This window comes from Harmonia axyridis, chromosome 5 (assembly GCF_914767665.1).
Source record: "Harmonia axyridis chromosome 5, icHarAxyr1.1, whole genome shotgun sequence".
Lineage (NCBI taxonomy): Eukaryota > Metazoa > Arthropoda > Insecta > Coleoptera > Coccinellidae > Harmonia > Harmonia axyridis.
In genome coordinates this window covers 29,774,497-29,846,585 of record NC_059505.1, presented here as the reverse complement: position 1 = coordinate 29,846,585, position 72,089 = coordinate 29,774,497, and the positions used below count along the sequence as shown (strand labels likewise).

At 34.7% G+C, this 72,089-nt stretch overlaps 4 protein-coding genes across 4 annotated transcripts in view; 1 reads left to right on the top strand and 3 right to left on the bottom strand.

Annotated features, from left to right (window-relative positions):
• LOC123680915 overlaps positions 1-5,285 on the bottom strand; it is an 11,475-nt gene extending 6,190 nt beyond the window's left edge. Inside the window, exon 1 of the mRNA XM_045619037.1 lies at positions 4,592-5,285. Within this exon, the coding sequence (XP_045474993.1) occupies positions 4,592-5,285 (694 nt within the window). The remainder of the gene's footprint in view (positions 1-4,591) is intronic.
• A 7,021-nt stretch (positions 5,286-12,306) lies between these two features.
• LOC123680914 lies at positions 12,307-30,770 on the top strand. The gene is made up of 6 exons (XM_045619036.1): positions 12,307-13,038; positions 18,003-19,319; positions 25,341-25,574; positions 26,113-27,001; positions 29,824-29,876; positions 30,628-30,770. The coding sequence occupies exons 1-6, from the start codon at positions 12,756-12,758 to the stop codon at positions 30,768-30,770; spliced, it is 2,919 nt and encodes a 972-aa protein (XP_045474992.1). The 5' UTR covers positions 12,307-12,755.
• A 25,475-nt stretch (positions 30,771-56,245) lies between these two features.
• On the bottom strand, positions 56,246-60,340 carry LOC123680913. Its single transcript, XM_045619035.1, has one exon. The coding sequence runs from the start codon at positions 60,338-60,340 to the stop codon at positions 56,246-56,248; it is 4,095 nt and encodes a 1,364-aa protein (XP_045474991.1).
• Positions 60,341-60,478: 138 nt separating this feature from the next.
• Positions 60,479-61,957, bottom strand: LOC123680912. The gene has a single exon (XM_045619034.1). It carries the CDS (start codon positions 61,955-61,957, stop codon positions 60,479-60,481), a length of 1,479 nt encoding a protein of 492 aa, XP_045474990.1.
• Between the last annotated feature and the right edge of the window lie 10,132 nt (positions 61,958-72,089).

Sequence of the window (72,089 nt, the reverse complement as noted above, 5' to 3'; positions counted from 1 at the left end):
TTTCATCCCGCTGATTTGCGGGATGGATTCACTATTCCTAACTTCACGTCAGTGTTTTTCTCATTTTTTTTCTATATTCCCTCAATAACGAAAAAATAAGGACATAACTCTGATTTAATGACGAGAAGTGACACAGATTGTGACGGCGTACGTCCGAAATCAACAAGAAACTCAGATGGACATAACTCAGTACGTCCCACATCTCATACAAACACATAGAGTGCAACTCCGTCGTCACATCATTATTTTCGGAGAAACAGATGGCAGTCCGGATGACCTCTCATTTCCTACGATCGTAAAGCACTCGCCTTCGCGTCGATAAGTGACAGGGGCGGAAATTTACAGCGTGAATAAAACGTGAAAAAGATGAGACCAAGTGCAATTTCTGTATGTTCCATATAGGGAAGACAAGACGATCCGATATTTGAGACTTTCTGTGAGTAGGCTCGCCGGAAATAAAATACACTGTGTCCGTAAAGTATGGAACAAATTCGTTTTTAGCTAAACAGACTATTTTAAGAAATAGTCCTGAAACACGTCGATTTTTCATTTTAATTTACCGTATTTTGAAATAATAATCTAACACAAACAGGGTGAATTGCTTTTGAGTAATGACGTCACCATCATTTTGTTTTTAATGGAACACCCCCATTTTCGTCTGAATTTTCCGATTACTTTAGCTAGCTGATTCCGAAAATGTATTACATGTTGATTCCAATTGGTACAGGGTGGACAAAAATACAATAGTTTTGTGTGTACTCATAAAATAAGGCGTAACATTCTTTAAAAGTTGAATTAACAATATCATCAAAAATACTTATTGTCTAGCGGCAATTGGTTTGAATGTAACATATTTTTCTTAAAAAAAAGCACTTTATTTCAATGCTATTCTCATCCGAATAACTCAATATTTCTCATAATCTCTTTCAACTTCAACATTTCTCATTGAAAAAATTAAAAACGTTTTATTCCCATAGCCATTTAGCTGTTTCAATACTATTCTCAACCGAATAACTCCATATTTCTATTGAAAAATAATTAAAAACGCGTTATTTCCATAGCTATTTCTTATGTTTAGCCATTAATTATTCCATCCTTCACAACACTTCTCTCTCTCTTTCTGTGATAATCCGCAAAGCGTAGCGAGTAGAAGCCACGTGCTTGAAGGGAAACAACGTTTTTTTTGCTCTACAGCAGTTTTATATGAATTTCCATAAAATATGTCACAAATTTATATATACAAGGGGTTATATACAATGTTTACATGTTTCTTAAAGAATAATTCAAAGACTAGCACCTAACTCAAAATTTTATTATTTTTTTTTTTTCGAAAATGGCTGGTTATTTAATAAATAAATGAATAATAAATGAATTTTATTCGATCTTTTCAGACACAAACATGGTGTATAGGACAGGTCAAAATGAGAACAAAACAATAATCATAAATAACACTATGAATTAAGGAATAAAAAAATCACACAAATATTCTTGTACTGAATAGTAACCTTTAACTTTAAGGTTCCTAATTTCTTTCTTGAACATTTTTGAATTGAGAGATTTCATAGTAGGTGACGAATGATTGAACATCCTGATACTCTGATACATTGGAGAGCATTCAAATCTATAAGTCTTATGTCTAGGAAACAATAAAGTTTGTGAATTTCTCGTTTCATAAGCATGATAATCTGATAATTTCATCCATTTGAATTCATTCTCTTTGGCATACAGCAAACATTTGAAAATATATATACCTACATGGCAAAGTTAAAATTTTATTCTCAACAAAAATTGATTTGCAAGAATCCATCGGATTTAAGTTAAATATTGTACGTATGATTCGTTTCTGTGCTACGAATACTCTGGGGAAGTCAGAAGATCTTCCCCAGAGTATTCGTAGCACAGAAACGAATCATACGTACAATATTTAACTTAAATCCGATGGATTCTTGCAAATCAATTTTTGTTGAGAATAAAATTTTAACTTTGCCAGAATGTTATACGATAGATGACTATAAACCAGACTAAAATAAACACTCATCAGACAGCTTCTAGGTAGAATGTCTTTAATTCTGTGAATTTCAAAATACGAGCTGTTCAATTTTTTACATAAAACGTCAATGTGAGTCGTCCATCTTAAATTTTTATCAACATGGATACCAAGGAATTTTGTCGACTCTGATGCCGTGATAAGGTTATCTCCATACCTTTTGCTGAATGCTTCGACTTCACTATTTCTTAAACAAAATCTAACGCAAACAGTTTTATTTATGTTCACCATAATTTTATTCCTACGGCACCAATTTAGAAATTCCGCCACAATACATTCGCATGCCCTATGGAGTTGCCCAAGACTCCCCGCAGAAACAACAACAGAAGTATCATCAGCGAATAAAGTTAACAAAAAGGGGGCCAACCACACAGGCAGATCATTTATAAATAATATGAATAAAAGAGGTCCCAGCACAGAACCCTGAGGAACTCCAAGGCCAACATAATGACTCTCGGAATAACTTTCGCCTATTCTAACTGACATCGATCTTTCGTTGAGGTAACTACGTAACCATTCCAGGAATACTCCCCTGAAACCCAGATTGTAGCATTTTTCTAGTATGAACTCAAAAGATAGCGAATCAAAAGCGGAGGCAAGGTCAAAAAATACGCCCGCCACAAACAAGTTCTTATCCAAACACTCATAGACCGATTAAAAAAAATCAACTGCAGCTGATTGTGTTGAGTGACCGCTTCTAAAACCATGTTGAGCAGGGTTTAATATTTTGAATCCATTGAGATAATTCATCATTCTGGAGAAAACAATTTTCTCGAATACCTTCGAGAGCAAGCTGATAATAGATATTGGGCGATAATTCGCTATTTCATTAGGTTACCACTTTTGAATATCGGAATAACTATAGACTTCTTTAAAATACGAGGAAAAGTTGCAGATGTTATGGAGAGATTGATGAGAAGTGCAAAATGCTCACTAACTACTTCACCCATTGCCTTTATTATTTTAGTTGATATAGAATCGACTCCAACGCTCTTTTTATTTTTCAATGATTTAATGGTTTCCACGACTTCAAATCCCGTGACAGGATAGAAGAAAAATTTTGCGCTCACCATGGGCGTCATTGTGAAAGACTGTGATAAATCATCACCATAGCAAAATTTTAATTTAGAGGTAGTTATGGTAGAAAAATGTTTGGCAAAAATATCAGCCAACAAATTCGGATCGCTACATAGTTGTCCATCTAAATTTATGGAAATATTACAACAACCACTATTAGTTCTTCCAGTAAGTCCGTTTACTATATTCCAAACTGTCTTATTTCTGTTCGAAGAGTTGTCAATAACAGAACTATAAAACTTATATTTTGTGCGTTTTATCAGCGCAATATGCTGATGTTTTGCTACCTTGTAGTTTTCATAAGTATCTAAGAGGCCAAAATTTTTATGGAGCCAATGGAGGTTCGACAGGTTCTGTTTACTCTGGATGATCTCGGGTGTTATCCATTTTTTTACTGAAGGTGTTGAAGTTCGTTTACGCATAGGACAGTTTTCTTCAAGATAATAGCGAACAATATTAACGAATGTCTCAAAACATGCATCAATATCAGAATTCGAATAAAGTTCAGCAAAATTACACTTAGATAATGAGACTAAGAAATTATCTACATTATTCTGACTTAGATTCCTAAACGAATATGTTTCGATCTTTTGCTTGTGTTCTAGTCTGAAATTCACCTGTAGTAAAATAGCCTTATGATCACTAATATGGGGATCGAAAACTACAACTTTATAGTCATGTGGATCAACATTAGTAATGATGTAATCAACTTTTGATATACTGGTATGACCGTTTATGTTCGTGAATTCTCTAGTGGAATACTGTGACGTTACACTCAATCCAAAGCAATCTAGCAAATCATTCAACAATTTAGAGTTATTACAGTTTTTCCTTAAGAAATCTTTGTTTAAATCTCCACAAAGAAAAATATGATCAACAACGTTAATACATGACTGCAATGCGTAAAACAGTTTATCAAAAAACATTTCCAAATTACCAGAACAGGACCGATAAACACTGATGATGCCCATACGAATGTCTTGATCCGAAACTACAACACCACAAATCTCAATGTGCATTTCCTCGGAGAATCCGGAAACCTTCAGTTTCTTCACTTGTAAACTCTGCTTCGTATATATAGCCGATCCACCATGTTGCCTAGAGGTACGGCAAAAGTAATCAGCCCGAACATAGCCAGCAATCACCACCGCTCTGATATTGTCCACACTGCACCAATGTTCTGCGACACTCAGTACATCTGCATTTGTTTCTTCCAATAGCAATTCTAAACTATCCAATTTGTTTGAAATGCACTGGGTATTTGGTTGCATGATTTTCAAGCAACCTCCATTTAAAGTAGGAACTAACGTAGTTGATCCTGATTTGTCCCTTTTCGGTGAAAAAAATGATGTACGTTGACCTTATTGGGCCAATTTGAACCTTCAAGTGCCTTATTATACTCAGAACTAGGAATGAGTACTTTGAATGATGAATAGGAATTGGGATAGCGTGAAGATAATTTCTCACATATAACATTTGAAAACTTATTTTTGAGAAAGTTCTGTAAGTTCTCAACACTTGTGTCGGGTTTCAGATTCGAGACGTGGAAAGCCTTGAACTTGTCTAAGCCCTCAACGTCTGCTGCTCCGGAATAGGTTCCAACAACTAGGGTTTTTCTAGGCTTGCGATTTTTATTTTTTACAAATTTCCATTCGGAATCTGAGTTTTTTTCTGCAGGAACAGCTTCACTCAACCCATCTCTACCATTTAGTTGGCGGGCTGACCTAATCGCCTGAGTTACTTGAGAATAGGTGATCTTCTGGGGAGGATATTTTATATTGATAGGAGTGGCAGTTGAAGATCCCGTTACAGATTTGTCCACATTTAAAGAAGGAGCATTCGTTACAGCAGATGGAATTGTTGCATGGGAATCCTCGGAATTTCCAACACTCACGTCATCCGAAATATGTTGCTTATCGGGTATGATGCTCGGCATGATTTTGACAAACTTTTTATTCAGTTCGTTTATTTCGTGTTTCTTGTTTTTGAGTTGATATTCGAGAGAATCGATTTTGAATCTAAGTAGGGAATTATTTTCCATGAGAATATTGTTTTTCGACTCAAACTCGGAAATGATTCTAAGTAAAAGATCAGGTTGAGAAGAATCAATACTTAACTGCTTTGCAGTCGTCTCACAAATCGGTGAGGAGCTGCCACTCATTTTATCACTCGGAACTGGGTTTGTCAGCTCTACATCACAACACTTTTTCACTTTCGAACCACAACCGGGGTGGAAAAACTTGTGACAAATGTGACACTTTGTACTACTTTTCACAATTGATTTTCTACATCAGTATCCACAATAAGGGAAATTAACTTGTAGAGAGAGTATCGCATCGACTTCCTTATTTGCCGACATGTTTAACATATTTACATAACAGATGGGTAAATTCGTGCGAAAAAATGTTAAAACTTACCCTAAAAAACTATGTCCTATTGCATTATTACTGGATGAAGGAGACACAAGAGATAAGTTTGTAAGAAAATTTAGTGTACACTCTTTAAACATTTGGCGAGTCTTTCTCGAGCCAAGAATAAGTGCGCCCTCTCCTGGGGTATAGGGTATAGTATTTCGTCCCGAGATCGCTGGTGGACTCTTCAGTTAGACTATCCAGCGATCTCTGCCTAAGACACACCTTCCCACACCATTCGGTGAGATGAGAAGTGAATCGGGAAGAAGAAAGAAAAACAACTTTTTTTTTTTTTTTTTTTTTTTTTTTTTTTTTTTTTTTTTTTTTTTTGCTGTACAGCAGTTTGATATAAATTTCTATAAAATATGTTACAGAGTTATATATACAAGGGGATATATACAATGTTTACATGCTTCTTAAAGTATGAGTTGCAGACTAGTACCTAACTCAAAGTTTTACCTAGTATTGAAATTTGGATAATGGATTACATAGGTTTTATAAAAGAGAGTGTAAATTTTTACTGAGGCATGTCGAGTGCTTGAAGAAAAACAACTGTCGCTCAGTTGGGTTAACAAGAAGAAGGTGGTTTAGGAAGGGATCGGGAAGGGGGTTGGATTCACATCATCAAGTGTTGAATTAGTTTGTGTTTAATTTTCCTAACTGGAATTGAATAATTATTGAGGTGCGATGTCTTTTTCAGTTTTGTTATTTTGATTCCGAAAAATGATCGAGTTTCGTTTTTGATAACATTATCTAATGAGACTATTTGAGAGTCTTTTTGGAGATCGCTAGTTTTGGTTTCTTTAGGCTTATTGAGTATAATCCTTAAGTATTTGTTCTGAATACGTTGTAGTTTGTCATAATTTGTTTTTGAAGTTTTACTCCAGACCGGGCTCGCATATAGAATCATTGGTCTTATACCCTGTTTGTATATTTTAAGTTTAGATTTAATACTAAGTTTACTATCTCTACAAATCAATGGGAAGACGCTACTGAGTTGCGAGTTGGTTTTCCTAATTATTTCATGAATATGTTGATTGAAATTCAATTTTTTATCAAGAGTGACCCCTAAATATTTCAAATAATTTTTCTCTTCTATAGGCTGGTTATAAAATAACAATAATTTGTTGTTTGATAAACTTCTTTTATGAGTGAAGTAAATTAAGTTGGTTTTGGATGCATTGATTTTGATTTTCCATCTGTGGTAATATTCCTCCAAAATGGTGAGGTGCTCTTGAAGATATTTGGTTGATTGCGGTTTGGACCAGGACTCAGAAGTTATAGCCGTGTCATCCGCGAAAAGATAAATTTTTGTATTTTTATATTTGGGAATGTCATTTATAAAAATTTTGAATAGATCGGGTGATAATGATCCCCCCTGCGGAACTCCTGCTGTAATCGGGGTTTTTTCGGATAATACGTTTCCTACTTTGACTTGAAATGTCCTGTTTTCTAGATATGATATAATAATTTTGATCAGGAATGATGGAATATTATTTTTAATTAATTTGTAAATGAGGCCCATATGCCAGACCGTATCAAATGCTTTTTGTATATCTAAACTAATCATAGCTGAAATTCTGTTAATATTGAAGTTTTTGGCAATTTTATCTGTGAGATTAGCAAGTTGCAGAATAGTGCTATGTTTTTCACGAAAGCCATATTGTTCATCTATAATCAAATTTTTCTCCTCCATGTATTTTCTTAGGCGAACTAGGGTTATTTTTTCAAAGATTTTTGATACTGTTGGTAGTAAGCTAATAGGTCGATAATTATTCGCAAATTTTGGGTCTTTTGAAGCTTTAGGGAAAGGAAGAACTATTGCATTTTTCCACATGGTTGGGAAATAATTTAGCCGGAGACAACTATTGAAAATATTCGTTAGTTGAACAATCGCTTTTCGTGGTAGATTTTTCAGAGTTTTATTGCTGATACGGTCTTCGCCGGGTGCTTTTCTGTTTTTGAAGGATTTTATGATTTTTCTAATTTCCGCAGGGGACGTCAAATTTTCACCTGATATGACTAATGGAAGTTCCAGAAAAGTTTTTATTGTTTGATCTACTAAATTGACCGTTTCTGTATTTGAAAGAGATTTCGTGGAGTCGTGGGTTTCCGCGTATGACACGGCTATATGATCTGCTTTGTCCTTGTCATTGAATAAGAGACCTTGGTGGCTTTGAAGGGGTGGAATTTAACGAGGACTATCTCTGTGTTTCAATGATTTGACCATCTTCCACATATCGCTTGAATTGTTTAAATTACGAGTAAAATCTTCCCATCTTTTTGTTTTTAAAGTAGATAATGACGATCTTATCAAGTCGACAGCTTCCTTGTATTTTTGATGAAGGTTATTGTCGAAATTACTTTGAAGGCGTTTTCGGATTCTGTTTCTTTTTCGAATGAGTTCTCTTATATGAGTGGGAAGTTCTGGATAATTGTTACTTTGGGTTGTTTTGTTAGTCGAGAATATAAAGCTCTTTTGAAAACATATTTTGAAATTTTCAACAGATTTATCTATTTCAGGTATGGAAATGATTTGAGGATTCAACTTGATATATGGGTTGCACTTATCTTTGAAGTTTTTCAAGTCAGTTGGGTATATAATTTTGTTAGTAAATGGTCTCGAAGGAAATGGAGTTTGAGATTATCCGAAAATACAGGTAGATGGTACAAGTTCTTCGTGAGCATCAGATCTATTGTTGAAGGATTTGCGTTTCTTGTTGGATAGAAAGTATATGGATTTTGAGGATAGAAGATATAACATAGTTTGAATTTCTTAGAAATTTTTATAGCAACTTTCCATTTTTATTGTTTGTCCGAAAATTCCATAGGGTATTATGGCTATTGAAGTCGCCTGTATTGAGAGTTTTATGACCCCTAGGTCATAAAACTCTCGACAAGTGATCTTTCAAAACGTATACGTTCTTTCCGTGCTAATTACACTGAATGAACGTATACGTTTTGAAAGATCACTTGTCGAGAATACGGTCCGTAGCGCCACTTGGGTTGACAGTTTGTGCATACTGGCGATTTATGATCATTGTAATTATTCATTATTGTAAAATCCTCGATTTCAATTGCCTGACTTTCTGAATTTTCGGTGCCCGTTACTATTTCGATTGGGGTGAGATGTTTTTTATAATAAATCAGAAGACCTTCTTTCGATTTTGGTTTGGGTTTATTGAAATAATAGTAATTTCGAAGTAGACCTTGCCGATTGTGTGTGCGAGCCATAGGCGTTGAGAATCCTGATTTGATTGTTGAATGCTTTATCAGGAATCCTTTCTTCATAACTTAACAATAGCTCAATCATTAAACTGAGAAAAATATTGATCCTTTTGAAACACGAAAGAATTTTCATGAATAATTCATATTTTAAACTATTTTCGAGCATGAATTGATAATTTCGAAATTAATCAAAATTTGTTACGGTACTTCTATCATAGTACAGTATAACTTCAGTAGTCCGGGCAGATATCGTTCCGGTACCTGTCCGGATTATTGAGGCGTCCGGATTACTGGAGTGATTTTAATTTAAGAAATAAAGCAACTTATAAATTATAAAAATAGGGTTTATTAATCAAGTCACAAAAAAAAAATATTATTTTCTCATAAAATAAAACAAAACTGAACAAAACTCCTAAGTTCATGTAACACGTTATGTAATTATGTACATGTAGGTATTTATAATATTGTATACATATATATTATTTATGTATGTATGCAAAATGAAATATCTTCTACTTTTTTGAAAAATACATATCAATTTTAGTTTAGACCTTTTTGGATGCATCTATATCAATTGCCTTGTCTTTAAGCCTTTTCAAAAGCTATAAATCTTCAAGGGTAAGATTATTCTTCTCAGTCCACCTGATATCTAGACTTTTCTGTTAGTGTCTTATGTGATCAGTTGACTGGAGCCATTGCGTCCAGCACGCTCAAAAACAAAGTGCAGAATGAAAGATGCTGCCGCCGCGCTGTTTCCAACCGGCATGTAACCGTTTTTTACATGTATTTGCAGGAAAATGCTATTGTTTTGCATGATGAATATTTTCGCGCCCGGATTTCAGAGGTAAAAATTTCAAAATGCCCGAATCCCAGCAGTGTCCGGACTAGCGACTGTCCGAACTATCGAAGTTGTACTGTATAAGGAAAGCATTCCTTATACTATGTTTCTATAGTGTTCCGTCAGACAAAGAGTGGCGAATTCCTCTTATTGATGTTCTAAGATCCCAACTAACATTTTATATTCCTTATAGGAACCAAATTATCATATAATCGATAAATAATAGCATCGCATATATCTGATTTGTTTTATACAATCTTTAATTTTCGTATTAGCCAAAAAGTCTTAAAAAATTATCGTTCAAACATTTATATGATGAAGTAATAAAACACTTCTATAAAGAGTGTATCGTGCATTCTTATAGATGTTAAAATAACATCATTTCTATAGCTCTGAATACTAGAGACATATTGATCTTATAAAATATTTATAAATGTATATTGTAACATCTTCATGATAATTATAAATCTCTGTGAAAAAGTAATATAGTTAGGCTATGAGAATATATTAAATGTTTTATTAGTATCTAAACAATGATAAGTTATTGATGTAAACGTATTTATCCTATAACGCCTTATTTTCGGATATTATGAAACACTCTTCTCAAACCTTTATTAAGAGCTTTATAGAGCACATAATATGAATCGTTTATCAAGTTTTTCAACAAATATAGCTGAATAACTCCATAGGCGCCCGCAGAAATTTTTCTCAGGGGGGGCAAAATGAAAATTATTGAAAAACGATAAGGCGTCCATGATTGTCATTGAAAACCGGAAAATTGTTGAGAATCCATTACGTTCCTTTTTTCCATGCCCTTTGGATTGAGAAAGTAATATTGAGGGTGTTGTGCTGAAAAATGAGGCAATCCAAATCTCAGGAGGGGCCATGCCCCCCCCCCCTGCGGGCGCCCATGAATAACTCGTTCAATATAGGTAATAGTAAATTAGTTATAAACTGTATATGGATCCAAGAATCTTAGAAGTATTGCAATATAATTTGATTACGTAAAATGAGAAAAAACAACAGGTTCGAAAAATGGGCGATTCCTTGAGGAAAACTGAAAGGAGTGGTTAATAAAAGAAGTTTTGAGCTAACCTGAAGAATATTAAGCTTTTTCGACCATCATTAAATAATGATATCCCCAAAGAAAATTATTGTTATGAGGAAATCAAATCCACCATCAAGGATTTTAAAGAAGCTTAATTCAAGTCAAATTTCTATTAGTAACATTGAGAAAGAAATAACCTTCAAAATACATCGAATATATCACAATTTTAAAATAAGGCACAAATTGGTTCATGACAATACGGTTGACAATGAGTTATCCAAAATGGAAATGGACATACAAATACGTGAAGAAGTAAGATTATGGCCATTATGGGCTCAGAAGTAATTGAAATATTAAAAATATAGCATTGAATGAATTATCTGAAATCAAATCGAAGTAATCCAAATATATTTTTTACGGATCCGAGGAGCTTTTTACAAACTCCTAAATATCATGTAAAAGATCAACAAAAAACTTATTCTGAACTCTGTTCATTATGATTAAAGTAGCATGCGCATACGCAATTCGATTTTCAAATCAACACACATGATGGCTGTTAGGTTCAGTGATTCAGCAATATCAATAAAATATTTACTCGACAATTATGTTATATAAGGATCAAGTTTGTAATTCAGAATATTAATTTGTTTTGTATAGTGTATTAAGAAGGTTAACAGATAATATGACTGATATCTCGCGAATAGTTTTTCCACAGGTTAGATGCATGCGGGCATATTTAGACGATGCCGATATGAATAAAATTTCATTCGAATAATTTGTGACTTTGGAATAAATGTTGCACGTCTTTCTTTGAAGTACCTAACAATTAAAATAACTCTAACCGGAAATAATAGTTTTACGTTGATTACATATCTGGTCCGAAATTGACTAGAAAATATATTTATTTAATTCTTCACCTCAATTATTCTGTGAACTCATATAATACGGAAAAATATTTTTAGGATTGAAGAACTACCTCAATTAGTCAACAAGAATTTAATCGAGAAATGTCAAATTTCAATGAAAAGTATAGAAAAATAAAAAATAAAAAAAAATCATATTTCAAAAAAAAAATTGAGAACAATCTTAACAGAAATTTCTTCAGTTTTATAATTTACTGCCTGAATGACATTTTCTGTATAAATTTCTAGAAATATTTATAAAAATATATATTCATTCTGAAAAGATAAGATTTCATACCAATGATCTTGACGAAGAACATTGACAACATTGGTTGGAGCTCTTCTGATGTCGGAATAATTTATATTTTATAGAGGCTTTATGATAGCATTGTTTACAACTTTTGCTCCGCCATTGAATTATCTCTGGTGAAAAAGTCTGAGAAATATGTACCTACATATATATATATTTATCAGAAAAATTGACGTATTTCCAAATTTACCAATGCTGAATGTTTGTGTTGTTCTATTTTCTTATTGCCTTCTCCTAACGCCATATTATTTTATATATTACTTAGGGAAAATTTTCAAATAAATATAACTCTTATATTACTGTATAACAGTCATATCAGATTCATTTAAAGCATAAAACAGTCGTCATTTTTTCATTTTCAAGCTATACTATAACATTTATTGTCTATAAACAGTATGGCCTCAAAGTTTAGTATTTTTTATTAACACTGTCAAAATCGCAAATTCTGGCAGAGATAATGCAAAATGATTCCATTAAACTTTGACTTGTGGATCAAATATGCCATTCCACAATAGTATTATCATCCTTAATTTAATGATTCTATTAGCAAGTCATTAAATAATAGAGAGGAATTAAATTGATAACGTTTGAGCAACAGCCATCAAAATAAGGCATTCATTAAATTCAATCCGTCATTCACTAATGCTGATTTGAACTATTTCTAGCAACTGAATGACGAATGTAAGACTCGGTAAATAAAAATAAAACATCATAATACAAATATTCCGTACTTTCAGAATACATAATACTAATGACATTTTATAACTTCTACCTGCATTTTATTATAAATTGGGACCCCTTGAAGGAGAGTCTCAGTACGATATTTTCTGTGGAAGTGGTTGTTTTAGTGACTCGAACGTTTTTTCTGAATTTTAATTCATAAACGGACAGATCATGAAGTGCAGTGGTTGTAATCCGTTAAGTCCTATTTACGATTTCATAGTTAATTATGGCCCACCTAGTATTGTTGTTAAATATATTAGTCATAAACCTTGTGATTCTCCATTTTTCCCATATTATTTAGAGGAGTTAGTACGAAAAAGATTCAGAAAAGAATTTAACGATAGGGAATATGTAATTTTATATGCTCTTTTGGCTAGAGCAGCAGACCCGATGTCATATTGCAAAAGAGGTGACAGACGTAAAACTGTGATGGACTTGGCGGTTGAAACTAAAGGTGAGTTTAACTATGAAATATATTTTAATAATAATAAAATTCTTTATGAATCCCTTCGACATTACAAAAAAAAATTATAGGACAGGTCAAATGAGATAAACTAGTACTACAAATGAGCCAACAAAGTTTAAGCAAAATGGCCATCTGCAAAGTATTCCGCTATACAATATTAAGATTTTTCAACCAATATGCGTTTTATGGTTTTTTTGAATTTCAACTCACTCAATCTTTTGATTTCATTTGGTAAATTATTGAAAATTTTTATGCCCTTATAAGATGGGCAAAGTTCAAATTTCGTTGTTCTATGTTGAGGTAAACACAATTTTTCAAAGTTTCTCGTACAATAATTGTTATAGATCGATAGTCCAATAAAATTTCCAATATAACGTTTTATAAACAATAGACATGTGTATATACAGGGTGTCCCGTAAAGACCACGTCAAACCGAGGGAGAATGTAGATCAAAGGATAACTCACCTGCTATGACAAAATTCCCATTATGAAAGTCTTACCGTTTCCGAGATATTTTTTTTTTTGAAAATAATTAATTTTTGCCCCTTTCAATAGTTCTGCCCTTACGGTTGGTACAATTTTACATCTTTCTGGTTAATTTTTTCAGTGAAATATTGCTGAAGAATGATTTCAACGTTTACATTAAAAACATCCTCCGAAAATTTTAAAGGGGGGCTATGAGAAATATTTTTATCGGAAATTTTGGTAGTGGATAATTTTGTTCATGAAGTTTAGCCCATCGTAGTGGAAAAAAAATGTACCGAGCTACTGCTGCACATTACACCAATAAATTGTCTATTTTATAGTGATTTCAAAGAGGTATCACACAAGTCATTTGTTGTTCAAAGAAAAAAGATATGGCTGTTTTTATCCAAATGGGTACGTTTCTGACAAAATCAAGTTTGTCAATTCTGTTAAGAAATCTTCGATGTTGCATTACTTAGTGAACAATGGCAATTGCTTACGTTTGAAAATATTACTCGCATAATTATTCACCTCAACGAAATTCAATTTTGCCGGCAAATTTTGGAAAACATCATGCAGATCCAGATTTCTTCAATAAGATCATTTGGAGCGACGAGTCTTCCTGTACCAAGGATGGGTACATGAAGACCTAAATCCTCTGGACTTTTAATATTGGAGCTGCCTAAAAGACAAAGTATACGCAACACCCATACGTGATGAAGCCGAATTGCGGATGCGTTCTCTCAATTCGGCATCATCACGTATGGGTGTTGCGTATACTTTGTCTTTTAGGCAGCCCCAATATTAAAAGTCCAGAGGATTCAGGTCTTCATGTACCCATCCTTGGTACAGGAAGACTCGTCGCTCCAAATAATAAAAGTCCATAGGATTTAGGTCAGGTGAACGAGGAGGCCACAAAATTTCCCCTTCTCTTCCAATCCACCGGTGGGGATAAGTTCTATGCAAATGTGCGGTAACTTCGAGTCAGTAATGTGCTGGGCATCCATCATGTTGAAACCACAGACTACATCGCAGCGCCAGTGGCACATCTTCCAATAAAATGGGCAGCTGGTTGGTTAAAAATTCCAAATAATAGTTTGCGTTCAGTGATGGCGGCAGTTCGATCGGGCCCAAAATTGCACCATTAAATATTCCAGTCCATAAATTGATCTTGAATCGATATTGTGATCTATTTCTCTCTCCTCGTGTGGATTTATGATATTCCAGCTATGCAAATTGTGGAGATTCATGTACCCATTCTTAGTATAGAAAGACTCGTCGCTCCAAATGATCTTATTAAAAAAATCAGGATCTGCATGATGTTTTCCAAAATTTGCCGGCAAAATTGAATTTCGTTGAGGCGAATAATTATGCGAGTAATATTTTCGCACGTAAACAATTGCCATTGTTCACTAAGTAATGCAACATCGAAGATTTTTTAACAGAATTGACAAACTTTATTTTGTCAGAAACGTACCCATTTGGATAAAAACAGCCATACCTTTTTTCTTTGAACAACAAATGTCTTGTGTGATACCTCTTTGAAATCACTTTTCATGGCGAGCTTATGCCATGAAAAGTGACACTTCTCCTCCTTGTGAAATAATATACTATTTACGAACTTCAGCTAATATTCAACCCATTTACTGAGACGATGTTATTCCAAAAATTTATATCCTTCGAAATTACAAATATCATTATGTCATTAAAAACCCGTAAATCTCCCGACATAAAGGAAATTGACAATAAATAAAGTACCCGAAAATCTTCCTAGAAAAGGGAATCAAGAAGTTTACGTACATTACTAACATCATAAGTTATAATAATATTTCAATATTAGAAAACAGCCTCACTCCGTTCGGCGGGCAATTTAAGCGAGCCATGAAAAGTCACTTCAACTCCGAATGAAATATGCTATTTTTTTTTCAAACGTTTTGTAATACATACAATCAAATTCTGAACAAAATCGTATGAGAATATATCAGATTTGCAAAGCTTTCATGGTTATATTTTATTATCATATGTTGGTACTCCGAACTCTCCGGCAGCCGTCACGGATTTATCTGTCACTTCATCGTTTATTACTGGACTACTGGATGCAGGAATATAGCTAGCCAAGATTTCAGAATAGTTATTTATAATACAAGTGCAGAAGGCATTGATATTCTTCTACGAGTTCAAAATTCAAAAACGAGCCACGAAGTGGCGAGTTTTGGAATGAACGAGTGGTAGAATGAGCCTTCTGTACGAGTATTATACATTATTTTCTCTAATTCATTGCATTTTCATTGAAATTAATGAAATATTTCCATAAATATAATTTAGTGATTTTTGCATTGAAAAATGTTGGTTGGCAGAACTGATTTCTTTAAGGCAATTTGATGAATTGACAGATAAAGCCGTAGCGGAAAGTTCGGAGTGCCAACATAGAATAATAAAATATAACCATGAAAACTGTGCGTTTCTGATATATTCTCGCACGATTTTGTTCTACAAGATGTGGAAGAATGAACGGAATAACCACAGAATTAGAGAAATAACCTTATTTGCCAGGTGAGAGGCAGATGATTGATTATTTATAATCATGCTGCTCATCTCGATTCTTCTGCATGCACTAGAATATCTGATAATTAATATTATCTGCAATTTTGTTCCAAAATTATGAATGTCAGATAAGATGTGATAACATCGAAGATAATATACATAACTTGACATCAACAAATTCAAAAACTGTTCAATGTCTTCAAATTCTAAAACCTTAGATTTTTTTGAAATATATTTTCTTTACAATAAAGCTTGTCATTTTGAATGATTTGTCGAAATCAATATAACGATACAGGTTGAGTATACAACATAACATCGAATAGGTTTTTTTTTCCATAAAGCTGAACTTTCATGAATTTTGCTTAAACATTCAAAATATGCGATAACAACGTTTTCTATTGTAAATAGGATGATTCTTCCTGGTCCATTAGTTGAATTTTGTATGTTCTCCCAATATTTTTTTGACTTCTGGGGAATTATTCTATTTCGTGCTTCTATCGCAATGCTTTTATTTCTGGAGGAATCTAGTTCATTCCAAAATCAGATATTTAAATGTATTCATTGATAATTGCGTCTTCAACACTTATTGAATTTTGAGTTTGTGATACAGACATCTGTTCTGCCAACCAACATTTTTCAATGCAAATATCAGTAAATGATATTTATTGAAAATATTCCATTAAATTCGATAAGAATGCAGTGAATTAGAGAAAATAATGTATAATTCTAGTACAGAAGTCTTATTCCAACACTCGTTCGTTCAAATAATGACGTTTAAATCAGAATTATTTATTCTTGTAAATGGTAACTAATTAATCGTTTCCGTAGCAACCACTTTTCCCTCCGCCGGAGGGAAAAGTATTTTTCCCTCCGGCGGAGGAAAAGTAGAACTTTTCGATGATCCTGTCAGTCGAGAAATGACGTTATTATGGTACGTTTGAAAAAAAAATATATTCATTGACAGCGCATGTGAGGAAGAATCAGGTACATGCAGTTTGAATTTTTTTGTATGCTTGATAAAAATAAATTAAATATAATAAAAAAATTGTGAAAAAAAAGTGATTGGGTTAAATAACATTCAATTCGTGGATATAATGTGATGAAAAACATTTTCGCATTCTTGGAAATTTTATCTCGTCTGCATTGTTTGGTTGAAGGTTAAAAGATGGTTAATATTCGGTTTCACAATTTTTTATAAAATAAAATTTTTATTTTGAAAAATGGTCATCGACGATACATACTCATTGTCAATAAGCATAGTTCAAATAAAACATTTTTTGTATTTTTTATTTCGTGTTCAAAGTTTCTGTTAGTTGGTGAATTTTGAAATTAATTTTCCTCGAAATCCTTTTTCATTTGGATTTTTCCTTAGACTGTTCATATATTTTATCATCTTCAGAATATTGATAAGAAGAATCGGAAATTGTCTCTGATGCATTGATTTTGATGCCAACATTGGTCACTCCTTGTTTGACGGAACACTATAGTAGTACCGTAACATATTTTGATCAATTTCAAAATTATCAATTCATGCCAAAAAATAGTTTACAATGTGAATTATTCATAAAATTCTTTCGTGTTCCAAAAGATTCAATGTTTCTCTCAGTTAAATAATTTAGCTTTTGTGAAGTGCTGAAAAAAGGATTCCTGACAAAGCATTCAACAATCAAATCAGGATTTTCCACGCCTATGGCTCGGACACACAAACAGTTAGCTCGATTGTGATTGGTGATGCTAAACTTGCATCTCTCTTGAATTCGGTATCGAGCACAAATGTTTACTTTCCGTTCCTTCTATCTTTATTCTGAGATATTGTCATATGATTTATATTGTAGGAGTTGAGATATTCTGTTATGAAAAAAATAATAATAATAATGTAATAATGATGCCCCTGAGTGAAATTTTTTCATATATTCTTATTTTTTTCCTCTCTTTAATTTCAGACGTAGAGTTAATCCAACTGTTCCTGGAAATGTTGAAATACCAAGACGATTTACTTGTTGATCCATTTGTACTTGATAACTACCATTTTTATCACAGTAACGCAGTTCTAAGGGCTGTTTCAGTTCAGTCGATAAAAATTGTGAAGCTCGCTCTGGAATTGAATTTTGAGCCGGATGAAAGATCATTCCGACGGAATACACCGTTGCACATTGCAGCATCATACAAACGGTTGAGCATCTCCAGATATTTATTGAACATTGATGTTGATGTTGATGCAGTTAACGTATATGGGGAAACACCCTTGTTTTTTGCTGTTAAAGACAAACAAATCGAGCAAGCGATTCTCCTGCTTCAGTACGGAGCAAATGTAAAAGCAAGGGATATACATGGAAATACAGTACTGCACGGTTTATGTTCCACAAAAGAAGGAATCGACATGGAAATGTGCGAATTTTTAGTGGAAGTCGGATGTGACCCTAATTTATTGGGAAAATATGGGCAGACTCCATTGCATAAGCTTGCTAAAAACCATGAAGCACCTCATGCAATGGAATGTGCCAAATATTTAATTGAAAATGGTGTAAATGTAAATTTCCAGGATGAATTCGGCGAAACAGCTTTACAAACCTTAGCGGAGTGTTGTGAAGAATACACCCCAATGTTCGAGTTACTTTTGAGAAGTGGGACTGATACGAAAATATTGAATGAGGAGGGGAGTACTTTCTTAGACATATTGCAACTGAATACGTGCAATTATACGAGACGAGAAATTCTGAGACATCTAATTATACTGGAATTTAAAGAAAATTTTCAATTCAGTGTTGATAGAATCCTCTCTAAAGATGAATTATTCCGAAAATATTGTAGAAAAGAATTAATACATTTCGAGTCTCTAAAAATACCACAATTTCAAACAGTACCGGAATATTCTCTTTACAAAATTCTGATTTCGACTCACAAGCAAGTAAGCAGATTATGTCAAAATCCAATTTTACAGTCAATAGTGTCAGAATTCGAAGAACGAGAATATCCAATGTATGGCGCTGATCTGAAAACGAAAATGGAGTCTGGGTTGCGACTATTTTTGGATGAAGAAAGAGCTCTTGAAATTTTATCAATTATCTCTAACGGAGTGCTAAATTATGATGTCATGATAGAAATGATGAAATATGTCAAATTACAAGAATTGGAAATATATTTATCGACGAAACACAATTCAAAAGATGAAGAAAAAGGAAAGCAAAATATTAAAAAAAGTAAAAAAGTGAAGAAAGTCAAAGTTCATGCAACTAAATATAAAACTAGAAAACACAAAAAAAAATTAATGAATTCAATATATTGACTTCCATAGGCTATTGCTTCTTTCATCAACTAATTGATTTGAATTTTATATTTGTTTTATCGATATGTTTCATTGCTTCTTTCATCAACTAATTGATTTGAATTTTATATTTGTTTTATCGATATGTTTCATTTACTTTTTTTGATAATTGTATATTGTTTCGTAAAGCCGACATTAATTTCCAATATTTATTAATTATATTATTCAGTTACAAAATAGTGTTTTTAAATATTCTCTTGTTCCCATTCCTTTTGAGAAGTAGTGAGCGAACGAATTCAATGTAGATGATTTTTCTCTTGGTCATCATTCGGCCTTTTCTGAGTCGTCGGTACAATAGCGCTGGTAGCGGAGTGAAATCGAAAAGCACCAGGGCCGTAGCTAGCCAAACTACCGCCCTAGTTGGAGATCAAATTTGACGCTCTAACAAAAGCTAAATCTGGAAAATGCTAAAAATTAATGTTGGATAATCGGGTTATAGGGCCCGCTCTAGCGTTTTGCCTCCTCCGCAAAAATATTCAAGTCGTGACTCTTGCAGGTTTGGGTTTTTGTTCTGAGCAAAAGTGTGGTGTGAAAAGTGGGTGGTTTTGGTTGGATTGATGAATATGCATTCACAGATTCAGTGTAAAAAACTTAACTCTTCTTTCATGGAAAGCATTTGAGGAAAAAAAAAAGTTTTTCAAGTGTAATTATTTTTTATGGATTCAAATGTAAATCGAATAAACGCCCATGAATAACTCGTTCAATATAGGTAATAGTAAATTAGTTATAAACTGGATATGGATCCAAGAATCTTAGAAGTATTGCTATATAATTTGATTACCTAAAATGAGAAAAAACAAAAGGTTCGAAAAATGGGCGATTCCTTGAGGAAAACTGAAAGGAGTGGTTAATAAAAAGAGTTTTGAGCTAACCTGAAGAATATTAAGCTTTTTAGACCATCATTAAATAATGAGATCCCCAAAGAAAATTATTGTTATGAGGAAATCAAATCCACCATCAAGGATTTTAAAGAAGCTTACAGTCAAATTTCTATAAGTAACATTGAGAAAGAAATAACCTTCAAAATACATCGAATATATCACAATTTTAAAATAAGGCACAAATTGGTTCATGACAATACGGTTGATAATGAGTTATCCAAAATGGAAATATACATACAAATACGTGAAGAACTAAGATTATGGCCATTATGAGCTCAGAAGTAATTGAAATATCAAACATATAGCATTGAAGGAATTATCTGAAATCAAATCGAAGTAATCCAAATATATTTTTTACGGATCCAAGGAGCTTTTTACAAACTCCTAAATATCATGTAAAAGATCAACAAAAAACTTATTCTGAACTCTGTTCATTATGATTAGAGTAGAATGCGCATACGCAATTTGATTTTCAAATCAACACACATGATGGGTGTTAGGTTCAGGGATTCAGCAATATCAGTAAAATATTTCTCTAATTCTGTGGTTATTCCGTTCATTCTTCCACATCTTGTAGAACAAAATCGTGCGAGAATATATCAGAAACGCACAGTTTTCATGGTTATATTTTATTATTCTATGTTGGCACTCCGAACTTTCCGCTACGGCTTTATCTGTCAATTCATCAAATTGCCTTAAAGAAATCAGTTCTGCCAACCAACATTTTTCAATGCAAAAATCACTAAATTATATTTATGGAAATATTTCATTAATTTCAATGAAAATGCAATGAATTAGAGAAAATAATGTATAATACTCGTACAGAAGGCTCATTCTACCACTCGTTCATTCCAAAACTCGCCACTTCGTGGCTCGTTTTTGAATTTTGAACTCGTGGAAGAATATCAATGCCTTCTGCACTTGTATTATAAATAACTATTCTCTAATTCTGTGGTTATTCCGTTCATTCTTCCACATCTTGTAGAACAAAATCGTGCGAGAATATATCAGAAACGCACAGTTTTCATGGTTATATTTTATTATTCTATGTTGGCACTCCGAACATTCCGCTACGGCTTTATCTGTCAATTCATCAAATTGCCTTAAAGAAATCAGTTCTGCCAACCAACATTTTTCAATGCAAAAATCACTAAATGATATTTATGGAAATATTTCATTAATTTCAATGAAAATGCAATGAATTGGAGAAAATAATGTATAATACTCGTACAGAAGGCTCATTCTACCACTCGTTCATTCCAAAACTCGCCACTTCGTGGCTCGTTTTTGAATTTTGAACTCGTGGAAGAATATCAATGCCTTCTGCACTTGTATTATAAATAACTATTAATCGACAATTATGTTATATAAGGATCAAGTTTGTAATTCAGAATATTAGTTTGTTTTGTATAGTGTATTAAAAAGGTTAACAGATAATATGACTGATATCTCGCGAATAGTTTTTCCACAGCTTAGATGCATTCGGGCATATTTAGACGATGCCGATATGAATAAAATTTCATTCGAATAATTTGTGACTTTGGAATAAATGTTGCACGTCTTTCTTTGAAGTACCTCACAATTAAAATAACTCTAACCGTAAATAATAGTTTTCCGTTGATTACATATCTTGGTCCGAAATTGACTAGAAAATATATTTATTTAATTCTTCACCTCATTTATTCTGTGAACTCATATAATACTGAAAAATATTTTTAGGATTGAAGAACTACCTCAATAAGTCAACAAGAATTTAATCGAGAGAAGTCAAATTTCGATGAAAATTATAGAAAAATAAAAAAAATAAAATCATAATTCAAAAAAAAAATTTGAGAACAATCTCAACAGAAATTTCTTCAGTTTTATAATATACTGCCTGAATGACATTTTCTGAATAAATTTCTAGAAATATTTATAAAAATATATATTCATTCTGAAAAGATAAGATTTCATACCAATGATCTTGACGAAGAACATTGACAACATTGGTTGGAGCTCTTCTGATGTCGGAATTATTTATATTTTATAGAGGCTTTATGATAGCATTGTTTACAACTTTTGCTCCGCCATTGAATTATCTCTAGTGAAAAAGTCTGAGACGTCACATTCACATTCATTCACATTCTGTATTTTTGTGTTAATGCAATGAACAAAGATTATGAACTGAAGAATTGTCCTGAAAATGATTCAAATGTAATAATAACTTCTCGAGATTTTTTGAATATTGGATGAAATGTTTGTAATTCACAAATAAAATATGGAAATAGTTGCCGTCCACCAAGGTAATTTATTGAAAAAGTCCATGAATTTGAGCCGAACGAAAATTTAGTGAGTAATAGATAGATTAACTTTATTTGATCCATTATATCTTACAGATGTGAATCACGTTACAACAACAAATTCAAAAAAAAACCTATAACCTACTATTTAACTTTAAGCTACAACCTATCCTTAACATTATCTAATAATTAATTACTCTAAAGTTCATTTAAATCTTCATCATCCATGAATTCTTTAACACTATAATAACATTTTCGAAGCAAAAATTTTTTTAACGATTTCTTTTGTTGTACAATATGCCTACTTTTAAAATATTGAGGTAATTTATTCCAGATTGTTAGTATATAATGGGTAACATTTTTCTGTATATATGTGCGTTTTGGTTTTTCAACACTTAAATAGGTCTTGCCCCTAGTATTATATTCATGTTTTAATTGGAAAGATTTAAAATCATTATAATTATTGATTATATACATTACGCTTTCATATATGTATAAACTGTACAAAGTTAGAATTTTATAAGCAATAAAAACACCTTTACATGAGTCATCAGGTCTCAATCTAAAAATACTTCTTAAACATCTTTTTTGAAGAATGAAGATTCTATCAATTTCAACCGAATTCGCCCAAAAGATTATTCCATACCTAAGTCTGGACTGCACATAGGCATGGTATGCTGTCAGTGCCGCTTCAATACCAATCGTTCTCGACAGGCTTCTCAATGCATAGCAATATCTTGCTAGGCCTGTGGCCACATGTTCGATTTGTGACCTCCAATTTAGGTTCTGATCAATGTACACCCCTAAGAATGATATGGACTCTTCAGCTGCAATATATTTATTTTTATAAGTAACATTCAAAGCATCTTGTTGGCTCCAATCTCTGAATAAAATCACCTTTGTTTTATTGACGTTTATTTCAAGGTCATTGTTTATAAACCATTCATCCATGTTCTTTAAGTCCTCCTCCAAACGAGTTCTACATCCATCAGCAGTGGTACCTGAACAAATCACCGAAACATCATCAGCAAACATTACAGCATTATTTGTTGTGACCTGTATTAAATCATTGGTGTAGATTATGTACAGTAGTGGGCCTAGTATCGAGCCCTGAGGAACACCTCTCTCTATTTGAATTGCATCAGAGATTATTTGTGTACCATCTATTCCTTTTTCTACCGTCCTTTGAATTCTATTTTTTAGGTATGATCTGAATAGCTTCAATGCAGCGCCTCTTATTCCATATTTCTCCATTTTTTTCAGCAATATCTCATGATTCACTCTATCAAAGGCTTTTGATAGGTCCAAACAGAGTGCCACTGTTTTTTGATTTCTGTTTAAAGATTTTATGGTTGAATTTAAAGCTTGATATATAGCATTTATTGTTGATCTTCCCCTTCTGTATCCACATTGTTGTTCTACCAAAATATTTTGTGCCTCAAGAAAGTTTATGATCTTATCAAAAATTATTCTCTCAAAAATCTTATTCAAATTAGAGAGAATAGATATTGGTCGGTAATTATCATAGTTGTTCATATCTCCCTTCTTGTGTATTGGTTTTATCCAAGCTTCTTTAAGGACTTGTGGATATTTCCCTGTTTCTAATATCAAATTGATTATATGTGTTAATGGTTTTGTCAATAATGGAGCACTGATTTTTAATAGGTCAATGGGAATCTCATCATATCCCACTGATTTTTTATTCTTTAACTGCATGATGTAGTTGTACATTTCTTGCTCTAAAACAGGACTCAGAAAAATGCTCCTATCACTTGATCTTATGTTCAAATCTTCATTGGTTATTTGTTTGTCATTCTTAGTGAGTTTCAAAAAGTTCATATTCATCTCATTCAAAATGGTTTTTTCATCTTTGTTAGGAAATGTCTTAAATAATGTATTCGTGTTCTTTACCTGTTTTGTTGCATTATTGATTAGTGTCCAGGTGGCTTTGGTTTTATTTCCAGATTGTTCAATATATGCTCTCTTTGAATAATATGTACCTACATATATATATTTATCAGAAAAATTGACGTGTTTCCAAATTTACCAATGCTGAATGTTTGTGTTGTTCTATTTTCTTATTGACTTCTCCTAACGCCATATTATTTTATATATTACTTAGAGAATACTTTCATTTGAAATATAATTCTTATATGACTGTAATAACAGTCATGTCAGATTCATTTAAAGCATAAAACAGTCGTCATTTTTTCTTTTTAAAGCTTAACTATAACGTTAATTGTCTATAAACAGTATGACCTCAAATTTTAGTATTTTTTTTATTAACACTGTCAAAATCGCAAATTCTGGCAGAAATAATGCAAAATGATTCCATGAAACTATGACTTGTGGATCAAATATGCCATTCCACAATAGTATTATCATCCTTAATTGAATGATTCTATTAGCAAGTCATTAAATAATAGACAGGAATTAAATTGATAACGTTTGAGCAACAGCCATCAAAATAAGGCATTCATTAAATTCAATCCGTCATTCACTAATGCTGATTTGAACTATTTCTAGCAACTGAATGACGAATGTTAGACTCGGTAAATAAAAATAAAACATCATAATACAAATATTCCGTACTTTCAGAATACATAATACTAATGACATTTTATAACTTCTACCTGCATTTTATTATAAATCCCTTGAAGGATAGTCTCAGTACGATATTTTCTGTGGAAGTGGTTGTTTTAGTGACTCGAACATTTTTTTCTGAATTTTAATTCATAAACTGACGGATCATGAAGTGTGGTTGTAATCCGTTAAGTTCTATTTACGATTTCATAGTTAATTATGGCCCAGCTAGTATTGTTGTTAATTATGTTAATCATAGATCTCGTGATTCTCCATTTTTCGATTATTATTTAGAGGAGTTAGTACGAAAAAGATTCAGAAAAGAATTTAAAGATAGGGAATATGAAATTTTATATGCTCTTTTGGTAAGAGCAGCAGACCCGATGTCATATTGCAAAAGAGGTGACAGACGTAAAACTGTGATGGACTTGGCGGTTGAAACTAAAGGTGAGTTTAACTATAAATTATATTTCAATAATGATAATAATTCTTTATTAATCCCTTCCACTTTACAGAAAGAATGTATAGGACAGGTCAAATGAGATAAACTAGTACTACAAATGAGCCAACAAAGTTTAAGCAAAATGGCCATCTGCAAAGTATTCCGCTGTACTATATTAGGATTTTTCAACCAATATGCGTTTTATGGTTTTTTTTGAATTTCAACTCACTCAATCTTTTGATTTCATTTGGTAAATTATTGAAAATTTTTATGTCCTTATAAGATGGGCAAAGTTCAAATTTCGTTGTTCTTTGTTGAGGTAAACACAATTTTTCAAAGTTTCGCGTACAATAATTGTGATAGATCTTTATTCTGAGATATTGTCATATGATTTATATCGTAGGAGTTGAGATATTCTGTTATAAAAAAAATAATAATAATGTAATAATGATGCCTCTGAATAAATTTTTCATATATTCTTATATTTTTCCTCTCTTTAATTTCAGACATAGAGTTAATCCTACTGTTCCTGGAAATGTTGAGATTCCAAGACGATTTACTTGCTGATCCAATTCAACGTGGTATCTACCATTTTTATCACAGTAACCTCAGTTCTAAGGGCTGTTTCAGTTCAGTCGATAAAAATTGTGAAGCTCGCTCAGGAATTGAATTTAGAGCCGGATGAAAGATCATTCCGACGGAATACACCGTTGCACATTGCAGCATCATACAAACGGTTGAGCATCACCAGATATTTATTGAACAATGATGTTGATGTTGATGCAGTTAACGTATATAGGGAAACACCCTTATTTTTTGCTGTTAAAAACAAACAAATCGAGCAAGCGATTCTCCTGCTTCAGTACGGAGCAAATGTAAATGCAAGGGATATACATGGAAATACAGTACTGCATGTTTCATGTTCCACACAAGAAGGAATCGACATGGAAATGTGCGAATTTTTAGTGGAAGTCGGATGTGACCCTAATTTATTGGGAAAATATGGGCAGACTGCATTGCATAAGCTTGCTAAAAATCATGAAGCACCTCATGCAATGGAATGTGCCAAATATTTAATTGAAAATGGTGTAAATGTAAATTTCCAGGATGAATTCGGCGAAACAGCTTTACAAACCTTAGCGGATTGTTGTGAAGAATACACCCCAATGTTCGAGTTGCTTTTGAGAAGTGGGACTGATACGAAAATATTGAATGAGGAGGGGAGTACTTTCTTAGACATATTGAAACTGAATACGTGCAATTATAGGAGACGAGAAATTCTGAGACATCTAATTATACTGGAATTTAAAGAAAATTTTCAATTCAGTGTTGATAGAATCCTCTCTAAAGATGAATTATTCCGAAAATGTTGTAGAAAAGAATTAATACATTTCGAGTCTCTAAAAATACCACAATTTCAAACGCCGGTAAGGTTAGCTCCCGGCCGGCCAGCTCCACGGGCACCATTCATTCCCCCACGGTCAAACACACTTTCGTCATTTTCGATATTTGAATTGAATTTCTAGATGCGTGAATGTAATAAATCTTATAGAAAAATGAAAGATCTAGCGAGTAGTAATTTTTCTTTTACATAAGCTACATCTAAGGATCAATTCCAGGATGGAATTGAAGAATTTCATGCCGGCCGAAGAGATTTTCGTGATTTTTATATTTTCCGAATGAGCGGCCAAAGATGAAATTTAGTCCATGGTATGAAGGATTGAAAAAGCCATAAATATTTAAATTTTTGTTCACATTGGTTAACCCTGTGGCCCCAGCTCCACGACCTGAATAGTCTGATATCGTGCCGGCCGGATAGTTTTTCGTGTTTTTTATGTTCTTCGAATAAGCGGCCAAAGATGAAATTTAGTCCATGGTATGAAGGATTGAAAAAGCCATAAATATTGTTTTTTGGGTACCTCTAAAGGCCCAGCTCCACGACTTGAATTGTATGATGTCATGCCGGCCGGAAATTCAATTCAAATATCGAAAATGACGAAAGTGTGTTTGACCGTGGTGGAATGAATGGTGCCCGTGGAGCTGGCCGGCCGGGAGCTAACCTTACCGGAGTCAATTTCAAACAGTACCAGAATATTCTCTTTACAAAATTCTGATTTCGACTCACAAGCAAGTAAGCAGATTATGTCAAAATCCAATTTTACAGTCAATAGTGTCAGAATTCGAAGAACGAGTATATCCAATTTATGGCTTTGATCTGAAAACTAAAATGGAGTCTGGGTTGCGACTATTTTTGGATGAAGAAAGAGCTCTTGAAATTTTATCAATCATCTCTAACGGAGTGCTAAATTATGATGTCATGATAGAAATCATGAAATATGTCAAATTACAAGAATTGAAAATATATTTATCGACGAAACACAATTCAAAAGAAGAAGAAGAAGGAAAGCAAAATATTAAAAAAAGTAAAAAAGTGAAGAAAGTCAAAGTTCATGCAACTAAATATAAAACTAGAAAACATAAAAAAAATTAATGAATTCAATATATTGACTTCCATAGGCTATTGCTTCTTTCATCAACTAATTGATCAATTAATCAAGAATTAATTCAAACAAGAGACAGATTTGAATTTTATATTTGTTTTATCGATATGTTTCATTTACTTTTTTTGATAATTGTATATTGTTTCGTAAAGCCGACATTAATTTTCAATATTTATTAATTATATTATTCAGTTACAAAATAGTGTTTGAATATTCTCTTGTTCCCATTCCTTTTGAGAAGTAGTGAGCGAACGAATTCAATGTAGGTAGATGATTTTTCTCTTGGTCATCATTCGGCCTTTTCTGAGTCGTCGGTACAATAGCGCTGGTAGCGGTGTGCAATCGAAAAGCACCAGGGCCGTAGCTAGCCAAACTACCGCCCTAGTCGGAGATCAAATTTGGCGCTCTAACAGAAGCTAAATCTGGAAAATGCTAAAAATTAATGTTGGATAATTGGGTTATAGGGCCCGCTCTAGCGTTTTGCCTCCTCCGCAAAAATATTCAAGTCGTGACTCTTGCAGGTTTAGGTTTTTGTTCTGAGCAAAAGTGTGGTGTGAAAAGTGGGTGGTTTTGATTAGATTGGTGAATTTGCATTCACAGATTCAGTGTAAAAAACTCAACTCTTCTTTCATGGAAAGCATTTGAGGAAAAAAAATGTTTTTCAAGTGTAATTATTTTTTATGGATTCAAATGTAAATCGAATAAACGCGCTCAACTGAATTCTTATGAATGAATTATGAATATAGGCAATTAAAGGTGACACTATCAAATTAATAAAATCTCAAAAAGAACAACATAAGAACACATCAAAATGTGTATGTATCATTATCTAGCAGTCACAGTTACAACAAATTGTACTTTTTTCCTAAGTTACTTTTTATTCGGTCTTTGAATTTGGAATATTGATAACGATATATTTTGAAATATTTCTCGAAATAGAAAGGAATGTTGAAGTTCAAATTACTAGATTGAGTTCATTGAAATCAGGAGACCATCTGGACTAAGAACTAAGACAATGTTTTGTCTGTATATTAACTGTGTCCGTGAAGTATGGAAAAAATTCATTTTTTGGTAAACAGACCATTTCAAGAAGTAATCCTGAAACACGTCGATTTTTGATTCAAATTTACTGTATTTTGAAATAATAATCTAATATACAGGGTGAATTATTTTCGAGTAATGATGTCACCGTCATTTTTTTTAATGGAACACCCCCATTTTGTCTCAATTTTCGGATTACTCAAGCTAAGCTGATTCCAAAAATGAATCACAGGTTGATTCTAATTGGTACAGGGTGGACAAAAATACAATAGTTTTGTGTGTGCTCATGAAGTAATAATAATAATAAATCAGTTTATTGTTCATCACAAATACACCTGTGTTACAAATTTTGAAAACTCTCAGATGAACAATTGGCACTTGGTTCAGACACCTTGGAACAAGGGTCTGCTCTACCACCAATGCCACACATTATTTGAACAAATTGAGCGAAATGGCATATAGTGTTAATATACATATATATAATTTGTGAAAAAAAAAAATGAAAAATAAAAAATGAGAAAACGAAAAAGAAGAGAAAAAGAAAGAACGAGGAAGAAGGGAGGGATAAGAGGAATATGACATGAGTCTGTTTGCACCTACAAATATCAATTCTGTGTTTGCAATAAATGACTTTTTAATATTCTCTTGAACACACCTGGGCTTGAACCAACATCTAAAAGTCTTAGCCTTAACAACCCATTCATAATGACAGCAATATTATAAGAGAAAGATCTCTTGAAGACTTCTCTTCTATGAGCGGGGATGGTAAGTAAAACCCTCTGGCGTATATTTAAATTATGTATGTCAGTTCGATACCTCAACCTATCATGTAAGTAAGTGGGAGATTTAAACTTGATTATTTTAAAAAAGAAACATGACATATGTAATTGTCGGCGATTGCACATATTAAGCCAGTTACAATCTTTAAGCTTGTAGGATACTCTCTGACCTCTTCTAATACCAAAAATCATTCGAAGGCAAGAGTTCTGCACCTTCTGTATTCGCCCTTTATCCGAATAATCCAAACAGGGACCTATACACCATCACAATGATCAAAATGTGATAGAACGAGGGAATCGCATAACATTATTTTAGTTTTTATATCTAAAAAATGTCTTTGTGCATAAATCAATTTTATGGCAGAGTAGGCGAGTTGCATTTTATTTGTGACATGACCTTTGAACCTTAATTTATTATCTATAGTCAACCCAAGACTTTTGCCTTCAACTACAAAAGGTATAACATCATCACCTATTTTCAACATGATCGAATCCAAGCAAGTCTGGCGGAGCGAATCTTCACAAAATAACAAAGCTTTGGATTTACCAGGGTTTATTTTTAGGAGGTGGTTGCAAGAGGTGGCTACCAAGTGGAATAGATCATTGTTAATTAAATTTATTACTTGTTCCAATTCTTCAAATTCAAAAGTGCAGTATAACTGTGTATCATCGGCGTAGAAGTGATAGTCGCAAAATCTGAGGGAATACCTAAATCTGAAGGTATAAATTATATATAGAAGTGGGCCCAGGATACTCCCCTGAGGAACACCAGAATGTATCCGTCTCTCCGATGAAACATTTCCATCCAGCTGAACACGCTGAAACCTATCTGAAAGATAGGATCTCAGAAATGCCGACGCTTCCTCCCCAAAACCTATAAAATGAGAGATTGCCACAAGTGTTTCATGATTGATCATGTCAAATGCTTTAGTATAATCCAGCAAAATCAAGACAGCAATCTTACCCTTTTCACGTGCTTTTAACAAATCATCAACAATATCTTGTTACGGTTTGAATTTGAATTTAATTATTTACAGTATTCCTTATAATTTGTTCCTGTGGTTAATGATTTCTGTAACAGGAGGTATGTTGCATTGCCGGTAGATGTCATGTTATAGCGTTAAATTCAAACTTGCATTTAAAACACAAAAAGTAACATCAACACGTTCAGTTTTTTCATTCATTTTTTTGTATCTCGGTTATCATTCAATTTGAGTTCTTTTGAAAATGCATTTCGAATATCGTTCTTTTTCCATCGTAGCCTCTCACAGAGTAACAACGAAATTTTGGCGAGCAGTAGAGTTTAAAGTCGGCATTTTTTGAAATTTATTATGGTAGCTGAATTAATTTTTCTGCTAAGGCAATAATCAATTTAATTTGGATAGCCTAGTCAAATCAAGTATTTATTTTGTGAGCTACAATTGAGTGAAAATCCTCGACAACGAGGGTAAGTTACCTTGTGATCAATTTGAATTGAATTTTAAAGTAATACATACTTTTTTCTGTCATTCTTAGATTTTTATTATATGGTAATTTTTTTTCTATTGGACGTATTGGTATCATTCAAGATCTTCACGAAAATTGCGAGTTAATGGTGCATACCTCCTGGGAAAATTGTTCAATTGGTCCTACATTTGTTGCTAGAGATTTTCATACCGTTTCATTTTGAGTCACTTGGTACAGTTGGCTTGGGGAGGAGATTCACCCTAATCTAAGTATATATAAAACCGCTTGCACATATACGTCAAACTCTAAACGTAAAATCACAGCCCAAACGGGACCATCTAGAGCAAAAATGACAAGAATAAGACCCCCCTCAAAATCGTCTGGAGATCCCGGGAAAAATCCCAAACCTTCGATTCTCCCCGCGGTTTTCGAGTATACGGGGTGTTTCGGATCATTTTGACATTTCAAGTCCCATATTTCTGTGGTATCTGTGGACAATTTGGCTGTCAGTGTCATGTTAATAATAAATATTCCATTTCGATATATGAAAGTTCTTGAAAAAGTTTGCAGTTTCCAAAATTGTTATTCAATATTTAAATAAATGCCGACAGATAAAATGCAAAGTCTTCGGCGAATCGAAAATTCGATAGATATTTGTCAAAATTTGCAAATGAACATTGATATCATCATCGAATGCATTTCCCTCAACTCAGGTTCGTTTGAAGGGTTTGTATTATTTGGAATTAATTGATTGAATGTTACTTTAATTCAGGAATTTTTCGTTTATTTTCCACAAACTATAAAACTACATTCCCTTTCGTGAGAATTTGAATTTATTGCGACAGAAGATGGAACTACCAAAGAGAACAGAAGCTTCATTCATCAATTCAGTCTTGGATTGGAGTCAAAGTTATGCTACTATGAAACAGTATTAAACAGATAGAAAAACTCCTTATAGATAATTCACAATTGGCTTTATTACTGGAAAAAAAGAGCCAAGTTAGTCAGATAATAGTCAAAAGTTTCCATGTGTTTTTTGAATATCTAAAATATACACTTTTACGACAGAGGAGTGCAAAAATATAAGTGTCCACTCCGTTTTTGAAGAATTTGAGTGCAGTGCTGTTGAATTTATAATGAATAAGTCAAATCTTTCATACTAATAATTTCAACTATATATACCCTGTTATATTATTTTCCGCTCAACTGAAACATGTATTAATAAACTTTGGAAATTAGAGACTCTCAAACTTATAACCTGATTTCTCAAAAAGGTTTCACCAAGATAAGATATTATAGGTAATTGCTTATGAGGTAACATAGGCCATGGGTATTTGAAAGGCAAGTCTATTCATTATGTCTCTTTTTAGTTCGTTTATTATAGCTATACTGAATATTTCTAAAAATAACATTCACTTTAGATGTGAATTAATTAAATTTGGACTTATACATCATATATGACTATGAAATTGAGAAAGACATATTCTTCTAAATTCCATTATAAGTCTTTTGAATAGTACTTTGAAGATATTGATTTCAATAACGTATGGAATATATCAGTTGAAATACTAGTCAAAATGTTACGACAGAAATAAATTTTGAAGGATCATTCAGTATATGAAGAATTTTAACATGGCAGTCACTTTCGAAATTGGTATCAATTTTCCAGCAATTCAATGAAGGTATAAAATACTTTAAAAAGCAACTATTTATTGAAAATTTCCATTTCATGAATGATCAAATTTGTATAATGTAGATACCTACCTATTTGTTCACTAAAGTTTCCAATCTTTTAATCGTTATAGGAATAGGTGCTATATGGCCATTTCATCGAACCCACTAATATGGGTCAATAGTATTGACCGATACAATTTTAGTACCGATTTCAAATACTCAGTTCCTTTTGACTGAAGTAAAATTTGAACAATGATCTTTGTATCTTGAAATGAGTTTTGCACTTTTCCAGTGTTCAACAATGAGATAATTATTAAATTGACTCAAGAAATTAACAGAGTATGCTATATCAGGACTAGTTAATACTGCTAAAGATGTTAATAAACCTATTAATTTCTTATATGGTTCATCATTACAACTCTTTTTTGTTGAATCAAAATTCAATTTAGTTTTCACATGTTCACAATCAGACATGTTGAATTATTGCAATACATATTTGAAGAATATAATCGATAGCTTTACTACCTTTTCCATAATTTCTAGTAATATTCATCCCTAATCATTTTTTAGCTTCCCCTAATTTCTTTTTCATAAAATTTTCTATCAGAAAATTCATTCAGAATTAACATTAGTTAAAACAAAAAAGTCATCCACGTACAATGCAACTATAGTAAGCCAGTTATTTTTTGATTTATGTAAATACTATGATCAATATTGTTGATCTTTTGAAACTTATATCTATCAAAATTTTATTTACTATATAGGACATAAATTGCCCTGTTTAATTCACTTCTGAGTAAAACCCAGAGCCACAAGTCTCGTTCTATAACATAGCATCAATACAATCTTCAGATACTAAAAAACTCCTTAGTTCGTCAGGAATTTCCAATAGGTCCTTCGAATTGTTGCAATTATATTGTATTTCTTCACAAAATATGGAATAGAAGAATAATTTGCTGCTCAACTGAAAAATGTATTGATAAACCTTGGAAATGAGGGACTTCTTATAACCTGATTTCTCAGATATGGGTATCCGAAAGGTAGATCTATTATTCATTCTGCCTCTTTTCAGTTTGTTTATTACAGGTATACTGAATATTCCTAAAACAAAATCTCACTGTAGGTCTTTTCATGGATCTTATCGAACGATTATGTAAATTCAATATTTGTCAAAACTGAAAATAAACATTGAATGCAATTTCTTTATTTCAGGTAGTATTTCTATTAATGAGTCAATGGAATGAATGTAACTTCATTTTAGGGCTCACAAGTAAATATCCAATGGAATGATAGCCCTTAAAATATATCTATTATTCATTTTGAATTGACTTACAAGAATATCAATATTTTCATCGGCAAGACATAAAACGACAAATTTTCTTTCAAAGTTGAAATTCAGAGAAAAATATGCTAATAATTGTTTATTGTAACTATTAAATAAACAAAAAAAAGGACCATAAAAAGGATTACAACTTAACTAACAAACATAAACTTTTTTTGTCAATTTTTCCCACCCAATCATCAATTAAATTTGGACTTATGCATCATACATGTCTCTATAAAGAAGAAATGTGCTAATTTAAAATCTTATGTTGGGATTATATTATTACTCAATATTCTCTAAAAATTTTTTACAAACCTATAAGCATGAATAACTTTCTTGAAAGACTGACGCTCACATTTTGATTATTCATTTCTCCCAAATTCTTCAAAGAAAGAAATTGCCATTTCTGGAAAAATGAGATCTGAGAATTTGGTTGATATCGGTTATTTTTTATTCATTATTAAAGAATACAATATACGATTTATATTTGAACAAAATTTTAAGACATGCGTTTGACTGACAATTATGTCATAGAGAAATCTTTGTTTATGGTTATGACTGCGTTCGGCAAATCCACACTAGGGATGGGCAAAGGTCAGAAAACTATCGATATCTATATATTGTATCGATATTTTCTGACCCTATCGAAATGTATCGAAATATGTAAGAGTAAAATATCGATATATATCGCTGTGATATTTTGGTGTGAGAAAATTCTGTTGATTTGAATAAAGTTTTTCTATCATAGAGGATAATAATAAGATTCAGATGACAAGATTCAGTGGAAAACGACATATTTAGTAGTTTGCTTCCATTTTTATGGAGTATTTTGTCGTCCTGAACATTTATAGGGACATTGATGTTGACGAGGACGCTGTGATTACAAGGTTTTCAAAGGGTTCAAAGTTTTAAAGACCAAATTAGTTTTTGTGATGTAGTTGCCAATTGTCTTCTTTTTTTCATATTAAACAATCCAATTTTTTTAAAATTTCTACCCGAATGGTTGAAACCCTGATTAGTAAATAATGCTATTATAATACAACAAATACATAAGGGTACAACTTTTTTTTGCGAAATTCGAGGCTTTATTGTAAAAAACTGGTTATACATTTATAATTCAAAGTATTGCCCATCGCTGGTCACTACTTTCTCCCATCTTTCGGACAGCGTACGAATTGAAAAAACTGGTCATCTTTTGAAGCGATCCACGAATCGATTCAAGTTTTTACTTCTTCATAAGATCGGAAGTGTTGGTCAGCCAGGCCGTGTGCTATTAATTGAAACAAGTGATAGTCCGTGGGAGCAACGTCTGGAGAATACGTCGGGTAGGGTTGTGGGATAGGAATTCCCATTTTATCGTTTCCAAGTATATCTTGACTACTTTCGCAACATGGGGTCGAACATTGTCATGCAGTAAAATCAATTCATCTTCTTTCTCGTTGTATTGCGACGGTTTGTTTTTCAATGCTCGGTACAAACGCATTAATTGCGTTTGATAAAGATCGCCTGTGATTCTTTCAGTCATAATACACTACGCCGAGCTGGTAATATAATAATAATAATAATGGTCCCACCAAATACTGAGCATGACCTTAGAACCGTGAATATTCGGTTTGGCCGTCGATGTGGAAGCATTGTCAGGATATCCTCATGATTTTATGCGCTTGGGATTATCGTAATGAACCCATTTTTCGTCTCCAGTCCCAATCCGATGCAGAAACCCCTTCCGTCTTTGTCTTGCAAGCAGCTGTTCACAAGTAAATAAACGTCGTTCGAACACCTCGCGGCTTCAACTCGTACCGCATCCAATTTCCTTGTTTCTGTGTCATTCCTATGACATTCAGGCGTTTTGAAATGGCTTTTAGTGTCACTCCTATTGATCCTACAATTATTGTTGCGTTTGACATGAGTCTTGATCAATTATTGCCTCCAATTCTGCATCTTCAAAAAACTTCTCTCTTCCACCGCGATGCTGGTCATCGACATCAAAATCACCATTCTTGAAGCGTTGAAACCACTCATCTATTTCTTAATTTATTTAATCAAACGGAACAAGCCATTTTACAGATGTACCAGAAAATAACTAAACCTAGACATAAACAATATCGTTGGTACGTTCTTCCACCAATATCGTTCTCACTATAGGTTTTTGAAAGCATTCGATGAACCTCAGCCGCGGATTTTTTCATATTTTAGTAGAAAATTGAAACTTCCGCAAATGACGAGAATATGGCTCGTAAGCTAACATGGTTAATCGTGAATAACTTTAAGATGCAGACACAAATCGGCTAACATGTCAATGGCGTTATGTTCACAAATACCTAAACTTATTGTATGACATCTACGATATATTTATTTCTACTACCACTTACCGTTACAGCCATCTATTGCAAAACGGCGGACGCAAAGTTGAACGCCTTATACAGGGTGAGTCTTTGAGTTGTACATATATTTTAACCCAAGATTCCTGAGGTCAAAAGAAACACTTTTTTCCTTTAACATTTTTTCCGATTCGGCCCGGTTAAAAAGATAACAAATATCTTATAACAATAACAGTGTAAACTGTAAATGAAAATTTTAGGTTAGAACATAGATTATTCGAACCGAATTGCTGTGTTTATATTTGACATCACTCGAAATTTGAAATTCAAACTTAAAACCACAGATTACTATAGTCTGTGTGTATAGAACTTTCACAGATAAATATTATTTATTTGAGATTTTAAGGTTAAATGGCAATTCACGAAATGAAATAAACAACGATATCATATAAATGAAATATAAAGAATGAATGGATATGGATATCAGAGCTAATATGGGTGGTAGCGAACTCAATTCGTTATAATTATCGAAAATGAAATAGAAAATCAAGAGAAGAATATTTAATCTTTAGCGTCAACGAAATTGGAATAACTCAATTATTTCATTATAAACACTACTTTGTTCAACAAATGGAATGTTAAACGTGAGTTTATGATGGTTTTTCTAATTAAGTAGCTTATTTCCAAGGTTCAAAAGGTATATCTTATGTTTGAGAAAACTTCAGTGTTCCGGTTTTCAGGGGTGAATTAGCTCATTTTGAAAATTTAAAATGGCTATATCTTTTTAACAGGGCCGAATCGAAAAAAATGGTAAATAAAAAAAGTGTTTCTTTTGACCTCAAGAATCTTCGGTTAAAATATATGTACAAGTCAAAGACTCACCCTGTATAAATATTCATATGAATATCTAAATATGAATATTTTTGAGAGGTAAGGCTTGATATCGGTATAATCTGGGATTTGGTCCCATAGAAATACTCGAAGCCCATAACGGCGAACCCCCTCGAAATTTAAGGCTAGGACCGCCCTTGATTTGTCGTCATGGAAAGTTATTTGCATCAAATATTTTCATGTGAGCAAGGGCCAAACGGTATGTTCTAGTAAAAAAAAACATATAGAATTCCACCCTAGAATCAGCATAGTATACCGAGTGAATCGTCTGAACTCAGCTAACGATACAAGGTTTCCGAAAAAAATCTTTTATTTTCTAGAGGGATACCCAGTGAAGGATCTACCGGCATAGTGACGGGGTCCAAGGGGCGGAGCCCCTTCGGCGAGCAGAGCGAGTCTAAGTATATATAAAACCGCTTGCACATATACGTCAAACTTTAAACGTAAAATCACAGCCCAAACGGGACCATCTAGAGCAAAAATGACAAGAATAAGACCCCCCTCAAAATCGTCTGGAGATCCCGGGAAAAATCCCAAACCTTCGATTCTCCCCGCGGTTTTCGAGTATACGGGGTGTTTCGGATCATTTTGACATTTCAAGTCCCATATTTCTGTGGTATCTGTGGACAATTTGGCTGTCAGTGTCATGTTAATAACATTTCGATATATGAAAGTTCTTGAAAAAGTTTGCAGTTTCCAAAATTGTTATTCAATATTTAAATAAATGCCGACAGATAAAATGCAAAGTCTTCGGCGAATCGAAAATTCGATAGATATTTGTCAAAATTTAGAAATGAACATTTATATCATCGAATGTATTTTCCTCAATTCAGGTTTGTTTTAAGTGTTTGTATTATTTGGAATTAATTGGATGAATGTTACTTTATTTCAGGAATTTTTCGTTTATTTTCCACAAACTATAAAACTACATTCCCTTTCGTGAAAATTTGAATTTATTGCGACAGAAGATGGAACTATCAAAGAGAACAGAAGCTTCATTCATCATTTCAGTCTTGGATTGGAGTAAAAGTTGTGCTACTATGAAACAGTATTAAACAGATAGAAAAACTCCTTATAGATAATTCACAATTGGCTTTATTACTGGAAAAAAAGAGCCAAGTTAGTCAGATAACATTCAAAAGTTTCCATGTGTTTTTTGAATATCTAAAATATACACTTTTACGACAGAGGAGTGCAAAAATATAAGTGACCACTCCGTTTTTGAAGAATTTGAGTGCAGTGCTGTTGAATTTATAATGAATAAGTCAGATCTTTCATACTAATAATTTCAACTATATATACCCTGTTATATTATTTTCCGCTCAACTGAAACATGTATTAATAAACCTTGGAAATTAGAGACTCTCAAACTTATAACCTGATTTCTCAAAAAGGTTTCACCAAGATAAGATATTATAGGTAATTGCTTATGAGGTAACATAGGCCATGGGTATTTGAAAGGCAAGTCTATTCATTATGTCTCTTTTTAGTTGGTTTATTATAGCTATACTGAATATTTCTAAAAATAACATTCACTTTAGATGTGAATTAATTAAATTTGGACTTATGCATCATATCATATATGACTATGAAATTGAGAAAGATATATTCTTCTAAATTCCATTATAAGTCTTTTGAATAGTACTTTGAAGATATTGATTTCAATAACGTATGGAATATATCAGTTGAAATACTAGTCAAAATGTTACGACAGAAATAAATTTTGAAGGATCATTCAGTATATGAAAAATTTTAAAATGGCAGTCACTTTCGAAATTGGTATCAATTTTCCAGCAATTCAATGAAGGTATAAAATACTTTAAAAAGCAGACTATTTATTGAAAATTTCCATGTCATGAATGAATGATCAAATTTGTATAAAAATGTAGATACCTACCTATTTGCTCACTAAAGTTTCCAATCTTTTAATCGTTATGGAAATAGGTGCTATATGGCCATTTCAAAAATGCTATCCTACTGATTTATTCATTGCTTTTCATTTTGGTAAAAATTAAATTATTCATTGAGTGTAGATATCGAACCCACTAATATGGGTCAATAGTATTGGCCGATACAATTCTAGTACCGATTTCAAATACTCAGTTCCTTTTGACTGAAGTAAAAATTGAACAATGATCTTTGTATCTTGAAATGAGTTTTGCACTTTTCTAGTGTTCAACAATGAGATAATTATTAAATTGACTCAAGAAATTAACAGAGTATGCTATATCAGGACTAGTTAATACTGCTAAAGATGTTAATAAACCTATTAATTTCTTATATGGTTCATCATTACAACTCTCTCTTGTTGAATTAAAATTCCATTTAGTTTTCACATGTTCACAATCAGACATGTTGAATTATTGCAATACATATTTGAAGAATATAATCGATAGCGTTACTACCTTTTCCATAATTTCTAGTAATATTCAGCCCTAATCATTTTTTAGCTTCCCCTAATTTCTTTATCATAAAATTTTCTATCAGAAAATTCATTCAGAATTAACATTAGTTAAAACAAAAAAGTCATCCACGTACAATGCAACAATAGTAAGCCAGTTATTTTTTGATTTATGTGAATACTATGATCAGTTGTTGATCTTTTGAAACTTATATCTATCAAAATTTTATTTACTATATAGGACATAAATTGCCCTGTTTAATTCACTTCTGAGTAAAACCCAGAGCCACAAGTCTCGTTCTATAACATAGCATCAATACAATCTTCAGATACTAAAAAACTCCTTAGTTCGTCAGGCATTTTCAATAGGTCCTTCAGATTGTTGCAATTATATTGTATTTCTTCACAAAGTATGGAATAGAAGAATAATTTGCTGCTCAACTGAAAAATGTATTGATAAACCTTGGAAATGAGGGACTTCTTATAACCTGATTTCTCAGATATGGGTATCCGAAAGGTAGATCTATTATTCATTCTGCCTCTTTTCAGTTTGTTTATTACAGCTATACTGAATATTCCTAAAACAAAAATCTCACTGTAGGTCTTTTCATAGATCTTATCGAACGATTATGTAAATTCAATATTTGTCAAAACTGAAAATAAACATTGAATGCAATTTCTTTATTTCAGGTAGTATTTCTATTAATGAGTCAATTGAATAAATGTAACTTCATTTTAGGGCTCACAAGTAAATATCCAATGGAATGATAGCCCTTAAAATATATCTATTATTCATTTAGAATTGACTTACAAGAATATCAATATTTTCATCGGCAAGACATAAAATGACAAATTTTCTTTCAAAGTTGAAATTCAGAGAAAAATATGCTAATAATTGTCTATTGTAACTATTAAATAAACAAAAAAAAAGGACCATAAAAAGGATTACAACTTAACTAACAAACATAAACTTTTTTTGTCAATTTTTCCCACCCAATCATCAATTAAATTTGGACTTATGCATCATACATGTCTCTATAAAGAAGAAATGTGCTAATTTAAAATCTTAATGTTGGGATTATATTATTATTCAATATTCTCTAAAAAAATTTTACAAACCTATAAGCATGAATAACTTTCTTCAAAGACTGACGCTCACATTTTGATTATTAATTTCTCCCAAATTCTTCAAAGAAAGAAATTGCCATTTCTGGAAAAATGAGATCTGAGAATTTGGTTGATATCGGTTATTTTTTATTCATTATTAAAGAATACAATATACGATTTATATTCGAACAAAATTTAAAGACATGCGTCTGAGTTTGACTGACAATTATGGTCATAGAGAAATCTTAGTTTATGGTTATGACTGCGTTCGGCAAATCCACACTAGGGATGTGCAAAGGTCAGAAAACTATCGATATCTATATATTGTATCGACATTTTCTGACACTATCGAAATGAATCGAAATATGTAAGAGTAAAATATCGATATATATCGCTGTGATATTTTGGTGTGAGAAAATTCTGTTGATTTGAATAAAGTTTTTCTATCATAGAGGATAATAATAAGATTCAGTGGAAAACGACATATTTAGTAGTTTGCTTCCATTTTTATGGAGTATTTTGTCCTCCTGAACATTCATAGGGACATTGATGTTGACGAGGACGCTGTGATTACAAGGTTCTCAAAGGGTTCAAAGTTTTAAAGACCAAATTAGATTTTGTGATGTAGTTGCCAATTGTCTTCTTTTTTTCATATTAAACAATCTAATTTTTTTTTAATTTCTACCTGAATGGTTAAAACCCTGATAAGTAAATAATGGTATTATAATACAACAAATACATATGTGTAAAACTTTTTTTGCGAAATTCGAGGCTCTATTGTAAAAAACTGGTTATACATTTATAATTCAAAGTATTGCCCATCGCTGGTCACTACTTTCTCCCATCTTTCGGACAGCGTACGAATTGAAAAAACTGGTCATCTTTTGAAGCGATCCACGAATCGATCCAAGTTTTTACTTCTTCATAAGATCGGAAGTGTTGTTCAGCCAGGCCATGTGCTATTGATTGAAACAAGTGATAGTCCGTGGGAGCAACGTCTGGAGAATACGTCGGGTAGGGTTGTGGGGTAGGAATTCCCATTTTAACGTTTCCAAGTATATCTTGATTACTTTCGCAACATGGGGTCGAGCATTGTCATGCAGTAAAATCAATTCATCTTCTCTCTCGTTGTATTGCGGCGGTTTATCTTTCAATGCTCGGTACAAACGCATTAATTGCGTTAGATAACGATCGCCTGTGATTCTTTCAGTCATAATACACTACGCCGAGCTGGTCCCACCAAATACTGAGCATGACCTTAGAACCGTGAATATTCGGTTTGGCCGTCGATGTGGAAGCATTGTCAGGATATCCTCATGATTTTATGCGCTTGGGATTATCGTAATGAACCCATTTTTCGTCTCCAGTCCCAATCCGATGCAGAAACCCCTTCCGTCTTTGTCTTGCAAGCAGCTGTTCACAAGTAAATAAACGTCGTTCAAACACCTCGCGGCTTCAACTCGTACCGCACCCAATTTCCTTGTTTCTGAGTAATTCCTATGACTTTCAGGCGTTTTGAAATGGCTTCTAGTGTAACTCCTATTGATCCTACAATTATTGTTGCGTTTGACATGAATCTTGATCAATTATTCCCTCCAATTCTGCATCTTCAAAAAACTTCTCTCTTCCACCGCGATGCTGGTCTTCGAAATCAAAATCACCATTCTTGAAGCGTTGAAACCACTCATCTATTTCTTTATTTATCAAAGATTAATCTTTGGTTGGTACGTTCTTCCACCAATATCGTTCTCACTATAGGTATTTGAAAGCATTCGATGAACCTCAGCCGCGGATTTTTTCATATTTTAGTAGAAAATTGAAACCTCCCGCAAATGACGAGAATTTGGCTCGTGAGCTAACATGGTTAGTCGTGAATAACTTTATGATGCAGACACAAATCGACTAACATGTCAATGGCGTTATGTTCACAAATACCTAAACTTATTGTATGACATCTACGATATAATGGGTGATTTTTTAAGAGGTTTAGAACTTAAAAAACAAAAAAAACAAAAAATTCGAAAAAATGAATGAAATATTTATTTGAATCGATAGTTTGAACCTTGCAATTTAATGTTTAAAGATAATTTCATGCAAATGTTGACCGCGGCTGCGTCTCAGGTAGCCCATCCGCTGAGTCCAATTTTGGCATACTCTTTCACACATATCGGCCGGTATCTCACGAATGAATGCATGGATGTTGGCTTCCAGTGCGTCAATCGAAGCGGGCTTGTCCCTATAGTCATTAGCCTTGACATACCCCCACAAAAAATAATTTAATGGTGTCAAATCGCACGATCTAGGCGGCCAATTGACCGGCCCGAAACGTGAAATTAACTGTTCACCGAACTCGCCTCGCAATTGCGCCATTGTTTCGCGTGCTGTGTGGCATGTGGCACCGTCTTGTTGAAACCACATATCATGCAAGTCAAGAACTTCCATTTCGGGCAAAAAAAAGTTTGTTATCATCGCTCGGTAGCGTTCACCATTGACAGTAACGCTGCGATTCGCATCATCTTTGAAGAAATATGGCCCAATAATGCCGCCGGCCCATAAACCGCACCAAACAGCTTTTTCGGGATGCATTGGTAGCTGTTGCAATGCTTCTGGCTGATCTTCACTCCAAATGCGGCAATTTTGCTTATTTACGTACCCATTCAACCAAAAATGAGCCTCATCGCTGAACACAATTTTTCGATAAAAAAGCGGATCCTCGGCCAGCTTTCCAAGAGCCCATTCACCAAAAATTCGGCGTTGTGGTAGGTCGGCTGGCTTTAGTTCTTGCACCAGCTGTATCTTAAAAGGCTTTACGCCCAAATCCTTCCGCAAAATTTTCCACGTAGTGCTGTAACAAAGGCCTAACTGCTGGGAACGGCGCCAAATCGACATTTCGCGGTCTTCTGTCACACTAGCTGATACGGCCGCAATATTTTCTTCACTACGCACAGTACGTAAACGTGTTGGTGGTTTAATGTCCAACAAAGTAAATTTGGTGCGAAATTTGGTCACAATCTTCCGAATAGACTGCTCAGAAGGTCGAGAATGCCGACCATAAAATGGAAGCAGCGCGCGATGAACATTTCGAACCGAGCACGAATTTTGATAGTAAAATTCAATAATTTGCAAGCGTTGTTCATTTGTAAGACGATCCATGGTTAAATTGCAAACCAAACTGAAGCTGTTTGACAGTGACACAAGGTACTAAACACACGTCAGCTGTCAAAACCAGTGTTGCCAAAACCAATCCAGCTAAAAAATCACCCGTTATTTATTTCTCTAATTCTGTGGTTACTCCGTTCATTCTTCCACATCTTGTGGAACAAAATCGTGCGAGAATATATCAGAAAAGCACAGTTTTCATGGTTATATTTCATTATTATATGTTGGTACTCCGAACTTTCCGCCACGGCTTTATCCGCCAATTCATCAATTTGCCTTAAAAAAATCAGTTCTGCCAACCAACATTTTTCAAGCCAAACATCACTAAATGATATTTTTGGAAATATTTCATTAATTTCAATAAGAATGCAATGAATTAGAGAAAATAATATATAATACTCGAACAGAAGGCTCATTCTACCACTCGTTCATTCAAAAACTCGCCACTTCGTGGCTCGTTTTTGAATTTTGAACTCGTGGAAGAATATCAATGCCTTCTGCACTTGTATTATAAATAACTATTCTACTACCACTTACCGTTACAGCCATCTATTGCATAACGGCGGACGCAAAGTTGTACGCCTTATATAAATATTCATATGAATATCTAAATATGAATATTTTTGAGAGGTAAGGCTTGATATCGGTATAATCTGGGATTTGGTCCCATAGAAATACTCGAAGCCCATAACGGCGAACCCCCTCAAAATTTAAGGCTAGGACCGCCCTTGATTTGTCGTCATGGAAAGTTATTTGCATCAAATATTTTCATGTGAACAAGGGCCAAACGGTATGTTCTAGGAAAAAAAATCATACAGAATTCCACCCTAGAATCAGCATAGTATACCGAGTGAATCGTCTGAAATCAGCTAACGATACAAGGTTTCCGAAAAAAAATCTTTTATTTTCTAGAGGGATACCCAGTGAAGTATCTACCGGCATAGTGACGGGGTCCAAGGGGCGGAGCCCCTTCGGCGAGCAGAGCGAGTTTTAAGATAAGTTCCTTCTCATGGTTTTTTTTTCCTTCATTGTTGATTAGATACAATTTTGGATATAATATTAAATTCACCTTTGGCACAGTTCCTTTTCTAAATTTTTATTATATTTTCTCATATTAACATTACCAATATTTAAATATTGTAATTTTCACATTATATTCAGTATATTTAATATTCCAGATTTGTATTCGCAGTTCTCAAAGTTTAGTACTCATAATTTCATATTGTCTTATATTTCAACTTATCCAAATTGAGTATCTTTTTTTAAATTTTCTTAATCGTATATTTTTCCAAATTCAACTTCATCCTTATTCTTAGAGATTACATTCCATATTAGCTTGATACTTTAAATTTTTCATCATTCACATTTTGACTGCTTTAACTAGAACTTCATTATCTAAATTACTCATTAGTGTATAATTGTCCTAAGTGCACGGTATTGCAATCTTTCGATTCAGTCTATTAGAACTAAGAATTATATATTTGTAAGAAACTTATTAGATTATAGTTATTGTTATTTCAGATTTAAAAATTTATTTGTGATTAAAAGTACTTAACCCAACCCTGATTAATTAATTGTTTATGACTGATTAATTGTCTCATCAGCAACTTTATAATTGGAATATATTATCACAGGTTATAATAAAGAAAGTACTACCGTGGCAATTGGCGCCCAACGTAACAACCAATACACGATTAATCGACAATTGTACAGGACATTGTTCATTACTGAAACCAAGTCATACTGTTCTTTGAGGAGGATCAGTTCATGCTGAGGGAACACCATCATTTTGAGCTGTGAAATTTTCGGTTTTTGGTGAGACACTTTTCTTTTCTCTGTTTGGACCATTTTTTTTTGCTACGTTATTTTCATTTATATAATTTTGACTTTTACACTGGAATAGACACATTTTTTAAATATGGCTATCATGTTTTTGAAAATTGAACCCGATCGGTTAATTAAAGAGGAACTAGAGTATGAAATTGCGTTAAGAGGTCTGAAACCTGAAGGGTCAGTTTCGGAGTTGATCAAAATGTTACGAGGTTTATTGAAATTAGAGTCAGAGGGACAATCATTCAAGGAATTTTATAATTTTGATGCAAAAGTAGAATTGGATATATGTTCTGCTAAGGTTGACGAAATTGAAGTTTATCTCAAAGAACCTTTTTCAGGTTCTATGCAACGCAAAATTAGAACAAAATTAAGTCATTTATTGGGTAGAGTAGAAAGAATCAAACCATCTGAACAGGATAAAACCTTATGTGAATTAAGATCTAAGTTACTCACTGCGAGTTTGCGCTTAATGTCTTCATATGAGAGTAAATTAATGGGTGATTCTAAGGCTCCAAAATCATTGCCTGCGGAGGTAGAATTCGAGCAAAGTTTCTTGAATCAAAAAGCCGTGAGTTCGACACCAACAAAAAATTTATCTGCTAATGTTTCTGGTAATATTCAAAATAACAGCTTAACAACAGCGACTAATATGATGCAAAATTTGAATGTAGTAGATCCTAAAATTCACTTGAAAAGTCTGGGAATTAAATATTCAGGTAGAAACGATTCTCTGAGTTTGAATGCTTTTTTCGAAAGAGTAAATGATATTATGGAAGCAAGAGGTTATTCGGAAGAATTTATGTTCAGAATCGCATCAGAATTGTTCGAGGGTGAAGCACTAGTATACTATAGAGCGGTCAAGAGTTTGGTTGATGATTGGAAAGAACTTATTGCTATTTTTCGAGATGAATTTTTCAGAGATGGAGACAGAAAAATCTTTGAACAAATTAAAGGAAGAACTCAAGGTGAAACTGAGACAATAGCTATCTATGTAGCATATATGCAAAACTTGTTCAATAGATTGTCTTTCTCAGTCGATGAAAAGGTAAAGTTAGAGTTAATAAAAGATAGAATCAGGCCAGAATATCGTATAGGGTTCGGATTGATAGATGATATTAATTCTCTGGAAATGTTGATTAAATTGGGTCGTAAGTTGGAGGATAATAAGCGTTATGTTAATAATTTTATTCCACCGTCATCAAATAAGCATGCAATTGAAGTTGATTTAGAATACAAGCGCGAATCGACAAAGGGTAAATTATGTAATTTAGAGACTGAAAAACAGGTTAGTTTTAATGATTATAAACCAAGTATTTCTAAGTCAGAAAATGAACAATTTAGTGATGATAATAGGTTAAGAAGCAGAAGTAGATCCAATTCGCGAAGTAGAAATAGATCAAATTCCCGAGGTAGCACTAGAACTAGAGATTCTTCTAAGAATAGATATTGTTGTTCAGAAGCTAATTATAGTAAAGATGGACAATACTCAGATAGGAACTATTCAAATAAGTCATATGGAAGTCAGCATAAAGCATATCCTTATCAGAAACGTTTGAATGATGATAGATCTCCAAGTGTAGATAGGAATAGTGCGCAGAATAGTAAAAGACCAATTATCGATCAAAGTGACAGAAATAGGGCTCAGAATTCTTTTCAAGATTCGTCTGTTGTTTGTTTCAAGTGTCAGGGAAAAAATCATTTAGCTAGACATTGCACAGTAAAATCAATTCGATGTTACAATTGTGGTAGGTTCGGATTTACAAAATTAAATTGTCCAAGTTGTATTTTAAACCACTAAGGAAGTCAAGTGTGGACCGAGCTTCGACTTCAGAACCTTTATCGGTTAATCAACATATATCTTCAGATGATTATTATAATTTGGGTTCGGATACTTCAGATTTGGTTTGTTCTAAAGAAGAAATCGAAACTTTCAATAATAAATATAAACCAGTTTTAAATTATATTTTAGACGGAGTTTCAGGAGGAGAGTGTCCATATATTTCAGTAGACATTTATAATAAAAAATTTAAAGGATTATTAGACTCAGGAGCTAATCAAATATTCATCAATGAATCCACTTACGAATTTTTACATCAGTTAGGAATAGTCTTACATACGGAAAATGTGTCGTCATGCGTTTTAGCGAATAATCAGGAACTTAAATGCTTAGGATTTGTCAATATACCTATTACTTTGGAAAATAAGACACATATATTTAAATGCTTTGTATTGTCTGACTTACGTCATAGCATTGTACTGGGAACGGTTTTTTGGATTAAGATGGGTATAGTTCCAGATTTGAGGAAAGGTTATTGGAGCTTTAGTAAAGAACAATCTTTTTATTCTGATTCTCTGAATTCTTTACAAACTTCTGATGATTTAACGAATTGTCAGAGGAAAAAACTAAATCAGATTGTTGATGGTTATTTCAATAGAATGCAGAATGTAAAATTGGGTTGTGTCAAAGATATTGAGCATGAAATAATAACGAGCAGTAAACCTATAAAATCTAAATATTATCCAGTGAGTCCTTACATGCAAACTAAAATAAATGAGGAAATAGATAAAATGCTCGATTTAGATGTAATTGAACCTTCTAATAGTGGTTGGAGTTCACCAATTCTTATGGTTCCAAAAAAGGATAACACTTATAGATTTTGTGTTGATTTCCGAAAGCTAAACGCTGTAACTGAGAAGTGTGCTTATCCTTTACCACATATTTCCTCAATTCTCGATAGTTTAGGTAATGCTAAATATCTTACTTCGTTGGATATAAAAAACGCTTATTGGCAAATCAAACTTTCCGAGAAAAGTAAACAATATACAGCGTTTACCATTCCAGGACGCGGGTTGTTTCAATTTAAAAGATTGGCATTCGGTTTAACTAATGCCCCTGGAACATTTCAAAAAATAATAGATGTTTTACTTGCCGAATTTCCAGGTTACGTATTCAGATATTTGGATGATATAATTATAGTAACACCTGACTTCGAAACTCATTTGCGTATATTAGAAAGTATTCTCGACAAATTAGCACAGGCAAATTTAGTTCTGAACAAGGAAAAATGTGTATTTTGTAGACCAGAGTTGAAATTTTTAGGATATATAGTAAAAAGGAACGGTTTAGCTGTAGATCCAGATAAAATAAGTGCGATAGTTAATATGCCCAGCCCAAAGTCACCTAGGGAGGTGAAGAGAATAATTGGCATGATTATGTGGTATCGTAAATTTATTCCAGACCTGTCGACTATCACAGAACCCATCACTAAACTTACTCGTAAAAATTGTAAATTTGTATGGTCAGCCGACTGTGAACAAGCTTTCGCTAAAATTAAAGATCTTTTAGTGAGTGCTCCAATTTTGGCTTGTCCAAATTTCGAATATCCATTTATTCTTGAATGTGATGCTAGCTCTTATGGCCTTGGTTGCGTTTTATCTCAGGTTTATGATGGTAGAGAACACGTAATTTGCTATCTTTCTCGGAGTTTAACTCGTACTGAGAGAAATTTTTCAGCAACTGAACTTGAATGTTTAAGCGTGCTGTGGTCAATAGAAAAATTACGTTGTTATTTAGAAGGTGCTCCAAATTTTACAGTAATCACAGATCATCATAGTTTACTTTGGCTTAATAATCTTAAAGACCCACACGGTAGACTAGGAAGATGGGTACTAAAACTTCAAATGTACAATTTCACTATTTTGCATAGACCAGGAAGATTTCATCAAGTACCAGATTGCCTTTCTAGAGCAATTCCTGAGGAAACTTTTGTCATGTCTGAAATTTCATTGGAAAATATCAAGGATTCTTGGTACAATAAGCTTGTAAGTCAAGTTAAGATGAATCCTTTGAAATATTCAAATTTTAGAATTTCTGACGGCGGAATTTTATATAAAAATATGGGTAAGACCTCATCTGATGCAACTACATGGAAGCAAGTAGTACCTAAAGAAAAACGTATTGAGTTACTCAAGAAATTTCACGATGATCCTACAAGTGGAGGACATTTCGGTATATACAAAACATACCATAGAATTTTGGAAAATTATTGTTGGCCTGGGATGCAGCATGATATTACTAGATATGTAAATAAATGTAAAATATGCGCTGCACATAAACCGGAACAAAAACTAAAAGCTGGTATAATGGGTAAGAAACCTGAAGTTAATAGATGTTGGCAATACATAGCTATTGATTTGATTGGTCCTTTTCCTCGTAGTACTAAGGGTTATCAACATATTTTGGTGGTTTGCGATTTTTTTAGTAAGTTCACACTACTAAATCCTTTGCGACAAGCAACAGCATCTTCAATAATAAGAATTTTAGAAGAACAGGTATTTTTGTTATTCGGAGTTCCTGAAATACTTAAGTGTGACAATGGCACTCAATTTAAGAGTAAAGAATTTTCAAAGTTGCTTAATGAATATCATGTGAAAGTATTTTATAATCCTCTTTATCATCCGGAACCAAATTTCTCAGAGAGGTCGAATAGAGTTATAAAAACTATGATAGCTAGTTACATTGAAGAAAATCATAAAAAATGGGACAAATATTTACCTCAATTGGCTTGTGCCTATCGTACAGCGAAACATGAAGTGGTTAATAATACACCGTATTCTATAAATTTTGGATGTGAAATGATTGTGGATGGTAATGATTATGAATTAATCAGGGATAGAGAAAGTATTGTGGATGGAGTCAAGGAGAAACAAGGTAGTAAAGAGTCGGAAAAGCTAATGAAGATGGAAAAATTGAGACTATTCGTGAAAGATAGGTTGAAAAAAGCTCATGAAAAAACTAAACACGATTATAATTTGCGGCATAGACCTCAACAATATAGTGTAAATGATTTTGTTTGGGTAAAATCACATTTCTTGTCATCCAGTATAAAAGATTTTTCAGCTAAATTAGGTGATAAATTTTGTGGTCCATATAGAGTATCGAAAAAGCTAGGGGTTAATACATATGAACTTAGAGATGATTCAGGTGTTTCTAAGGGAAATTGGCATGTGTCTCAACTTAAGCCTGATAAAACTCTTGATGCTGGTCAGTGATTGGGGTGAAGTTTTCTTCTCTCATGTTGACTGTATCGATTATTGCTTGCTTTCTTTGGAAAAAAATCTTCGATTTTTTTTTATGGGAAGGGGAGGTATGTTACGGTTTGAATTTGAATTTAATTATTTACAGTATTCCTTATAATTTGTTCCTGTGGTTAATGATTTCTGTAACAGGAGGTATGTTGCATTGCCGGTAGATGTCATGTTATAGCGTTAAATTCAAACTTGCATTTAAAACACAAAAAGTAACATCAACACGTTCAGTTTTTTCATTAATTTTTTTGTATCTCGGTTATCATTCAATTTGAGTTCTTTTGAAAATGCATTTCGAATATCGTTCTTTTTCCATCGTAGCCTCTCACAGAGTAACAACGAAATTTTGGCGAGCAGTAGAGTTTAAAGTCGGCATTTTTTGAAATTTATTATGGTAGCTGAATTAATTTTTCTGCTAAGGCAATAATCAATTTAATTTGGATAGCCTAGTCAAATCAAGTATTTATTTTGTGAGCTACAATTGAGTGAAAATCCTCGACAACGAGGGTAAGTTACCTTGTGATCAATTTGAATTGAATTTTAAAGTAATACATACTTTTTTCTGTCATTCTTAGATTTTTATTATATGGTAATTTTTTTTCTATTGGACGTATTGGTATCATTCAAGATCTTCACGAAAATTGCGAGTTAATGGTGCATACCTCCTGGGAAAATTGTTCAATTGGTCCTACATTTGTTGCTAGAGATTTTCATACCGTTTCATTTTGAGTCACTTGGTACAGTTGGCTTGGGGAGGAGATTCACCCTAATTTTAAGATAAGTTCCTTCTCATGGTTTTTTTTTCCTTCATTGTTGATTAGATACAATTTTGGATATAATATTAAATTCACCTTTGGCACATTTCCTTTTCTAAATTTTTATTATATTTTCTCATATTAACATTACCAATATTTAAATATTGTAATTTTCACATTATATTCAGTATATTTAATATTCCAGATTTGTATTCGCAGTTCTCAAAGTTTAGTACTCATAATTTCATATTGTCTTATATTTCAACTTATCCAAATTGAGTATCTTTTTTTAAATTTTCTTAATCGTATATTTTTCCAAATTCAACTTCATCCTTATTCTTAGAGATTACATTCCATATTAGCTTGATACTTTAAATTTTTCATCATTCACATTTTGACTGCTTTAACTAGAACTTCATTATCTAAATTACTTATTAGTGTATAATTGTCCTAAGTGCACGGTATTGCAATCTTTCGATTCAGTCTATTAGAACTAAGAATTATATATTTGTAAGAAACTTATTAGATTATAGTTATTGTTATTTCAGATTTAAAAATTTATTTGTGATTAAAAGTACTTAACCCAACCCTGATTAATTAATTGTTTATGACTGATTAATTGTCTCATCAGCAACTTTATAATTGGAATTTATTATCACAGGTTATAATAAAGAAAGTACTACCGTGGCAATCTGAAAGAGCTGATGTGCAACTATAGCCCTGACGAAATCCTGATTGCTTAGGTGGGAATATACTGTATTCAGACAAGTGTTCTCTTATCTGTGCTTCCATTATTTTTTCGAGTACTTTAGAAAGAGTAGGCAAGATACTTATAGACCTCAATTGACTCAGTTCAGTAGGACGACTGCATTTAGGAACTGGAATAATGTCAGCAAATTTCCATGATCTCGGAAAATAAGATCTACCAATACACTCATTAATTATATGCGTTAGAAATGGTATGATGAAAGTAACGCCTAACATTCTTTAACACTTTCGCTGAGACTTTCAGGGTGTAGGTTCACCTAGGAGCGGCGATGTTTTTTGTAGATATAATCGTTCTTCCAAATGTCAAAATGATATTGGTGTATATACAAGGTGTTTTTAATTTTTGTATCCATGACTCTCATAGGAGCCGTGCGCACCTGGCGAAGAATTTCTTGCTGAGTGCTGACCGGCTCCGATAGGAGACACAACAAATTCTTGCTCATTTAGGGTAAGAGGTTACAAACAATGAGAAAACTCAAATATGTTGTTCATTTATTGCAGATACAAACGTAAAAAATTAAGAAATAACAAAAGTTACAACAATAAGATTTCATAAAAAAACACCAAAACTAATAAAATAAATTGCACTTATAGGTAACTTGAAAATGATAAACAAATAATTATTTGAACGGCTGAAAATTTTCAATGTCCCAAGTCGTAAACTACACGCTGACAAACGTACAACCACACCCGTGCAACGCTGAGATCATACTCCTTGGCACCCGGTTTTGAAGAAAGATGATAGATAGTAAAAGAAACTGGACTCTGTAATTGCACTCTCTTAGATGCTCCAATTATTATTTCTTGAAAATGTTATGGTCTTAAATATTGTTCATTATTTTTTGAGAATTTTTTTAACTATATATTCAAACCTAACTTTGTAAAGTTGATGTAAATGAATATTTTTCGGGAACAAGATATATCAATTAGGGTTAATAGGTATCAGTTTGAGGGATTTCAGATCTTCTGTATTTATTTGGTTGGAATAGATACAGGTAATGATTATTAGGTAGTTTTCGTTAAAATTAATAACTCAAGACCTCGTGAATTTAGTGTTCTGTACAAAGTACATTCATGATTTACTTCTACTTCTTCATTAGTCATTAAAATATTCCAATATCATCAATTTGAACGAGGAATATATATTAGATTTTGAATTTTTTTCGAAAGATCCATAATCATCTCATGAACTAGATATCAATTCATTATATTCTGCCATCTCAGTAACTTATAACTTTAACTTTGATAATGGATAATCTCCCTTATGTTTATGATTATGTCTCAAAAAAATCATTATCACAAATTCACGATCCGATTAAAAACATACCGAAAGAAAGCTGATATTAACTTAACATTCTTTACCAAGAAAAAAAACAAAGAACGAAAGAACCAGATCTACGGATCTTTGAATCATGCGCAAATCGTACATGATTCGATCTGAGCTATTGAGCTGCAAAGAACCATTGGGTCAATTGAACGGGTCTTTTGAACCGGGTCGTCTCAGCCATGGATCTGGTTCGACCCGGTTCGTCGAAATTGAACGAATCACAAATCCCTATCATACTGGCAAGCTCGGCTCCGATGAGAGCCGAGCGCATTCGGCTAACGAACGCTGTGACTCACATGAGAGTCATGCGCAGTGAAAGTGTTAATTTTTCTGGTGTTTTTTTTTCGATTGAAACAGTTCGTCGAAGACTTTGAAGCATTAATCCACATTCTCCACGACTTTTGAGAAGGATTGCGATAGCGATTGGAATGGACCAATGAGCACGTGAATTGGAACGATCAAAGGAGTTCTGTGTTGTGTACAGATGAGTCTAGATATGGACGGTTTTCGAATAATCGGCATGTTCCGGTATGGACCCATCCTCTGATGCCCAAGAATCACAGATCGGTTCAGGAAGTTTATCCGTTCAGAACTTGTACAGTAATTGTTTGGGGATGCATTTGTTTGAGTGGATATACAAAATTGTCCCATTGTTCCATGCCGTTATTGGGCCAAATTTCTTGTTTTGGGACTATATGAGCCACCCCATCTTGCGAGAATTGTCGATGAAGCTCTGGAAATCCATGGTATTCCGCATTTCGCCTGGCCCCCTCTGTCGTCATATCTCAAACCAATACGCTTGGGATCAGCTGAAATTAATATTTTTTATTCTTATTCCCACCAATCACCTTCTCATATGCTTCAAGAACTCAGACGGCTTTTACCGCACATCTGGGAAGAAATTTATCATGGCTACTTTAACAATCCTATCGAAAGTATGAAAAGGCATTGTTAAGCTCTGGTTGATGATCGAGAAGGCCTTACGACTATTTTTTCAATTTTTTGAGTGAACTGATCTTTTACTACACATACTGAAAATAAAGTTTCAACTGAAACTATAAAACTCATAAAGGAAATCGCAAAAAAATGATTAAGATAAGTTAGTAACCATTTAGATTTATCATGTTTAAAGAAGTACTGGAAAAAATGGAAACTTTTAAAACAGCCTCAAAATCTTTGAACTTCCTCAACTTCTGTGGAGCTGTACCTATATTTAGTTGAAATGGGAAATAATAAACCTTTGCATTTAATTCCCTCATATCACATTGGAAATATTTTTATAATTTTGCTTCAGATCTCAATCAACAATATAGTGGGTTTTACCAAGAAATGCGAAAATTTTCGGTGGGTGAATCCTTGATGAAAATTTTTGATCAAAAGCTCTCAGGCCTTATCTTGGAAAGTTAAATGCTTCCAAAAATGAGAGCTTTTTTCATTAATTTTTTATTTTACTAAAGAGTTGAAGCAATGGAACTTTGGTGTTTTGGTTCTACTCAAAACGTAACAGGAATTCACTTAATTTTTTTCGAATCATTTCACAACATATCCGTTTATGTATAATGTTATGTAATATTTTAATTTTTTATTAGGAAACTATAATTTGCAGATACAAATCAGGAGTACAATTTTTTTACAATGAATTATTTTTTCAACATGTTTAAATGATCGCAAATTATTGCAACCAATTTCAGATGACAATAACTATTGAGAGATTAAGCAACTTGAAAGAATTTGTGTGCACTTACCTCGTGAGTTAAGAGAGATGATGTCTGGGAATTTACCCCCTAATCTGGTGGCAGAAGATGGTCAGGTGGATGGGTAAAAGGGATGATTAACCTCTTCTGCACTGGCTTCGTGGTTATCACTCAATTTGAGTAACACACAATTAACTCGAAATTGCTCAATCAGTTTTTAACAGAAGAAATTGAAAATGTAGAAAGATAATTAGATGAATTTAAAGTAATCAAATAACTTAACTTTTGATGAAATTTAGAATAGATAAGCACAGTTTGACACTTGAGAAAGTTATTATTATTAATTATAACGATGTTTGTTTACCGACCGGGATTACCGACCGGGTTTTTACCGACCGGGTAATACCGCGGCCGCAGGTGGCGCCAACAAACAACAAATTTTCACGACGTAACATGCCGCCCGCCCTGAAGAGTCCCTTCAGTAAGATCAACTGCAAGGAGTGAACAGACGAAAAAGGGCCATCTATTGACTTGGGAGAGGACACAGCTTGACGACTGGTCGTCGAATTATCTCAGAGGATTATCTCGAATTATCTCAGAGGAAGTAGTAACATCAGCTACACGAGTGGTGGAGTCAGTTCCAGGAAAAACAGATGATATACGACCGATACTCCATTTCAGAGGAGGAAGATTATCATCTCGAATGACGACTACAGTACCTGGAAGAATGGGGGTAGATGGTTGCAACCACTTGTGACGTTGCTGCAAGGTATGCAAGTATTCCTGACGCCAACGCTTCCAGAAGTCCTGCTGAAATCGCTGGACTAGTTGCCAACGAGATAACCGGTTCACAGACACAGAACTGACATCGTTGTCAGGAGGAGCTGTTAGGGACCGGAAAACCAAGAAATGCCCTGGTGTAAGGGCCTCAAAATCAGAAGGATCAGATGATGGAAGATACAGAGGACGAGAGTTGAGGATGGCTTCAACCTGAGTGCAGATGGTGAGAAACTCCTCGTAAGTGAGTTTCTGCTCGCCAATAACGCGAGTAAGATGATGTTTAGCAGATTTTACAGCGGCCTCCCACAGGCCGCCAAAGTGAGGACTGGAAGGGGGTATGAATCGCCAGTCAGTTCCGGACGACGAGGCGGCATCACAAAGACTCTGCTGATGTTGTGGAGCAGACAGTAAGCGACCAAGGTCACGAAGGTAGTTATGAGCACCAACAAAGTTGGTCCCGTTATCCGAAAAGATGACGGAAGGATGACCTCGGCGTGCAACAAAGCGCCGATAAGCAGCGATGAACGCTGGGGTTGACAGCTCAGATGCCAATTCTAGATGAACTGCTTTAGTAGAGAAGCAGATGAAGACAACCAGATATGCCTTCGTGCTAACGGCTCCGCGTAGTCGTGCACTCGTCACATAAAATGGGCCGGCGTAGTCGACACCAGTAGTTAGAAAAGCCATAGCAGATGATAGCCGTTCTGGTGGAAGATTGCCCATTGGCTGTATTAGAGGACGGGGCTTGCAAGAAAAGCATCGGTTGCACTTGCGCAGACGATTGCGTACTACATTACGTCCGTCCAATATCCAGTACCGTCGACGAATGTACGAATGAGTAGCTAAAGCACCGGCGTGCAGAAGACGATAATGGGCATCATCGATTATCAGATGAGTGAGATGATTGTCCTTCGGTAAAAGAACAGGATGTTTGTGTCGATATGGTAATAAAGAGGCTGAAAGGCGACCTCCAACACGAACAAGTCCATGCTCATCGCAGAAAAGGTGAAGTTTCATGATGAGTCGATGACGAGAAGATGGTCTCTGCAGCTCAACCAGCTCCTCGGCAAAATGAACAGATTGAACCAGACGTATTAAGCAGATCTCTGCTTCCTGAAGCTCAACAGAGGTGAGAAAACCTGTGCGAGGTAAAGCTGAACCACGAGCATTCAGTATGAAACGTCGACAAAAGGCAATGACGCGCTTGAGTCGAAGATACGAAGAAAAACGGTCAATCATGGTGGGTTCACCGGAGACAACCGTCAACACTAAAGCGGAGAGCGGCTTGGCTTTTTCGTCCACTTGATCAATTTGAGATGAATCAACAGAGGACAGGGGCCATAGAGAGGAATCGAGAGACAACCAGTGAGGACCACGCCACCACAATGGGTGATGATGAATGTCTGCAGGCATCAATCCTCGAGAGGCACAATCAGCTGGGTTGTCTTCAGACACCCCATGCCTCCAGTGATTTGAGGGAATCAGATCCTGGATCTCAGCGACTCGATTGCCAACAAATGTCTTCCACCTGTGACTCTCACCACGAATCCACGACAAGGCTACTGAAGAATCGCAGAAGGCGATGCATTCAGTAGTGAGATGCTGCAAAACACGAGCGGACAGGTGATGCATGAGTTTGGCGAGAAGATGGGCACCGCACAGTTCCAAGCGCGGCAGGGTTGTAGCCTTGCAAGGGGCAATTTTGGACTTGGCCGCCAGGAGAGACACATGGTAATGTCCAGAGGATGCGAAAGTGCGGAGATAAACTACTGCAGCGTAGCCAGATTCAGAGGCATCACAGAAGCCGATCAACCGATGAGCAGTAGAAGAAATGGCTGAGATGAATCGTGGTATGTGAAGCTCTGTCAAAGTGGGGAGCTGGGATTGAAACTGCAACCATGGGGGCTGAACCTCACTGGAAAGAGGTTGGTCCCATTCCAGATGGAGTAAGCAGAGCTGACGGAAGAAAATCTTGGCATAGAAGGTAACAGGAGCTAACCATCCCAAGGGATCGAAGATTCTGGCCATCTGACTCAACACAGACCGCTTGGTGATTGCTGTTGAGGTCAAACGAACAGAGTAGAAGAAGTGATCAGATGCTGGATTCCATCCAAGTCCCAAAATCTTGAGACTCGGTTCACGGTCGAAAAGAAGGGGGTCAATGGAGGAGGATTCTCTACGATGATCAGAAGGAATACCATCCAGAAGAGGAAGATGATTAGAAGCCCATTTGCGTAGCTCAAAACCGCCCGCCATGAGCAGATTCTGAACTTGTCGACGTAACTCAAGAGCTTCAGCCTCGGACGAACAACCTGTTAAGATGTCATCGACATATATTTCATCTAGCAAAACCTGCCTAGCAGCAGGAAACTTGGGTCCGTCGTCCGAAGCTAGCTGTCGGAGGGTCCTAAGTGCCAAATAGGGAGCTGAAGAAACTCCATAAGTGACGGTGTTAAGGCGATAATATTGGAGAGGTTCCTGTTTGGTGAAACGCCAGACTATGCGTTGATAATCCCTTTGCTCAGGGCTTATCAAGATCTGTCGATACATCTGTCTGATATCGGCAGTGAAGACATATCGATGTAGACGAAAGCGAAGCAGAAGAGTGAAAATATCCGCTTGCAGTTTCGGGCCAGTAAGAAGAAGATCGTTGAGGGATTTGCCATTAGCAGATGCGCAAGAGGCGTTGAAAACCACTCGAATTTTAGTAGGAGGGTCGTCATGGCGATGTACAGGATGATGAGGGATGTAATAGGGTTCATATCGCGGACAATCAGAAGATTCAGGAACCAATTCCATGTGTCCACTTTCGAGATAATCATGCATGAACTCATGATAGGCGACACGAAGAGCAGGGTTATTGTCTAGACGATGTTCCAACCGAATAAACTGCCTAGTCGCCACGTTGACGGAGGTACCCAGCCGAGAAGATGACAAGGGTAAACCAACGGTGTATCTTCCATTGGAGTCACGAGTTACATCAGCGCGATACAGCATTTCACATTCTTTCTCTGCAGGAGTTAAAGGTAGCACTTCAGGTACCTTGTCGAGTTCCCAAAAGCGACGAACGAGGTGGACAAGCTCCTGGTCTAAATGATGCGAGGGGCTCATGTTCATGGTTTGAAGATCGGTAACGGCATGAGATTTTATCACGTCAGATGGTAAGAGTTGGGGAGATGCATCAGAAGACTTAGGTTTGTCAGAAGAGGAATGGCAGGTGATCACTGATAGAGGAGAACCAGGCTGCGGAAGTGACGAAGAAGGAACAGCAGGTGATGACCCTGCAGAAGATGATGAAGAGGTGTGCTGTTGGGAGGCCTGATGGGTACTTGGAGGATGTCGAGTGAAACCATTGACAATGTCAGGTGAGAAGGAAACATGTTTTGTTCTCTTGCGATAACGAGCATAGGGCCCATAGAGCACCCAACCTAAGGTGGTAGATAATGCCCCTGGAAGTTCAGACGATGGGCGCAACGTGCCAGGAAGAATTAGATGAGGGAGCACATCCGAACCAATCAACATCCCTATGATGCGAGGAAGATAGAAGAGTGGATCAGCTAGGTTGAATTTCCGAAACTCAGACCATCGGCCATTGAATGCTTGGACAGGAAGAGGATCTAGGTGGCCGTCAAGAACGTAGGCTTTAATGATTAGATTTGGGGGATCCCCTTGGTGACAGAGTGTGACGTATGCGTACCCTTGGATGCGAAACTGATCCGCGTTACTCAAGGTGCGAAGTTGAATAGCTTCGGGGTGAATGCGCAGACGAAGCTTGGTGGCCCAATCTCGGGTGATGAGGGTGTGTTGGCAACCTGAATCAAGAAGAGCACGGCCAAAAACGACATTCCGCCGGTTGTCTAGACGGATCCAGGCGGTAGGCATAAGGTAGTCCGGATTACTTGTCTGACGCAAGGCAGAACGCGCAGATGAAAGTAGATGACAAGGAGAGAACAGACGAGACGTCGTGGACGGATGTTGGACCGACGGGGTGAGTCGGCCGCAAACTGACCACACTCGTAGTCATTCCGAACCATGGCCAGACGATGCTGAACCTGCCGCCCTAGAAAACGTACGCGACATGCCGAGATTCATTAATCGACCTCTTACTCCAGCTCGAGAGATAGGAGTACGAGCTGACTGCTCTGAAAAAATAGGTGGAGAGGGGGATAGGTCTGTCAATGGCTCCTCCGTGCGGAAAACAGAAGGTGGAGAGGGGAGTTGGTCTGTCGACTGCTCCCTCGTGTGGGAAACGGAAGACGACGTAGTGGCAGTAGAGGCCATGTGAAGGATTGTATGGTGACGTGCTCCGCACGTGTGGCAGCACTGACTTGACCCGCAGTCAACAGTGGAGTGGAACGACGACATGCAATTTCTGCACAATCGTTGCTCAGTCACGAAAGCTCTTCGCTTATGAATAGTCATGGCCTTGAATTCACGACACTGGCGAATGGAGTGATTTGCAGAGCAGAAAACACACGTATGCGATGAAGATGAGCGCGAACCAGTGTATGCCGGACGGCGATAGGACTGGCCAGAGGATGAAGGCACAGCCGATGGAGAAACAGAAGCTGAGGCTACCGGTGATGGTGGTCTTGACGACCTCTTCGGCACAGACGAACGGGATGAAGTGATGGAAGTGCTTTCTAACACTCGCAGCTGTCGATTGGTGAATTCGAGCAGCTGCGAGAGATTGGGAAAGTCATCCGAGGATAACTGCCCCTCGAACAACTGACGAGATGGTACGTCGAGGTTGCGCAAAGCCAGAGAGAACAGAAGAAAGTCCGCCAAATCTGGTATGGGCAGCGCCTTGATGGCATTGATCGCGTTTTGATGCGTGGTGGCGAACTGTTTAAGCTGGGACAAGGAAGAAACAGACGCAGGCCGTGAATCCAGTATCTGGCTCACATACAGGTCAGCAAGCCGACTAGGATTTTGATAACGGGAGGACAGGGCTTGATAGGCGAGAGCGTAATTCAAAGAATTCATCTCGAAGCCGGAGATGACAGAAGCCGCCTCACCAGCAAGAGAAGATGCTAGAAGATGGAACTTCTGGACTGGCGCCAGGGAGCTATTTTGATGCACTAGGGCATCAAATAGCGCGATGAAGCCAGGCCATTCCTCGATGTTTCCATGAAAAGAAGGCAATTCGACACGAGGAATGGGGAGATCAACAGAGGAAGGCTTCGCAGCCAAAGGAGATGCAGTCAGATTGCTATGGGCAGCACGGACATGCAGGCAAATCTCAAAAAAGGCAGAAAACTTTGAGGGTGCCTCGTCCTGTTCTTCCTCTAACTGAGAGTTTAGCTTAACGATCAACTCGTCAGCCTCTTTGAAGGTCTTCTCTACCTTAAACAACTCGGCCAAGCACATGTTGGCAACATCTGCTTCGGTGGTCAAACCTTTGATTAGTTTGAGTAGAGTGGAAGCCGCTGCGAATGCATTTTCGCGCTTGACAACCGCCTCAGAGATAGAGGCCTTCAATTTATCAATCGACGGCATTTTAACTTTCGAACGACCCCGGTATAAAGAAATAAATTGATTCGGAATTTATAGTTCGAAAAGTGAACAGACGATGCTTATCTTACCAAAGGAGATAATAAACAGATGACGCGCGATAATCCGTTCAATTAATTTTCCACTTGATTTATTGAAAAGAAAATTAACGGCGAATTTAAACGAATAATCAGATGAAAGGAAATTGAAATTAGACTGAAATTATGGAATTAATTTGAATAATTCCCGGGTTTCGGCACCAATAAATGATCGCAAATTATTGCAACCAATTTCAGATGACAATAACTATTGAGAGATTAAGCAACTTGAAAGAATTTGTGTGCACTTACCTCGTGAGTTAAGAGAGATGATGTCTGGGAATTTACCCCCTAATCTGGTGGCAGAAGATGGTCAGGTGGATGGGTAAAAGGGATGATTAACCTCTTCTGCACCGGCTTCGTGGTTATCACTCAATTTGAGTAACACACAATTAACTCGAAATTGCTCAATCAGTTTTTAACAGAAGAAATTGAAAATGTAGAAAGATAATTAGATGAATTTAAAGTAATCAAATAACTTAACTTTTGATGAAATTTAGAATAGATAAGCACAGTTTGACACTTGAGAAAGTTATTATTATTAATTATAACGATGTTTGTTTACCGACCGGGATTACCGACCGGGTTTTTACCGACCGGGTAATACCGCGGCCGCAGGTGGCGCCAACAAACAACAAATTTTCACGACGTAACAATGTTTTTAATTGAAATATTTGGTCTCATTAAAAAGTTTTCAATTTTCATGTTGTGTCTGTGAAAGCAATAGTTTCATAAAGAAAAAATTGAGCATAACGTTGTGTACGTTGATATTGTGCTTTTGTTTCATTTTTCAGCAATATTGAGAAAAAAATGAAAATCAAATTGATTTCTCATTTTTGGAAACATGTCTTTCCAAAATAAAGCTCAAAAGCTTTGGTCTATATTCATGACTCCATTAAATTTTCGAAAAAATTCAACGCATTAAAACTTCTGCACTTATTTAGTTATACTCTGTTTTAATTGTGAAATACTCTGAAGGAATATCAACGTGTTCAATTAAATGATAATAAAGGTACTAAATATTTCTTTTATTTACGTTAGATGGCTGAATAAATTACTCTTTTATTCGAAGTAAGTGAAAAGACAACGCAAAAAAGCAGAATTTCAAGGATATATTGTTGAAAGTTATGTCATTCAAGTCAAATAGGTAATGCATCAATATTGTTGAATATGCTAGCTTTCAGATACGTAAAACATCGAATCAATAATAATTCATCAAACAACAATTAGACAGATTTTATTACGACATCAATATTTCCTCCTCAATTATTTTAAATTTTCAAATAAATATAGTGTATATTGGTATTCCGGGAAGAAAGAGTACACCTTGTTTATAGTTAATTATTATTGACTCTTAGATAAAATAATATTTTGATCATTTTCTATTATTCATATTGATACAAACTTCACAATGTTATATATTTTTGAAATCAGGAAAAATTAAGCTTTCAAAAAATGGCACAGAAATTTAGGTCATAACTTCGTAAAAAAAAACCCTGTTAAAAACACGAGCATGCCACTGGATTCTACGTAAAAAAGTGCCTGTATGATGTTTCAATTTCAGAGATCTATCATCAGTATAAGCGAAAATTTAAATGTTTTTTTCGATTTTCCCTTATAACTTGAAAACGAAAGAAGTTGTTCGAAAATGAATACTACTATTGTTAGTTTCTCAGAAAAAAAAATGAGAATGAGTATCAAATATTGTCTATCTCCTCTGGTTTAAAACTTGTAGTGCTAAAACATTGAATTTTGCTCATTTGATTGTTTATATTTCACTCAATAGCTGTCTGAGTTCATATTGTTTTTAAAAAACGTTAAAATGGGCAAATAATAAGAAAGAAGTATATGAAGTAATAGTAAACACAAAAAAGGATTATAAACCTATTAATTTGATGTGAACTGGTATTTTTCAAATGGAACACTCTATATTTCATTTTCCTAATCGCTAGAGCTCTTCCTCCTGATGTCAAGAATATAATTTATTGAGGTTATCTTTGTCAGTTTTCGAAAAATTCTTTCGTCTAAATCTAAGGTAGCTGACACATGACAATGTTTTTTTGCAATTTTGCAACGTTTTGTAGCACCAATATCAACTGAGATAGCTAATGAGTAAAATATAAACAAACACCTTGTACAGAGAAAATTGGATCGAAACTTCATCGAACGGTATTAGAATTTGAATTATTCGAGATGTTTATCTTGTAAGGTGTAAAAAAGGCATCCATTATTTTTGCATAAAGTACAAGGCATAAATCACCATAGTTAGACTGATACGATAGGTCAAATATGAGCCGTTTTGTTCTATAACTTGGAGCCATTTTGAAAATAATATCATAAGGCATCTATCATAGAAATTATCGTCCCTAAAAAATTGCCTCTGTTGCTAATTTTTCACCAACAAAATTGTTCACCATGGGCATCAACAGATGATGATCTCTTTGGTGGAAGGACCGGGTGGATGCATAAGAACCTCCAAACCAAGATCCTAGAGCTTCTGGCGAATCACTACCGATGTGTGTGACATTATCCTGATGGAACACAATTCCTATACTATTGGCCAAAGCTGACTGCATCTGGGAGTTTAACATAATATTTCCTTCAGACGGTCCAATTGTTGACAGTGTAGTTTCGAGTTAAAAGTTGTGCCGTAGCACACAGCAAAATCTTGCTGGTTGGTGGCCGTTAATCCTAGCTTGGCCACCGTTCCGCCAGCTCACCGCGTTTCGACCACGACCGTTTTCGCTTGACGTTATCGTAAATAAATCACTTTTCATCACCAGTCACCAACCGCTTCAAAAATGGGGCGCTTTTGTTGCGAATCAGCAGAGGTTTTTTTATGGGAATGCGGTCCATGTGATTTTTTGCGTTAACTTATGTGGTACTTATTCATCGACCTTCTTCTTGAGACCAGTGCAATTTTCAGCTCTTGGGCAATCGAAACAGTGCTACCATGACGGTTGGACTCGACAATGTTCATAATTTTACTGACATTTCCTTCAATTGGTTTTTCAGTGCGTGATGCATCTTTGACATAGAAAATACCAGAACGAAATCGACGAAACCATTTTTCCATTGAGATTCATCCAAAACCGACAATTCTATTATAAAAATCTGTCAATTAATAACAAAACTAACAAATCGTATCGAAGTCGTAATATAAGATTTTCCGATCGAACTGTTCAACAGAGCTGATAACCGTGGGAGATAATATCCTGTATTGTCATTCCACCAGCTCATCAACAAACAGAAATTCCCCTAAATCCGTACATGTTGAGCTTAACGTTGTTTCAGGTGCTTATTTTCACCTCTTACTCGTATGCATAATAGGCCATTTGGTACACTGCTAGTGTGTAAATACGTTGGATCTATGCTTTGCAGCTTTTTCAGGAAATGTCGGAGATATATGAATAGCCATAAGCAATGACAATATGCGCCATAAGATAATTATCCACGTGAAATTCATACTTCTCTCAATTTATATGACTCTAGGTGTCCAGCATCTGAAAACTCTAATAATTTTGTGAGCTCTCATCTATCTCCACTATGTGATATGTTCTCCTAGGAACGTAATTATTTCAAAATTGATTCCTCGCTAATCTCTTGGTAAAACTTAATTTCAATATTATTCTGTGAAACGAAATTCAAAAATTTCATTTCTTTTATTAATAGTAACAGTTTTAACTATAAAAACACCTCGTGAGATAAAAAATGCAACATCAAGGCTTCGAAGTATTTTGACCAAACTTGGCAAATATGTTCAACTAGTCAAAGACAGTAATTGATCTGAATTTCAAAAAAATTGAACAGAATTTGAAGGTATTTTTCATCAATAATACTACACCACCCCTATCAGTTTGGCATTCACGTACCCATCTTGGAATATTTTCCCCAGGTGATGGATTTCATCCGGAGAGCTTCTATAGTGTTTGTAGATTATTGGATAATTGCATCATTTTTCTACCCATGTCTCACACATCTCAAATAAGGAAAAGGTTGGAATATTTGTACATCAACCTCTTCGGAGAACTACTTAAATTGCCTTGCAATGTGTCCCTGAAAAAATGGAAGGGTCCTATCATTTGATTAACATATCGATGGACATTCATATTTCCTCGAACGATTAGAAACATAAAGGGCCGTAGGTAGAAAAAAATTTAGAGAATTGAGCTCTAGAAAAAGATTGCCAATGACCAATAATTGTACAATAATATTAGGTGTACAATACTTCTTCCGCCATTTTGCAATAGATGGCTGCAGCGGTAAGTGACAGTCGAAATAAGTAGATAGTAGATATCATACAATAAGCTTAGGTATTTGTTACCATGACGTCATCGAAATATTAGTCGATTTGTGTCTGCGTCATGAAGTTATTCTCTATTAAACATGTCAGCTTACGAGCCAAATTCTCGCAATTTGCGGGAGGTTTCAATTTTCTGTTTAATATGAAGGAATATGCGGCTTTATTTATGTGATCGTATATCTGTTTATGTCTGATTTATATTTTATCTTCAGATTTCATACTTACACTATTCATTTTATTCTGTACATCTATTCTACATGAATGATCGCAAATGCAGTTAATAACCAAAGCAGTTGATGCCGCCGAAATTTCATACAAAAAATCTGCGGCTTAGGCTCATCGAATGCTCTCAAATACCTATGGTAAGGCCACTATTAGAACGGGATTTTGACGTCGAAGACCAGCATGGCGGTGGAAGAGAGATGGTTTTCGAAGATGCAGAACGAAGATGCAACACTTGTTACTGCTGAAACTACACTACGATTCATGATCAGCAAATTGGAAAGTCTTTATAACTCGAGTGAAGAAATGGATAAAGTTTTATTTTCTAGGATGAAAGAGTGCCGTTAATGATGAGTATTATACCGTATTCAGAAAACCCAGGCAAATATCTGGAATTTCTGGGATAACAGTCAATATCTACAAATGGCCAAAAAGATACATTTGTACTTAATTGCAAATCAACATTACGAAATGAAATTAAGAGTTTCACCGACAGGCTGCAAATAGCGACTTTAGAAGATAAAACACAATCCTAAACCGGAGACCATTTCACTTATGCTGATGACGATATAGTATCTTTATCTAATCTAGCAATGAGACATGAACCATCGCCTTTGAACCTTCCAGCGGGCGCGCCCTTTGAGTTTCCATGAGCAGGCGCTTGTCGTAAATTTTGCGTCATCCAGTGAATTATGTTTTCTTCATAAACATGTTCGGGAATTATTGTGGTCATATGAAAAATGAAATTCAACATCACTTAAGAAGAAATAAAGTTTTATTCAATAAACAAAAACTTATCCAGAACATAAAAATCATGAATTTCATAACAATTCATTTAACGAGTTAATTTTCAGAATCAGCATTCTCATCTTCACAATCATGACAAACCACATTGATTGAAGCATGTTTTTTGCAAATGAAGGACTGACAACGGCAACATTTCATCGATGCTGAGGTTCTTTTCCTCTCCATCACACATACCCGACATACACCTCGTTTTGGAAGATTTATTTCTTCAATTTCTTCTGTTGGTTCAACACACTGACCATGAGTCACTTTCAGGAAACATCTAATGTCTTGGGGTAAATGTCTCAGAGTCGATCTAGAGATGAGATGTTCTTTCATTAGGCTCAATGCCAAATTTTTCAAGAATATACTCCGATGCTTAGGAGCCTTTGTTGGGCAGGCAAATTTGTGTAAAATTTGAGCATTTATGCCTTCTATATTCATTAGAGTGTAGAAAATTACACACGGCCATCTCTTTGTTATTCTAGAGACAGAATACGCAGCACACATTTTGTCGACGGTGTCCACTCCACCTCTGGTTCCGTTATAGTCTAATATAACTTGGGGCTTTCTGGTGAAATGTTGACAGTAATATCACGGATTTATTCTTCCGAGGTACATAGGAAACCATCATTTTGTCCTTTTGGAAACCAAATAGAGATGATCCAACACTTCTTTTTTTGTCTGGCAAGAATTCTTTCGGGATTTCAGATTTGTTTTTTTTCATTGTACCCAAAACTGTTATTTGTCAATGGTCAAATTTCGATTTGACTTCTCTATTGGAGTGACTAGACGCTTCACAATATCTGTTGGGGTATTAGAGGCTTCAAATGGCCCATCGGGTTGTTTCCCGCAGTATATTTCTAAATTGGATGTGTAGAAACTTTTGGCATCACACAAGGCAAAAATTTTCACCCCATATTTCGCTGCTAGGAATGCTAGGAATGAAGCTACAGCGACCCCTAAATGGATGCAGCATCTCATCGATTGTCGTATATTCGCTCAAATTGAATGATGACTTACAGTTATCGACGAAAGCTCCGAAGAAGTCCCGTATCGCTGCCAGTTTGTCAGTTTTCCTTCTTTCATGTCTGGTTTTCTTGTCATCGAATCTCAGGCAACGGGTGATAAAAAGAAATCTTTTGTAACTCATGACAGCTCTTGTTATTTGAATTCCTGTACTTGCACTTGCAAAGATCTCTTTCACATTTGCGTGGTGGGATTTTTTTACTCCGATCAAATATAGCAGGCCCAAATATGTCATAAATTCATCTCTGTCAATGTTTTTACAGTCCCGTTCTCTAGAATATTGGTGCACAGCTCTCAGCTGTTCGACATACATATTCGTATATCTCAGAATTTTGTCAATTATTTTGTTATCGATGATTTTTCGAAAGGCATCTGCTTCGTTTTCAATGTCAAAAGCTGTTCGAGATAGGCCTGTGGGTACTTTTATTATGTTTATTGTTTTGGTTTTTCCAGGTACATTGTATTTTGTCTTACGCCATTTGGTTGTTTTATTTTTTCCGATGAAAAATTCTTCCATCGTTTCCTCTTCTTCATCAGACTCATCTGAGGTGTTTTCTTGCTCTGTAGCACTTTCTTCATCCTGTCGTTCGATTTCTTCTCCTGAAAACTCGCTATCACTCGAAGGAAAGTAAGTCTCATCATTTTCTTCTGGCTCGTCGAATAGATCTTGAGCAATTTTTTCTAGCTCCTCTTGTGTAAGCGGCTTACTCCCATAATGAGGCACTATGACATTTTATTTAGCTGAAATAATAACAAAAATATAGAAATAAATTCGAAATTAAAAACGAAAAAGACAGTTTACACCACAAACTCACCTGTGAGGGCGCGTGTCGTAAAATTTACGCTCAATGAAAATTTCCCGAATATTTGGATATAAAACACTTCTGAGCATGGACCGCACGCCTGAAGTTCTGGGAACCTCTTTGCTCTCAAACAAGTCGTTAGAGTGGGAGAAGCAATTATATGTGTTTGTCGTAAATTTTAAGACACCGCGCCCGCTGGAAGGTTAAGGAGAGGAATCGAATCATAGTGTTCGTATTACGCGGGTGCTTGAATCAAAGGCTTCTTCTATGGCTGTACGAGCACCTGTACGAACAACACTTGACCAATTATAAAAACATGAAATTACCCTTTTTGAATGCAGACGGAATAGGGGTACAGGTACATACTTAAAGCTGTATACAACTCCGACCCTCGACTTAATTTCCATCATTCACAAACGCTCAATTTTGAATGGCAAATGTTCTAGTTGAAAATTGAGGCAGCACTAGTCGTCAGATTTTTCGAGTTCACCTGAGGCAAAACTTGACAGCTGTTGCCATGAAATAATAGTAAATTGTGCACCAAGTGGGGAAAGTCCAACTTTTCTCGCGAGTGTGGAAGTTTGTGGCACGAGCCTGAAAGGCGAGTGTCGCAAACACACGAGCGAGAAAAGGACTTTCTCCACATGTTGCACACTATACTTTTCCTACAACTGCACAAATTTCAATGATTCAAGTAATGGACTTCAAATCAAAATGGCCTTTGTTGACAGTATGTGCTAGTTTATTGCATTTCCATAGAAACGACTCGAAAGCCCAATTTCATTGATCTACCAAGCGAGGTGTGGGCAAAGTGCCGTGAGAAATAATATTTCCCACAGTATGAGCAATACATAGTTTTGAAATTGAGTAAGCTATGAAGAATACGCTACTTTTTTAGGAAAAATGGTTCATCTACTCCTATTGAATTATATATTCATTATTCAACTGCTTTTGAGCAATTAATAGTATCTATTAACAAATAGCGTGAGTTATAATAACTCACTTCTATAACTCACTAAAATAAATCGGAAAATATGGATCTGTGCTTCTAAACTTCTCTGCTTCTATTCGATTAGCCGAAAGGAAACATTCCATTATTGTTATTGAAGGGAGGAATGTCCGAGAGAATGTCACTTTAATAATTTTGACGTTTTCAAATCAAGTTGTATCTAATTATTGTGAATGTTTTGCTGAAAACGATTAATTCAGACAGTGAAGATGAAATATTATATATGTATACATTTCAAAAGAGTTTGAAAAAATTTTCAAGATTGGTGTAGCAGTAAAATCATTAAGTCACCGTTTACAGGGAATGTTTTTTGGTATATTTTAATAGGCAACTATTAAGGTTTTCAATAAAGTTCTATATCTGTACTCTGTACTGGATTCGAGCTATCCGAAGCTAGTTCGATTGTGATTGGTGACACTAAGTATCCATCTCTCTTGTATTCGGGATCGAGCACATATGTTTATTTTCCGTTCCTTCTGCCTATATTCTAAGTCTTTATTTTTTTCTTAGTATTTATTGATATAGTCGTAGATAAAGTATAGTATTCAACTTGCGGTAATGGTCATAACTCACGCAGATGAAGTTTGCAGCACAAGCCGTAGGCGAGTGCTGTAATTCATCATAACTCACTTGATGTAATTCATCATAACTCACTTAATTCATTATAACTCACTTCATCTGCGTGAGTTATGACCTACATTACCGCTCGTTAAATAATATACTATTATACTGTAGTATGTTTTTAATAGCATAAAATCTTTTTATTAGCATATTTAATAGGTTGAGTACAAAGAGTATTATATTGTCAACAATCCGCATTTTCGCGAATCCGCGGGATTGATAATTTTTATATCGCTGATTTGCGGGATTGGACTCCTTACTCCTGACTCCACGTCAGTGCTTTCCTCATTTTTTTTCTATATTTCCTTAATAACAAAAAAATAAAGACATAACTCTGATTTAATGACGAGAAGTGACACAGATTGTGACGTCCGAAATCAACACGAAACATAGATGTACATAACTCAGTACGTCCCACATCTCCGGCTGCTATCATACACATATAGAGCAACTCCGTCGTCACATCATTATTTTCGGAGAAACAGATGGCAGTCCGGATGACCTCTCATTTCCTACGATCGTAAAGCATTCGACTTCGCTTCGATAAGTGACAGGGGCGGAAATTTACAGCGTGAATAAAACGTGAAAAAGATGAGACCAAGTGCAATTTCTGTATGTTCTATATAGGGAAGACAAGACGATCCGATATTTGAGACTTTCTGTGAGTAGGCTTGCCGGAAATAAAATACACTGTGTCCGTAAAGTATGGAACAAATTCGTTTTTAGCTGAACAGACTATTTTAAGAAAAAATCCTGAAACAGGTCGATTTTTTATTTTAATTTACCGTATTTTGAAATAATAATCTAACACAAACAGGGTGAATTGCTTTTGAGTAATGACGTCACCATCATTTTGTTTTTAATGGAACACCCCCATTTTCGTCTGACTTTTCCGATTACTTTAGCTGAGCTGATTCCGAAAATGAATCACATGTTGATTCCAATTGGTACAGGGTGGACAAAAATACAATAGTTTTGTGTGTGCTCATAAAATAACGCGTAACACTTTTTAATAGTTGAATTAACAATATCATCAAAAATACTTATTGTCTAGCGGCAATTGGTTTGAATGTAACATATTTTTCTTAAAAAAAGGACGTTATTTCAATGCTTTTCTCATCCGAATAACTCAATATTTCTCATAATCTCTTTCAACTTCAACATTTCTCATTGAAAAAATTAAAAACGTTTTATTCCCATAGCCATTTAGCTGTTTCAATACTATTCTCAACCGAATAACTCAATATTTCTATTGAAAAATAATTAA

Coding starts and splice junctions, on each gene's coding strand:
- LOC123680914 (XM_045619036.1), top strand. CDS start 12,756: ATGAAGTGCAGTGGTTGTAATCCGTTAAGTCCTATTTACGATTTCATA. Junction 27,002..29,823: donor CAATTTCAAACGCCGGTAAG/GTTAGCTCCCGG, acceptor TCATAATGACAG/CAATATTATAAGAGAAAGAT. Junction 29,877..30,627: donor CTCTTCTATGAGCGGGGATG/GTAAGTAAAACC, acceptor AATTATATATAG/AAGTGGGCCCAGGATACTCC.
- LOC123680913 (XM_045619035.1), bottom strand. CDS start 60,340: ATGCCTACCGCCTGGATCCGTCTAGACAACCGGCGGAATGTCGTTTTT.
- LOC123680912 (XM_045619034.1), bottom strand. CDS start 61,957: ATGCCGTCGATTGATAAATTGAAGGCCTCTATCTCTGAGGCGGTTGTC.